This window comes from Sus scrofa, chromosome 12, assembly GCF_000003025.6.
Source record: "Sus scrofa isolate TJ Tabasco breed Duroc chromosome 12, Sscrofa11.1, whole genome shotgun sequence".
Lineage (NCBI taxonomy): Eukaryota > Metazoa > Chordata > Mammalia > Artiodactyla > Suidae > Sus > Sus scrofa.
Window position 1 is genome coordinate 34,235,945 of NC_010454.4, and position 71,867 is coordinate 34,307,811.

Below are 71,867 nucleotides of genomic sequence, written 5' to 3' on the forward strand. Positions count from 1 at the left end.
ATTTTAAGCACTTGGGCACATTTTAGCTCATTTAGTCTTCAGAAAACCCCCAAGGGACAGGCGTTATTACCATTTCTATTTGACTGATGTGGACGCTGAAACAGAGGGAGATCAAAAGCGTTCCTAACGTCCAACAATAAGTGATAGGAGTTCCTGTTGTGGCTCAGAGGTTACGAACCCGACCAGCATCCATGAGGACTCGGGTTCGATCCCTGGCCTTGCTCAGTGGGTTCGGGATCTGGCGTTGCCGGGAGCTGTGGTGTAGATCACAGATGCAACTCAGATCCCGAGTTGCTGTGGCTGTGGTGTAGGCCTGGGGCTACAGCTCCGATTTGACCCCTAGCCTGGGAATCTCCATATACCAGAAGTGTGGCCCTAAAAGACAAAAAAATAAAATAAAATAAGTGATAGAACCAACACAGACCCAGCCTGTGACCCCAGAGCCCAGGCACTTCACTATACTCCCAGAAATAATTAAAATAATTATAAATCAAACCTATAATGCTTACCATATGCTAATTAACACTTACATTGTTTTGCGGGTATTTGGGTTTTTTTTTGGCCATGCAGAAGTTTCCAGGCCAGGGATCAAACCCGAACCACAGCAGTGACCACACCAGATCCTTAACCCACTAGGCCACCAGGGAACTCCAACATTTCATTGTTAACTCATTTACTCCTAGAAATGGCCCTGTGGTGGGTCTTGCCTTTAGGTTTGGTTTATAGATTAGGAAACTGAGGCACAGGGAGAGTAAGTCACTTGCCCAAGTTTCTCTTTCTTTCTTTGTCTTTTTAGGGCTGAGCCTTTGAGATATGGAAGTTCCCAGGCTAGGGGGTTGAATTGAAGCTGCTGCTGCTGGCCTACACCACAGCCACAGCTACAATGCAGGATCCGAGCTGCATTCGCAACCTACACCACACTCACGGTAACATCAGATCCTTAACCCACTGAGCGAGGCCGGGATCGAACCCACGTCCTCATGGATATTAGTTGGGTTCATTACCGCTGAGCCACAGTGGAACTCCCCAAGTTTCTTCACAGAGCCAGGATAGGAATTCAGGTGGTCTGGTTGCAAAGTCTGCTCCATGTCACTCTAATGCACTTAAGGAATGATGCCTCTTTTACTTATTGTCATTCTTTTAGTCCCAAAGAGGCCTGCCTGTGATCAATTTCGTTTAAATGTTCAGATCTGATTTTTCTCCAGTGATGAAGATCCATGGAGGAGGCGGGATCCTGGTGGGGCAGGATGCATATGAGGAGGACTGGGGAGCCGGCCACAGGTGGAGGAGCCTTTGGGTCCCCATGTCCTGGGGAGGGCTCCTTCGTGCTTGTAGGGAGGGGCCTTTTGTTGCACCAGTAAAATGACCGGGAAAGGAAGGAGAGGTAGCTGGCCCTACCTCCGCAGGCCTGGAGCAAGGCTCTGGGCCCCAGTGGAAATGACAAAAAAAAAAAAAAAAAAAAAAAAAAGTCTTATTCTTTGGTAGAAGAGCCTCCCCTGGGGTTACACAAAGCCTAGTTCCTGGATGGTGACTGGAGGACACTGAGGGGCTGAGTGAAGGGAGATTTCACTTACCAGGTATCTCTTTAAAAGGGATACAGAGGAGTTTTCTTGTGGCTCATCATGTTATGGATCCAGCACGGTCACTGCATCGGCTTGGGTCACTGCTGTGGCTCAGGTTCAATCCCTGGCCCAGGAACTTCCATATCCCACAGGTGCAGCCAAAAATTAAATAAAAGAAATTCTAGAAGTAAGAGGGAAAACGTGGCATTCCTGTCGTGGCACAGCAGAAACGAATCTGACTAGGAACCACGAGGTTGTGGGTTCGATCCCTGGCCTCGCTCAGTGGGTTAAGGATCTGGCGTTGCTGTGAGCTGTGGTGTAGGTCACAGACTCGGCTCGGATCTGGCGTTGCTGTGGCTGTAGCGTAGGCTGGCAGCTACAGCTCCGATGAGATCCCTAGCCTGGAAACCTCCATATGCCACTGGTGTGGCCCTAAAAGGACAAAAGACAAAAAATAAAAATAAAAATAAAAAAGTAAGAGGGAAAACAGAAACCTCTCTCTGGGCAAGAGGACCCTAAGGCTATGACAGGACTGGGTTCCTAGGGTCCAGACCCTCTGCCCAAGTCCCACACTTAAGCCTCCAGGGTCTGCTCCCTGTGGGCAGGGGGAGGCCGAGCCCAGGGCTCAGTTCAGTTCTGTTTACCTAGTCAGGGAACTGTCTCAGGAGGGCGGTTGGTCAGAGGAGCAGTGCAGCTGGTATAACAGCGTAGAGGGCACAGCTACTGCTGGAGGGCTGGTTCCAGAGAAGGCTGAACTGAGATTTAAAGGAACAGGAGGGGGATGGAATTCCAGCTGCAGCACGGTGGGTTAAAGGATCCAGCGTTGCCACAGCTGCGGCTTAGATGCCCTCACTGGCCCAAGAACTTCCATATGCTGTGGATGCAGCCATAATAAATAAATAGCAAAGAAATAAATAAATAAGAATAAGCAGGAGGATACACTAACTCATTTACTTATATAGTCATCAATTATTCCTTTCCTTCAATTGCTTATAGTTTATTGTTATCCTTACTTATTTTGATGCTTAGATTGTTCCAGATTTGGCCATTTCCTGGCTCCTGTGTTCTTTAGATACATTCCCAGCTTCTTTGATACATTCCCATCCTGACTTTCTTGTGCAAAGAGATGTTTCCACCATCACAGTCAAGATTGCATCAGCCATCGATGGATGCTTAATCTAGAGAAATTATGGCTAAGAGTGGGATATTTGGGAGTTCCCCTTGTGGCACAGGGATACCAATCTGACTAGTATCCATGAGGACTCAGGTTCGATCCCTAGCCTTGCTCAGGGAGTGGGGGATCCAGCATTGCCATGAGCTGTGGTGTGGTTTCCAGATTCGGCTCAGATCCTCTGTTGCTGTGGCTGTGGTGTAGGCCAACAGCTGCAGCTCCAATTCAACCCCTAACCTGGGAACCTCCATAATGCCAAGGGTGTGGCCCTAAGAAGCAAAACAAACAAACAAACAAAAAAGGGTCTTAAAGTGTTTCCCCACAGACTTATTAGTTGCAAGGGGAAAAACAGTGATTATATATGATGGAGAAACAAGGCAATGCCTTGACTCGGTGACTTAAAGTAATGTCACCTAGGAGGGCCAGAGGGTCATCACGTGCCTCTAGATATGACATCCTGAGGACACATTGCCTTAGCAGTATTCCAGCTGAAAATGTATAATCTCAGTTTAATCATAGGGGAACAGCAGGGGTACCCACTGTAGCGAAACAGGGTCAGTGGCATGTCTGGAGTCCTGGGAGGCAGGTTCGATCCTCAGCCTGGCACACTGGGTTAAGGATCTGGTCTAGTGTAAGTCACAAGTGCAGCTCCTGTCTGATCCCTGGCCCTGGGAACGCCACATGCCACCAGGCAGCCCCCGGCCCCCCACCAAAATAGGGAAACATCAGACAAACTCAAAATGAAGAACTTTGTTTCTTTCTTTCTTTCTTTTTTAAGACAGAGTCTGTAATTTTTTTTTTTAAGCCAACTATATATTCTTGGTTTTTTGTTTTGGCTATGCCCATGGCATGTGGAAGTTCTGGGGCCAGGGATCTAACCACACCACAGTAGCAACCTAAGCCACCACAGTGACAATGCAAGACCCTTAACCTGCTGTGTAAGGGAACTTCCAAAAGCCAGTTATGTAAATGGTCCAGATTTTAAAAGACTAAAGAGGAAGTTCCTGTTGTGGCTCAGTGAGTTAAGAACCCATCTAATATCCATGAGGACTCAATACCTGGCACCACTCAGTGGGTTAAGGATCGGCCTCGCTGTGAAGGCTGGCAGTTGCAGCTCCAATTTGACCCCTAGCCTGGGAGCTTCCATATGCTGCGGGTGTGGCCCTAAAAAAATAAATTAAATAATTTAAGAAAATATAAAGACTAAAGAGACAGGGCAACCAAACACAACACCTGACCCTCGACTAGAACTTGAACTGGAGAGGGAGATGCTGTCAAGGACACAATCAGATCCGCAGACAAAACTGGAATATGGATAGTAGATTAAATAAAAGTATCATATAAGTGTAAATGGGTAAAATTAATACCTGGACTGTGGTGTAAGGGCTTATCTCAATCTTTAGGAAATACACACAGAATTAAGGAGTAAGGTCTATAATGTATAAAACCCTGAAGAGGTTCAGAGAAAAAAAATTAAAGAGACCTTATTGGATTAAGTAAAGGATAAAATGTTAGCAATAGGCAAACCTGAGTAAAGACTATATAGGTGTTTCTTGTACTCTTTTTGTTTTTGCAACTTTTTGTAAGTTTGAAATTATTTCCAAATAGAGTTTTTCAAAACCGTTCCAAGCACACTTTGTGTTTTCTCTGCCCAAGCCCTACAATCAGCTTTTTCTCATTAGAGGAGCCTAGTGATCAGGCATATTGAACCACGTTCAAAACAAAACAAAACAAAAATAGTGAGAAGGAAAAGCATTTCTACCATATGGAAGAGTGTGACAGAAGGCAAGGAAACGTGAAATATAAGTGTAGATGATAGAAAGGACGGGTGCCAGAAAAGTGGGTCTTTTTGAAAGCTAACCCAGCAGTTCCCATCGTGGCGCAGTGGTGAACGAATCCGACTAGGAACCAGGAGGTTGCGGGCTTGATCCCTGGCCTCGCTCAGTGGGTTCAGGATCCATTGTTGCCGTGAGCTGTGGTGTGGGTTGCAGACGTGGCTGGGATCCCGAGTTGCTATGGCTCTGGCGTAGGCCGGCGGCTACAGCTCCGATTAGACCCCTAGCCTGGGAACCTCCATATGCCGCGGGTGCGGCCCTAGAAAAGGCAAAAAGACAAAAAATAAAAAATAAAACCTAACCCAGAAAAAGGGCATCCCAGGATAAACAGTGGCCTCGCAGAGGCAAAAGGCAGCTCCGCAACAACTTCCCACAAAGCGGCTCACCCGCACATGTGTGGTTTGGAAGTGAGATGCAACAAACCAACAGATTCAGCCGTTCTTTAGGGGGCCAACACTGTACTGGGAGGCACATCATAAAACTTAATTTTATCTATATATACGTAGAATGCATACAACAACCGTGCAGAGTTTAGAGAGTGAAGCTGGGTTAGCGTGAACTTCAGCTGGAGTGGAGCAACGCCTGTGAATGAGCCCCCTCACCCGACCAATCAGAACGCCGGAGGATCAACCAATCCGGGCTCGGCAATGCTCTTGTCCGGGCGGGGGCTGACACGCCCAGAGTTGTTTATTTGCCCAGCGTCCGCACACCAGCCCAGCTCCAACTCTAAGTCTACCCAGGGGGAAATCGCGGAGAGGAGGCCTGCAAAGTAGATTAGGTCCAATGGTGGAGGGCATCGGATGCTAGGCCTGGCACTTAGGGCACCACAGTAGGTTGACTGATCCAGCCTTGGCAAAACCCACATTTGACACGCGCTCTGCGGGGCTCCTCTCTCAGAGCGCTGAGTCCAGGACGCCCTTGGGGAGAGCAGGTGGAGAAGGCTGTCAGTCTTCTCTCCCCCATCCTGCCTGCGTAGGTGGTGGCGCTCCCTTTCCTCTAGGGAAGGAAGGAGGTCAGGCCTGTGCCAGGCTAGCAGCAAGAACTAACTCTTTGTCAGGATGGGGAGATTGCAGAGGGAAACTGTACAGGCACCTTCTCTGGATATAGTTCATACGGGGGTTCAGCAGGAGACAAATGACTTCTCTGAAGCCCTATGTACCATCTCCAGGGAGGCACACACATCCTGGCATTTTCCAGGTCTCTTAGCCTGGTGTCAGTCCCTCGAGGTAACCTGAGCCCTCCCTGCCACATATTCCACAGCCTTCAACTAGCTGCTGTTCAGATGTGTCTCCCATGTAAACTTCTCATTCCTGAGATGAGGCTCTGATTCCCAGACTGGAGGCTAGTCCTCAAAACCTCAGCATCTGAGATGGGGAAGCCATGCAGGAAGGCAATCAGCTCCTTTGCTCTTTTGGAGAAAGTAGTTGGTGCCTCTGATCGAACTGATGTTTCATCCCCAGATAGGCTATAGGAGGATCATGGGCAGGTGGGGTACATTGAATCCCAGGCGCCCCCTCTTCTGTACCAGGCTCTGTACTAAGCACTTTATGTGAATTAGATTTTCAAAAACTTTACTAAGTTGGAACTCTCATCATCCTTATTGTACAGCTGAGGCAACAGAGGCCAGAGAGGTGATGGAGCTTGCTCAGGGTCACACAGTTCCAAGTGACACAGCCTAGATTTACACCCCACGCCTGTCAGATTCCAAGCCCCTTCCCTTAACTGCAACCCTGTATTACAGCACCTCCAGGCCCTCCCTTATGCCGGGCCTTGCCCTTCTCTGGATCTTTTGGGGCCTTGCTTACCTGTTGCTGCTGTTCCCGTGCTTGGTGCTCAGTGCCTTGAGTTTCAGGCTTCCACACTGGGCCTCACTGGTACAACAGTGTGCCATGGTCCCACTGATTTGGAACCAGCAGTTTAGGAGATGTGCAAACCCTCTGGCCTCTCCAGTCAAATTTAGGAACTAGTCTCCCTTCTGGGGGGCCCTGGACAACTTCCCCTTTATTTGAATATATCCCAACTCTTGTTATAACAAGGAGGAGTGAAGCCACTGCCTAAAAGTTACAGAGAAGGCTTTAGAGGGAGCAACATTTAAATTAGCCTTTGCAGGATATTTTGGGGGTTCTCAACAGATAAAATGTAGCCAAGGGTTGCTTTGGGAGGCCATTCTAGGGCTCAGGGACAGAATATACAGAAGTTCTATCTCCTCTTTCCACACCTCTACCCTCGCCCCATTCTTTTCCCTCAGACATCCTTGCCAGCTAGAGCTTCTGGTGTGGATGAAGGGGCAGAACTTCGCTTCTGTGAGACAGGCCCCCCCTGGAGTCAAGAGTCAAGGCCTACTCCCTTGGGGTGGAGCTCTGGGATTCCGGGAAGGGGGACCCCCCCACCTCCTCAGCGGAAGTGGCTCATGGGTCCCCACCATAGAAGGGATTCCCTACGAATCCCTTGAATCTTGCCTGTTTCTTCAGCGACTGCTTTTTTTTTTTTTCCTTTTTCTGGCTAAGAAGGGCCTGTCTTCTTTTCTGCCCATGGACTGAAGCTGAAATCATCCCAGCTGGCTGGCACCGGCAGCCTGTCTCAGCATCCTCTGACTAATCATGTCCAGGCCAGGACACAGGCATGAAGGGGCAGGGGGGTTAGGGTGGGAATGATGCCACAGGAAGCACAAGGACATCTGCTCCAAAATCTTTCCCACTCCCTCCTTCCCTGGGCTTCTTTCTAAACTGCAAGTTCCCCCCTTGCCTTCTCTCGCTTCCCTCATAAGCAAAGCTGATTTCTCTCTGGCTCTTTTCCCTCCATTAACAAAGCTAGAATTTCTTGGCTCATGAATGAGGGCCTTGGAGATCCAGGCTCCTTCAAGCCAGATCTCTGGGTGGGATTTAGGCTGACTCTGTAAGAACTGTAGCTTTCGTGGCTCCCAGTTGCCCCTAAGGTTGACAAAGACTTAGCTTCCCATCCCAGTCTCTGAGGCTGGCTCTCCCTCTCCATGAGCAGCCTCTAAAATTGGCACATCTGCTCCCAGCCTTGGACCTGGGCACTGACTGCGAGACAGATCTGCTGCCTAGTCACTGGAAGGGCACGTCCCCTCCAATCCCTTTAGTCTCCTCATCCTCTTTTGCTGCTGTGCCAGTGGAATAGCTCACTGGCCGAATAGAACGTTGTCCCCAAATGGCCATCTTCAACCTAGTAGTTCATTTTTTTGTTTGTTTGTTTTTGTCTTCTTGCCATTTCTTGGGTCACTCCCGTGGCATATGGAGGTTCCCAGGCTAGGGGTCTAATCGGAGCTGTAGCCACCGGCCTACGCCAGAGCCACAGCAACGCAGGATCCGAGCCTCGTCTGCAACCTACACCACAGCTCATGGCAACGCCGGATCCTTAACCCACTGAGCAAGGCCAGGGATCGAGCCCACAACCTCCTGGTTCCTAGTCGGATTCGTTAACCACTGCGCCACGATGGGAACTCCATGATGTTCTTTTTCTATGCACTCTTCAGAGATATTTAGGGGTTGGGAGGAAGGTGGGGTATTTACTTAAAGATCAGCAGGGATGAAGAACATTTCTGAAATTAGTAGGGACACAGAATCTGAAGCGTGCAAATCCATTCCCTTACCATGATAGGGCAGTTTTTGTAGAGGGACGTATACTTGACCCTCATGGTCAGGGCCAAGATCTCGGGTCAAGTGCCTGTCTTGGGAAGGGGAGCACTAACTAGCCAGCCCCTGATGGGTTGGTCTAAGGGGACGGCTAGATCACACAAAGATCCAGACCGGAGCCCTTGACCCTCCCTCCGTTCCTTTCTTGGGAACTAAATGGGCCTTCCGTTGCTCAAAAGTGAGCAGCTAGTGAGAAGCTGGAGTCCAGAACAGTGTGCAAACTCAGTCAGTATTCAGCCCTAAAATTAACTTTGTCAAAATAAATCTGCAGTTTTTGCATGCTAGTAGCACAGTGCTGGTATTGACAGGAAAAATCATCTGCTTGGGTAGAAACCTTCGTTTAGGAGCACAGCTTAGGAAGGAAATGGATACAAAATAAAAGGCAAATGCACCCCGTGGGTAACACACTGATCTGCCTGCCCCCATGGTTTTATAAGGCAGAGAGATTATCCAGTAATCTGCTAGGGTCACATCAGCTGTGGGGCAGATTTACAGGCCCAAATGGGGACAAATGGCATTCTTTTGGCTACAAGACTCTTTTAAGGAGGAAAGGGAGGGTGCAGGACTGAAGGCCAGATTTTACAGGCCTGGGAGGGGAAAGTGACTACCATTCTATGAGCCACACTGGACTGTCTTTCAGTCCAAGGGTATTGAGAGAAAATCTCCACTCTCCCCTCCGCATCCCAGACCCAGGTCTCTCCAGGGAGGACCAAGCGGCAGGGCCCCTTGAGAAGAGTGGAGACATCTGGACAGCTGTGACTGTTTGGATTAACGAGCAACCCAGTGAAGCAACACTTCCCATTCCCAGACCAAAGCAACATAAAGAATTCTTCCTCCAGCTGTTTTCACTGAGTCAATAAAGAGACTAAAAGCAATAGTCAGAGGAAGTTTGGAAAGCCTCCGTTCTATGTAAAACAGAGGTGGGTATCCAAAACGTTTTTAAAAAATGGTGTCAGATCCGTCTTGACTTGCCATCTGGTGATACTGTTGCTTGGGACTTGTCATGTCTCTCGTGATAGCTTCTTTGGAGGCAGCAACCATGCCTTCATCACCTATATATGCCCTTTAGTGCCCAATAGTGCCTGGCACACTGCTGGTACTCAGTAGCCATCTGATGAATCCAGCTGAACAGAAATGGGTAGGAGACCCAGCCTAAAACCTCTTCAAGGAAAGTGAGTTTACAGCATGAGAAGAAATATTTTGATTTTTTTTTCCTTTTTCTTCCTTTTTAGGGCTGCACCCCCGCGCCACATGGAGGTTCCCAGGCTAGGGGTCCAATCGGAGCTACAGCTGCTGGCCTACATCACAGCTACAGAAATGTGGGATCCGAGCTACATCTGTGACCTACACCACAGCTCATGGCAACACCAGATCCTTAACCCACTGAGCAAAGCCAGGGATTGAACCTGCAACCTCATGGTACCTGGTCAGACTCGTTTCCACTGCGCCACAACAGAAACCCCAAGAAGAAATATTTGAAACCCATCTTCTCTTGACTTTGCTCAAGCTGACTGGCAGGGGAGCGTCTCTTCCCAGAGCCAGTCCGGTATATTTCCATCCTCCCTTCTCAGTGGTCAAACCAGCCCATTAGTCCCTCCCACTCTCCAGCCCAGTACCAAGACGTATACACCTGGAGAAGCAGCAGTGCTTCAGAAATGTCTCCATCATCATAGTGAAGTGGTGAAGCTTCTGAGGTATTAATTAATCCATCATAACATTTGTGACCGGTTAACTTTAATTTGTCAAAATAAATCTGCAGTTTTTGCATGTTAGTAATACAGTGCTGGTATTGACAGGAAAAAAATCATCTGCTTACATAGAAACCTTCGTTTAGGAGCACACCTTAGGAAGGAAATGGATACACAATAAAAGGCAAATGCAGGCCAAGCAGCGAGCCCTAGAGCATAACAGGCTGGATGTCAGATTTGAGGATTATCTAATACAACCGTTTAGCTGCCAATCTGATAAAGGGGAAGCTCTCGACCAGGTAGGTTACAACCAGAAGGGAAAAACTCTCTGCTTTTTCGTGGGCGGTGGCCGTCGTGCCTTCAACACTTGGTTGAATCAGTTCATCAGCATCAAAAAAATTCCAGTTCCAAGACACAGGAGAATTTCACCACACAACCTACTTGGGCCTCCCCTTCCAGCGGCCCACCGCCACCCCCATCCTGCCAACTCTCTCCCTCCCAAAAGAACACACAACGTGTGACTTTATTATTGCAGACAAGCTTCTTAAGTGAATAAAGAATGCATACAAAATAGCATTTTAACTGAAGTCATACAATGAAGTCTCACTCCTGTTTATTATACAATGAAGTGATAAAACAATCATTTCTAGTATATATCTTTTTTTTTTTTTCTTTTTAAGATCTAATACTTTCAGGGTTCTGACGACCACACTCTAGCCTGTGGGTAGGGTCCACACCTGCCCCCACTGAGGACTGCTCCTTGGGCCACTGTGGAGGAAGCCTAGGCTGTCTCAATCTTGGAGGACTGCGACTGCCAGCCCAGCCAGAGAGGGACGGCAGGTCCCAGCAGGCAGAGCCAGAACCCGGTCCTGGGGCTGCTTGTCAGGAAATACGGGCTTCCTCCAAATGTGGCCACTACCTCCCCAATCCAGGCCTCAGCAGGACCAAGGCATGGGCCTTCCCTACACGAGTCCTTCCAGTAGTCCACACATAATGCTCTACATATTAAAAACAAACCATCTTGGTACTGTGGATAGGGACAGTTGTAACAAAGTCATAGCTACATATTTTTCTCTACATTTTGTTTATTGAGACAAACTAATTAAAAGGCACAAACATAGGGCATGTTTACATGGACATTATAACAAACATATACATTAAAAGTGTAGGAATGTGTTGCCTTCCTGCTAAACAGAAAGTTCCTAAGCTTTTATATATACAAAAGTTGTACAATTTAATGTCCTAAAGTACAAAAGATCATTTATAAAATTATTTTACACTAAGTACTATTTATTTTATTTTTTTACTACGTAGTTTAACCCCCTCGAACTGCTTTGTATAATGACACACAGATACCTGTCCCTGATGTAGGAAGTCTGCCTCAGATGCAAGGTATTTTGATGCTTGAACTGACACGGTGGGGTATAAATGGAAGTCGTCTAGTTTGATAGTCAGTCCTGCAAACATTCTGCAAGATTAACACAATATCCATTTCTCTTAACCGCAAAGTTAAAAAAGGAAAACACCCAAAACATATTGCAACTTAAAAAAAAAAAAAAATCAGACTTTTGGTTTTAGTAACTTAAAAATGCTTTAAAAACATTAATGTGTGGCATGATGGTATAGAGAGTATCTGTTTCCCTAGCTTTTGGTTTCTACTTTATGTACAGAGATAAAAACATCCTGCTAAGAAATAAAAAGCACATGTCTTAATGTGCACAATCACTGCTGGACTTCTACAGGGAGTGCAGACAGCTGTCTCCCTGAAAACCCCAGAAAGCTGATACGAGTGTTTCCTCGAGAAAAAGAAAAAAGAAAAAAAAAAAAAAAGTGATGTCCATATTTACAAAGTTGAACAAATCTGCACAATACTTGATTAAGAAACGGAAGGAGAAATAAAAAAAAAAAGAGAGAGACACTGCTTGTTCTGAAGGGGCATACTACCTAGTTAGTGGTTAGAATAAAAATTGTATACAATTTAATATAAGACATAAACTCTAGTGAGCAACTAACACATCTTTCCCTGCTGAAACATCAACAGGCTGATTGGGAGAGAGAGGGGCATATCACATCCCAGTGCCTCCAGCATCTTCCAATTTAAAGCAATAGATTTTAACTGTTCCAAAGTACTCCTTGGCTCCTCAAGAGGAGTCCCACTGGCCTCCGTTTGTTAGAAGTCTGCCTGTCCGCACACTTGACTTCTCCTCTGTCAGTTGCGGCCTTTTCTCACCAAAACACAATTTGTATATTTTGTTTTTTCTTTTTAATTTTTTAAAAAAAAGTCCACTACAATGCTATGTTCCATCAGGATTAGTATGCTGAGCAATATTTACATCTCCAAATATCAGGTCACAATCCCTATTTATGTTGAAGTTAGAATGATAAATTATCATATGCTTTGCATATCAGAGCTGGTATCACCTTTCCCATAGGGAATGCTGCCTGAAATTAACATATTCCCAAAGGTAAAATGCATATTCTCTGAAATGCATTTTATTATGACAATGCATGTATTTACTCATAAAAACAATAAACACAGACAATTCTACACTAGCTCTCAATCTGTGGATTTAGAACTTCAGGTTAAAATCAGCCATCCACCTTGTACATATGGGGAGAAGAGTTTTGCTAGTGTTTAGAATAAAATGATTTCTTGGGATTAGAAACAGTAATGCTGTTTTGTTTTTTTTTGTTTTTTTAATTTTGAAATGGGTTTTGCTTCTTTATGATTGGTTCTAATTCTGGCATTTCATCTTGCCAACTACTATCCTGTTTAAGCAATGCGGTCAGCTAAAAGGAATTCTGGTTTAACTAAAGTGGTCCAGTGATAAGTGACATACACACCCTACTTTGAACAATCCCAGCCAAATTGGAGAAAAATGCTGCTACACTATTATTAACTAACATAATAAAATCTCCCTTGGTTTACTTTTTGCTTTAATAAACTAAAAGTAAGTTGCTGGTAAATATTTACTTTAACCCATATTTTGATTTTATAATACTGTTTACCAAGGTGGTGATGTAGGCAAAGCTTGGGGCAAGAAAGGCATGCTCTCTACAGGCCTCATTGCTATATTGAGAGGGGCCGCTAATGTCATAGGCGTGGGCAGGTTCATTGGAGACGTGATGGTGACAGGGTGTGCTATATTCACTGGGGCAGTGACGGGGGTGGGGAGGTTGACTGGGGTGGTGAGTGTTAAGGGAGAGGTCATGGATAATGGACTGGTTATAGTTACAGGGTGCCCTATGTTCATTGGGCTGGTTATGTTAACTGCACTTGAAACATTGACTGGACTTCTCATGCTCATTGCAGCTGCCACTGTGACTGGGTTTGACATAGTCCCAGACGATACAGAGGACGTTATATTGAATGGAGTAGTGAGAGTCACAGGTGTCGTAGCAGCCGTGGAGGTTTGGCACAGGTTAGCAGCTTCTAAAATAAGAAGACAAAAGGATCTTTAGATTCTCAAAAACAGTGAACACAATTCAGTTTCTCAATCAACTTCTTTTAATTAAAAAAGACAGACATTTAATAAATTACAGTTTTCAACCTGGTGGTCAACAGGAAGGGAGGAGCCTTCTGAGCACAAGCCTTGGGGCCAGGAATCCTGGCCTGAGAGCAGATCCTTTACTGATACTGTGCGCCCAACAAGGACTTAGGCAACTGATTTAGCCTTGGTGCCTTAGGTTTCGAGTTTAGATTTACCTACTTACCTCATGGTGATGCTGGGAAGATCGGTTAATTTCTGCAAGGCTCTCTGAGGGGCAGAGATACCAGGTTGGGCTAAGTATTCTCACTAGCACTTCATGTAGTTCCTCTGAGTTCTAAAGACTTTCCTGGGAAGAGCCAAGCACCCGCAGAGCTGGGCCAATGGTTACACAATAACAGATAATCAGAAAAATCTTCTCATAAGGCACACCATAACTAGCAGAGAGAGGTGTGTGTCCTCCAGGCTATGTATGCTAAAGCCTTCTCAGAGATGAAGCCACATTCTGTTAAGGTTTTAAAAATCCATCATGTAGGGATTGATAAACAAGCTATTTTAATATCATCTGCTTACTTCAGACTTAGAAAAATCATTCTAGTTAAATCATCTTGTTTCTGGTTATGCTTCTTAAAGATGTTCGGAGAGTCAGTTTCCCTCAGAAGCTTTACGTTCTCCTCCTCATTCTGGTTTCCTTTTCTCTTTCTGATGGTGCCATAAGCACCTACTTAATGCCTAGTGTCATTTCACTGTACATATCACACACACCACCAACCATACTAAGGGGAGACTAACCAGACTAGGAGACCCTGAAGTGAGTCGGGGGACCATCGTCCTTGTTATCAGCAAAGCCAGGGCACCTTTTAAGGAAAACTTCCCTCAGAGGTGACCCCTCCAACCCCACCCCTCAAACAAAATTCAGCACCACCTGCTGGTGTGTCAGAAAAGAGCAGTAAGAAGACAGATGGGGGTGCTGGCTGTGGCTTGGCTGTGAAAGTGGAAATGCATTTGAAACTAAAAATGGAGGGCTGCACACACACACCACGGGTGGGTCAAATCACCTCAGGTGGACCCTTGAGTCAGGGAGCAGCCCTTCCTTGATCAGTATGCTGTAACCTTGGCATCACTCCACGCTCCAGATCAGGGATTCCCAAACATGGCCGATGATCAAAATCATTTATCTAGGGAGTTTTTGTTGTGTGTTTTTCTATTTTATTTTATTTTTTTGTCTTTTTAGGGCCGCACCCACAGCATACGTACGTTCCCTATAGGCTAAGGGTCGAATCGGAGCTATAGCTGCCAGCCACAGCCACAGCCGCAGCAACGTGGGGTCCAAGCTGCGTCTGTGACCTACACCACAGCTCATGGCAACGCCGGATCCTTAGGCCACTGAGCGAGGCCGGAGATCGAACCTGTGTCCTCATGGGTGCCAGTCAGGTCATTTCCGTCGAGCCACCACTGGAACTCCCTGTGGTGTGTTTTTTAATGGCTTCCCAGGAAATTCAATCTTGAGATGTAGATGGAACTTGGGAAATCTATCGACTTAAAAAGCTCCTGAGATGATGATCTGATTGTCATTCAGGTTTGGAAACTTATATTACCTTATTTAAGCCCAATATTTAAAAGGGACCTGCTGATTCTAAGTTCAGGTTTTTAGGTCAGGGGTCTCTTCTCCTCCAAAATGTGACATTTACTAACATGAACACCAACACAGAAGTTTCTCTTTGGTCATTTCCAAAGAGATTCATGCTACAAATAGGAATACAATAGCATTTTGTTTCATGGAGGTCAGAAGATGAGCTAAACAATTGAGTTTTATTGTACAAGCACACTGAAATACAATACCAAGCAGAAGAGTGGAGAAAAAAAGAGAGAATGAGGGAGAAAACCAACTCACTTTTGAGGTGATGGCAGCCTTGCTAAAAATACTCTCCTGTTTTCACCTGGTGAGTTTTCACTCCCCCACGTGCCATCTCCCCACCTTTTCTTTTTAATCTAACCCTGTCCCTTTCTGTACCTTAAACTTTCACCCTTACTTCTCTGAGTAAAATATCCTTCACAACATGCTTTCAACCCACTATACAATTATCATGCCATATAAACAATTTTCTTCCCCACCCCCCATCCTCCACCCCTTCTATTACAAAACATTTTTTCAAAATAATGGCAAATATTCATTTGGAAGACAAGAATAAGCAGCACCTGAGACAAAAGGGAAAACCTGTCTGAACTGCTGAATTCTTTTTTATTTTTGCTTTTTAGGGCTGCAGCCATGGCACATGGAAATTCCCAGGCTAGAGATCGAATTGGAGCTGCAGTTGCCGGCCTACACCACAGCTGCTGCCACATGGGATCCAAGCCCAATCTGTAACCTACATCACAGCTCACAGCCATGCTGGATCCTTAACCCACTGAGCGAGACCAGGGAGCGAACCCGCATCCTCATGGATACCAGTTGGTTTCTTAACCCACTGAGCCACAATGGGAACTCCTGAACTGTTGCCTTCTTTTCCTCCAATGCCACTAGACATATTAAAAAGAATGTTTTTCCTTTTATCTTCAGCCAAGTACAAGATGTTTAGAAGGGATCTGAGGTGAGGGATAGCTGTGCCACATGAAAGCAAAGGATGAAGGAAACCACACAGCAAAGGAATTAGAGTGGAGACCACATGCAGAAGATCCCTTAAAATTGAAAATAAAACAATAAGACGTGACAAGGGTGCAGGAGGAAAAAAGGAGTCAGTCCTGTGCTGATGATGCACCAACAAAATGATTTAACTCAAAGAGCTGCACAAGAGTGCAGAAGCCAAAGCTACAACTAGTAAGTTAAAAAGCTGTGTTGAAAACTGATACTCCAACCAATTCTTTATAAGATATACATGAGAGAAAAGCAAACCACTCTCAGTTTTATAACAATTACAGTAAAAGTCACCAACAACTAAAATACATCCATGTTAACCTAACGCCAGCCCCAGTGACAGCCTAAATGAGATTAAGAGGCCAAGAGAAAAGACATCAGCATTACAGTCTGAAACGTAATAATAAAATTGAGAAAGAACACGGAAGAGCAGAAAATAGCACAGTTATAAGAAAATGAATTTATGTACATGTAAGGGTACTTCCTACCTCTAAGAGTGGGACTATTTCAGAAAGGAAAAAAGGGAGCTCTCAATGCATGGAGGTTGATATAAAAATGAACATAAAAAAGGAATTTTGAGTGCACATAGCAAAGGACTAAGTTTGGCTCCAAATTTGTAATGAAAAGTAAATCAAGAGAAAGAACATGACAGAAAGTACTGAGTTTTTATTTCCTAGTTTAAAAAAACAAAACAAAAAATTTCTCTGGAAGCTTAGAAGCTTTGTTTCTAATAACTTTACCAGAAATTTCCCAGCGTATAGTATTTCCATAAAGCGTTTCCATAAAGCTGGATTCCTTAAGCCTGTGGCTGTTTTACTCTGCTGACTTGGCATACTAAAGGAAAGCCCTTCTCGAGCCATCTCTGAGCACTGGAAGCCTCATCTTACCTTTCTTTCTTGCCTTGACAGCTTCTTCCCACAGTCTCAATGTCTCTACCTGCTTCCCTGGCCAGCTTGTCACATGTTGCTGCTGCTGCTGTTGCTGCTGCTGCTGCTGCTGTTGCTGCTGCTTCTGGTTGCTGGTCTCTTCATTCATGCATGCTACTCCAAAGACAAACCAGAAACACTATATTTACCTTGAAAAAGTGTGGCCATTTTTTCAAAATCTGCAGCTTAGATACCCTACTCCTCATGCCTCCATGATCTTTATCATTTCACTGATAGGTTTTGTTTGTTTACTACAATCTTTGCTGCTTGTGTCTTTATTGGTCAAAACAGATAAATTAATTTGAAAAAATCTAGAGAGCTGCTGCTGTGGCTCAGCAGGTTAAGAACCCAATATAGTGTTCATGAAGATGCAGGTTTGATCCCTGGCCTTGCTCAGTGGGTTAAGGATCCAGCATTGCCACAACATTCGGCATAGGCCAGCAGCTACAGCTTCAATTTGACCCCTGGCCCAGGAACTTCCATATGCCACAGTATGACCATAAAAAGAAAAAAAAATCCACAGAGCTAGGGAAAACCAACAAAAAAGAGAAAAGAATGCTATGTTACATTAAAAAGTAAGTGTCTTTCAGGGAGTTCTCACCATGGCTCCCTGGTTAGCGAACCCGACTAGTATCCATGAGGACTTGGGTTCGATTCCTGGACTTGCTCACAGGCTTGCTGTGGCTGTGGTGTAGGCCAGCAGCTGTGGCTCTGATTCGACCCCTGGCCTGGGAATCTCCATATGCCATGGGTGCGGCCCTAAAAAGACAAAAGACAACAACAACAACAACAAAAGCATGTGTCTTGTGTCTTTCAGAATGGAACTTGGACAGTATCTGCATGGAATAATTAATGCTCATCAAAATATCTAACATACTTGGTTACTTGACCACAATAATATACATGAAATTTCTGTAAAGTTCATGAAGTTTGACATACTGGATAATAAACCCAAGGTACAAAGGAGCAAAAAAGAATGAGATTTAGGGAGTTCCCGTGGTGGCGCAGTGGTTAACGAATCCGACTAGGAACCATGAGGTTGCGGGTTCAACCCCTGCCCTTGCTCAGTGGGTTAACGATCTGGCGTTGCCGTGAGCTGTGGTGTAGGTCACAGACGCGGCTTGGATCCTGTGTTGCTGTGGCTCTGGCTTAGGCTGGGGGCTACAGCTCCGATTCAACCCCTAGCCTGGGAACCTCCATATGCCGTGGGAGCGGCCCAAAGAAATAGAAAAAAAAAAACAAAAAACAAAAGAAAAAACAAAAAAAAAAAGAATGAGATTTAAAACACATTAACCGTTCTTTCTCATTCCCCTTGGCCACCTATTTTGAGAATTTAATGTTTCTGCTGCATGAAATGCCTATATAACGGAACACAGAATTAAGAAAATACCTTATTCTGGTGCTTAGGGAGATCTAAAGAAAAAGCCTGGGCAAAAATGCATTTTATCCACAAGTCCCTGGAATACTCTATCTTCAACTCTGAATTAAAGATAAGGAAAGCATTTAAACTTTCAAATGGATATGATAACTCATTTCTCTACAGATTGGGGTTTGAAAGGTAAACTGATTTAACCTGCTTTTATCTTAGGCTCATTAAGGACAATCAGGAGGTAAGAAGCACTTGTGCTTGAGAATCTTCCTAACACTTAACAAAAACAATTAAATTGCCTGGCATAAGATGCAGTTTCTTAGTATGGCTTCTGCTGCCACAACTCCAACATACTAAAGCTTTTTACTCAAACTCACAGTAGAGGGGACACACTGAAAAGCAGCTGCAGGGGAACTGTGCTCTTCAGACAGGGGTGTTATTAGCAGAAAAGGACAGGATTAGAAGCAAAATTAATGCTTTAATTAAACGTCTCCACATAATTTAATTAATATGGAAGTGTATCAGTGCTGTCTGTATACATGTATGTAAAGTATATTTCCAACATACATATACGCTCTCCATTGATGCAACTACACACTTTAATAACAGGGGGAAACATGTAGGGTAAACGCTAATATAGTCCTGAGAACACAAGTGAAAATACCTTCAATATATTATAAAAACATTTAGGTTCCATCAATGTCAAATGCAAAAGAAACACAGTTTCAAGTGGCACCTACTTTTACTGATGCCTTGTTTACATGTGTTACAGTTGATACTTTGGCTCTGCCCGTGTGTCTTTAAGTGGCTGGTGATGTACGCTGCACTCAGGAGCTTCCCACAGATGTTACAGGACACCTTGCCTTCGTGGCGCACCATGTGTGTCCGCAGTCTGTCTTTGGTGGCAAAGGCAGCAGTGCACGTCTGCATGAGGGAGGAAAACTTTTTTTAAATATAGACTATCCTGTTCTACTCATTTTAAAGTACGTTATATTCTAGGTATTATTACCCTACCCATGTCAGCAAGCAGACTGAGTTAGCTGAATTTTAACTGCATGTGTTACTTAAAATCATAATAAAACACTTGGTGAATTTTAGATTCTTACATTCTGGGGAGAAAAAAAAACATATCAACAGAGTAGTGAAAAGATGTAAGCTTAGACTCAGTTAAACCTGGATTTAAATCCAGCTTCCCTGGTCCACTAAACAGTGTTATACTGAGCAAGTGAGCTAACCTATCTGAATTTATTTCACCTGTAAAATGAGGATAATACCTACCTCACACAATTACTGGTGGATTAAAAGCCTGGCCCAAGGGCTCACACATAGCAGGTACTCATTCAATGACACTGGCTTCCTTTCTCCAATTGAATTTTTCTTAGAATTCAAATCATTTACTTAATAAAATCAGTCATTAACAAATGTAACTGAAAGAAGCCCAAAAAGACTTCCAGCCACAAACCAGAATTATTGATGCCTAAAACAGTCATTTGATTTAGCAAGATTCTTAACCTTTTCTTACCAGAATTTGTGCTGAATACAATCATTGACATGAATAGATTTTCAAACCACCAGAAAATGCTCCAATTTGGCAAAAGCAGAGTAAAACCCAAAAAGAGGTAGCATTTGTGAGAAAATTCATTTCTTCTATTTTAGTTAAAACAACCTGAACCATCAGCCCAGAAGTTAATTTAAAGCACTTCATTCATTTATTCATTTCAAATACACAACAACCTCTGACCTCTGCAAGATAATAATTTTTTTCTCTTACAACAATTGTTGCCCAAGGAAAGAAAAATGTAGCTTAATAAAAACAACACATTTACTTTTTTTTTTTTTTTTTTGCTTTTTATGGCCGCACCTGTGGCATATGGAAGTTCCCAGGCTAGGGGTCGAATCAGAGCTGCAGCTGCCGGCCATAGACACAGCAATGCAGGATCTGAGTCGAGTCAGCAACCTACACCACAACTCATGGCAACGCCCGATACTTAATCCACTGAGCAAGGCCAGGGATGGAATCCACATCCTCACGGATACTAGTCGGCTTTGTTACCGTTGAGCCACAATAGGAACTCCCACATTTACATTTTTAAATCTTGCCTCATGGAAATAAAAGCTGTCATTTATATTTTATAAAACTAGAATTCAAACGGACCACATTTACTCAAGTCAGTGATTTTAAAACTATTCAAGAACGGTGAGATTTGATTGGCTCAGACCTTCTGGATAATGTGCATTAAGTGCTACACTAAGGATAAGTCATTTTAACTCTTACTTGGCATTTGAAGGGTCTTTCTGTTGAATGGACATGTTTTACGTGACAGCTTAAGTGGTCAGGCCTGTGAAAGAGAGAGTTTCAACAGAAGATGTAATGGAACAAACATAGAGAAATGCTACTTACTGTGATGTTTACATGCTTGGCAGATTTGGGTGGGGGCATTTTAAAGAAAGCTAGCAGAATTACCAACTTCCCCACCCCCCAGTGCAAGCCTCCTTACCTCTCTTACCATAAACGAAAGTCTTAGTCCTTTACCTGTTAATTTTCTCTCTTAGTCAACATCAAATTAATATTAGGTCTTGATTCTTTACAATCACAAAATACCCAAAGTTTAGTCCTAACACTTGCCAGAGACAAGTGTTACTATATTAAATTTAAAAGCCTTTAAAAATGAAAATTAGTGAAATGTTAGTAACCACAGAAAAATGGGAAAAACGTTCTTCTAAAAGTTTTAGGAGTATCCAAGGTCACCCAAACTTTCAGGATACGTTTCTTTGATTTGTGCAGTGAATCTCATGTCTAGTCATCCAACTGAATTAAAAACTGACGGCTTTGCAGTGATACAAAGTATTGACGTGCCAAATGAAGGCCTGAGTCCACCAAAGCACTTCCTAAATGAAATAAGTTAGTCACTATGTCACCGCTTGTCAACCACACCAAACTGGATTTAGACACAGAGGTGCAATACCTTCATTCTGTCACCAACCTGCACTAATAACACAGGCCTGCACATGTCTATTCTCACACAAACCTTTTAGATCACATAGAGATTGTACTGAAGTCATAATGGGGAAAAAAAAAAAAAAAAAAAAAAAGGCAAAGCAAAATGCAGTACCTTGAGAAGCCTTTCCCACAAACACTGCAAGTATAGGGTTTGGTGATGCCTCCTTCATGAGACCTCACATGGTAAGTCATCCGGTCCTTCCTCTTGAAGCGCTGGTTACAAATAGGACACTCGAAGGGCTTTTCGTCCGAGTGGGAGAGCTTGTGCCGATTGAGGTGGTACACATCTCGGAAGGCCTTCCCACACATCTCACAAGCATGGTTCTTCTTGACAGGCTTACTGGGTTTCTTGACCGACTGGGTCACGGGCATAGCTGTGGTGCTGGCACTGCTGCTGGGGTTGGTGCCCGAGGAAGATGTAGTGACTGTTGACAAGATGCCTGCAATGGTTGAGACCAACGAAGTTCGGCTGCTGTCCCCAGCGATGGTGGAGATAAGGGGAACCACCGTGGTGGGGGTTTTCTTTGGCCGGGACACCAACTTGATGCCTGTGTGGCAGGACTCGTGGCGCCTCAGGTGATAGCTGTCCCTGAAAGCTTTACTGCAGTAAGTGCACACAAAGGAAGTTTTGGGTTTTTCTTTCTTAATCCCAATGGCATCCTTTAATGTTTCTGGAGCAGCCTGAGGTTTCTGAGTTATTGGTATTGGGAGCAATGGTTTCTGATCAGGGGGTTCCACAGCAGAGCTCAGGAGGGGCAGCAAGCTGTTCTGTGCTGCCTGCTGTTGGTGATGGGAGGCTTCATGGGCCTAAAACCAAACATTTACACTTCAGAAACTCAGCCTCTCACAATGACCTTCAACATTCAACATGCTTCAGACAATAAAGACCAGAAGAAATAATCAACAAGCCTGGAAGCTACTCTCTGCAGTGAAGGTGCAGTAGCCACCTAGTTACTCTCAGAGCTCCTAACACGAAGCATTAAAATCACTGCACAGACACAAAACTTTTGCGAATAAGTTGCTGACAGTGATCTTGCTTGCAAACAGCTGACTAAACTACACACCACCCTGGTTCATAAGGGACACACCAGCTGATGAAATCAGTCTGCATTAGTCTGTCAGTGCTGAAACCAAGTTTAAATAACTTGTCAAAAAAATTACACTCCAGACTTAAGTATTTAACAGTACCTTACTGCAGTAATGCACAAACCGTGCGTGCGCACAAACACACACACACACACACACACACACACAATCATCTATTTGTCTAATTTCTACCCAGGAAAAGAAAGGCACTGTGTCACTCCTCCTTTCCATCAGAAACCTAATGACTGAAGAAGGAGGTTGTTGCTAAGTGACCAAAGGAATCTAGTTCTCTGACTACGTGTGCTAGTTGTTAAGTTTACTTTTAAGGTTTTCACTTAACTAAAAGATTTGGTTGAAATGGAACCTGCTGTTAATCAACCTGGAAGGCACCTGTGAAGGCAGCCCACAGCAAAACACCTGTCCGTTGTTTCTCAGTTTAATCTTACACTACAAGTCTGCATCCTTTAGCAACACTAGTTGTTTAATTAAACCCTAAACTCTCCAAGAGAGACTACTAAGAGAAAACACACCATAAATAATTAAAATTCATTTTCACCTTCTTCTAGCAGTTGTAGGTCTCCTTAAAGCATTAGACATTTGCTGTTATAATGTGCTTCTCTACTCCCAAACTAGGGGCTGGACACTGCCTGGAAATGTTTCAGCTGCACTGAAACCAAAATTTCATTGTGGAGCAGGTCCTTGGTATTTATGAGTAGTTACTCTCTGGTTTTGAGTCTTCCAAAATTCTCCACTACCTCCACAGTGATAAACATTTAGGAAACGATGGAAAAAATTCCTGAAATAGTTCTTCCTAATATGTTGTACTTTTTTTTTATCAACATTGTGTTTGAACTCTTCACAGTGAGCCCAAGCCCCTATCCTTGAGTTTTGTTATCCTAAAAGGATACATGCACTCAGAGGTAAGCGATCCAATATTTTAAGCACACAATGTCCTAGGAAGGGCCCATCCCATCATCTTAGACACCCTAGATACTTATTTACCCTTCTCACTCTATAATCATAAGTCCTACAGTTAACTCCATTAAGGAGAAAAAAACACAGGGACAGACAGTCACACTCACACAGAACTCCTCTCCTGACCAGTAAGAACATCTACCACACACCGCTCCACGTTACTCTGTGCTTAGCTGTTTACTCCACATTAACAGCTAAGCCTAGAACCAACTCCCCCGGATCATTAGGAGGTGGGGTATCCAGAGTTACCACTTTCAATTTGATAGTCTTAACTGACTCTATCTTTGAGTCCTAGAAGTACTCACAGAAACTGTGTACTTACTTATGAGCATCCTTCTGGACTTAGTGCTCATAATGAATTACAGTCCATTTTCCATTTAATTTATGGAGCTTCTGTAAGTGTCAGGGTCCTACCCAATTGACATCAGCAGGAACTTTACAGACTCTGGTCTCTAATCTTACCCCTTTCCAACCTGACTGTAGGATACCCAAGTTTCCATACAGTATAGAAACGGTTAATAGCTGAAGATAGCTCAACATATACTATTTCAAAGGCTAACTAACAGATCAGATAATAGGGAATGCAAATCTTCTGGACAAAGTTCAGACTTATAATGTTTAGAGGCATTTTTCAATTCTAAACAACCATTAGTTTGATGGAGTACTAAAAGCACTTACTGCCATTTTACCAATTCAGATGTCTGTGGCAACATAAAGTATTTTTACAGCATTGCTGAGGCTCACTCTCACACGAGGGTCACACCAGGTCCCTGCTTCTTGGGTGAAATGCTGTAGAATGCCTCGACCACTACAGGAATCACTCTCTGAGGATTCCTAGGATCCCCACACTTCTACATGAAGCCTTCTAAGAGGGGAACTGGATTTCCCCAACTTGTTCTCTGGGGGAGAGACAGAGTAAAATAACAACCATGGCCTGCCTTCAGTTAAGTGATTTAAAATATATATATAACTTCTGGGTAAACTTTTATTTGACTACCATCATCAAACCAAAGTTTTCATTTCATCTCCCATCTCTTTCAACTGCAAGGCTTTTTTAACCCTGCCCGAGCTTTCCTTTAACTGGGGCTGGCAAAAAACAAAGCAGATATGTTATTTCATCACCCAGGGTGGTAGGATATGGCACCGTGAAATTTCCAGTGCCAGAGGGCAAAAGATTTTGTTCTGAAAGAAATTAGCATCAGTGAGTCATATCTTGAATGTCCTGTTAGGAGAATCATCCATCAAACATTTTAACAACTATGGCTTTCACTTTCCACCAGGTTATTTGGAAAGCAAATTGTTTTCAAATATAAATTCAATAGGATGCTCCAGGAAACAAACAAGAGAGTTTAACTCTCCATTTCCCCCAGTGAAAATTACTTAAAACTGGAACTGAGTAAGTCTATTCATACCTTTCCAGAGAAAAGACTGAAATATTCTCTTTACCCATTCAACTGTCCTCGGCTCTAAATTATAAGTTTTCCAACAATTTTCACTGCACACATTGCCAAGCCCAGGATCAAATATTAGCTTTCACACTTCTCCATCAGGTGGAAAAAAAGATTTTAATAGCTGAAAAAAAAATTAAATAATATAAAATCTAATTAAAAAGTTGATCAATAAATGCTTGGCATTTGCTTTACCCAGGAAAAGAATAATTAAAGTATTCTAAAAGACTTTTTAACTAGTTTTCCAAAAATTAGATATGGGTTTCTTCTTCACATAAGGACCCGCCCCTCCCCTTAAATCTCCATGAAGAGAGAGCATGTTTAATATGGTAAATCTAAATCATGTGAAAATTGCTTCAGTGGCCCATTAATCCCATATTTTTAAATGACCACTTGAAAGATTTTCTAGAGAGGGCATTTGCCACCTTTACACCAACCTGGATGCAAGCTAATTACATATCATTTCTTTTCCAATGCATTTTAAATTGACTTATGACATTAAGGAGCTCATTAAATGTTACAACAATATTAGATCAGAATGAGAAAAGGGTCAAGTTAGTAAATTCCGCAGTTTTGAGTATGTTCAATTTTAGGAAGCCTGGATATATCTCAACAATTACTTAAAAACCAAATTACTCACATTGGAAAGAACATACGTCTTAAAACAATAAATTATCTCTACACAACAGGCAATATTTGAATTATCCAATTCCCCATATTAACTCCACTGGGATGGGTCCAGGGGCTGGGAGGATTTTTTTTTTTTTTTTTTTTAAATTGTGCATCCGTTCCTGGTTAGTTCCAAAAGGTCTCAAGCGCCCAAGCTACACATTTGGGATTTGACGAAGCTATTCAAAGAAGGAAAATAACTCGGAGAGGCGGGAAGAACGCACTTAGAGTGCCGAGCTTCCTAACCTCCTCCAGTTCGGAAGTTTCCCCGTGAGCTCATCACTACTGCACACTAAGTGCTTCGTTTGCAAATAGTAACGAAGCAGGGGGAAAAAAAATAAGTCCTAGGTCTTCCAAATAGGGGTCTCCACCTAAAGTGGGCGGGCAAGAGGATGGCCAACGTATCGGCCACAATCACCTTCAAGTTTCTTGCAAAAAGTGAAGACCAACACCCCACGAATGACTCATCCTGGGGGCTTTGTAAGCGGACTTTGTTTGCTCTCTCCACTTGCCGTCTCCCCCACTTGGTGGGAGGAAACGTTCAAGGTGGGACGAGAGAGAAACGCACCCCGGGAGAAGGTGGGGCCTCCCGGAGTCCCGGCCCCCCCCCGCACCGCCCCCCCTCCCCGCGCCCGGCCGGGGGATTCCCCGGGCTGAATGAGCCGGCGGGAGAGCTGGACAGAGGGAGAGGGTGTCAGCTGCCAAGGCTCGGCAGGGGCTTGGGAAAGAAAAGACGTAAAGCCAGTGAAAAAGTTTGGGGAAGGGACACACATTCGCGGCGCCCCCCAAATGGTGTAAACACGAGGGGGGGGCGGCGGGAAGAGGGAGTGGCGGGGAGCCCAGGGATACCCGCTATTCACGGGGATGGGGGGGTGTCAGAAAGTCAACACACACGCACAAAAAGAGGAGAAGGAGGTGAAAAGAACGGAGAGTGAGTGGAAGATGGATGAAGTGGGGGGGGACTGAGTAGGACGTGGGGACCCCCCTCACCCCACGGTGCGGGCCCGGGCCCGGCGCGCCGTGGCCGAGTGGACCGCGCTATCCAGCGGCCCGGCGCCCTCCTTTCTCTGGGCCGCGAGTGGTGACAGCGACCGGCCTCCTCCCTTCCCCTTCAGGGCGGGAGGAAAGGGTGTGTGCGTGTGTGTGCTGGGGGGGCCCGGGGTTCACCCCGAGGCCTGCTCTCTTCCCCGCACCCCGTGAGGCCGCCTCCTTTCACCTCAGCAGCCCCGCTCCGCCGGGGCGGGCGGGCGGAAAAACAAAGGGGGATTAAGGCCGGGCCGGAGAGCGGAGCCGGGAGGGAGGGGAGGAGGAGCGCCCGTCCGCCAGCCCGGGGCCCGGCCCCCCTGTCCCCCCGTGCCCCCCCGGGGGGGCCCCAGTACCTGGAACAGGAACGCGGTCCAGTTGGCCTCCATGGCTGCGGCGGCCGACCCCCCTCCTCCCCACTCCCCCCGCTCGGGGAGCCTCCTCAGCCGGAGGAGGCGACAACAAAGCGGCGGCGGCGGCGGCGGCGGCAGCGGCAGCGGCGGCTCCTCAACATGGCAGCGCCGAGCGCGGCCACTTCCGGTAACCTCCGGGACGCACCACCGCCGCGGCGAGCGCGGGCGGGGGGGAGCCCCGACCCGGCCGCCGCCGCCCCCAGCGGCCCGGACCCCTCCCGGGCGTTCCCGCGGCCGGCTCGCCGTCTCGGAGCTCAGCCAGGGCCCGCCGGCGGTGGGGTCAGGGCCCCCGCGGGGGGGCTGGGGTGGGGCGGGGGGCGGGGATGGGGCGCGGCGTCCCCCCCGCGGGGGTGTGTGGTGCTGCGGTCCGTGGCTCAGGCAGCTGGAACAGGGGGAGCTCAGGAGAGAAGATGGAGGACGCCAGGGTCTGGCGCTGGCTCGCTGGGGAAGGCTGGGCCGGCTCTCGTGACTCAAACCCGATGCCCAGCAGCATCGCTTCCCTATCAGACCCTCAGGGGAAGGCACAGACGGCGGCGGTCACCTGGCTCGTCAGGCCCTTTTTTGCGCAGCACAGCCCCTACCTCCAAACTGGGGGAAGCCCCTTCGACTTGGAGAGTCTCTCCACTCTGGTATTTCATCTCAGCGAAACCTTCCGCACTCTTGCTAGGATACGCATCTAACTCTGAGTGGCCTTCCAACTCAAGCAGGGAATCCCACTGGGGTGCAGCCACAGATCTTCCCTGGGCGGAGGGAGACACTTCCCACGCGTAGAGGTGTCATTGCTGGGTTATTCTTGGGTGAAGGGCTGAGCGTCCCCATCTTCCCTTTAACTCCAGATATGATGTGAAATTCTACCAAACACCCCCTCTCCCGCCAAAAAAAAATTTTTTTTTCTTAAAGTATAGGCAAATTATTTCAGTCTTTTAGTACAGTCCGCGCCCTCACCCCCCAAAACAAAAATCGAACTTCTGGTTGGACAGCGTCAGATGTCACTGAGGTGACCCTAGCCTGTTTGCAGTTCCAAGTCTTCCGTGTAGGCGTCACTGCTACTGGAACTTTGTATGATGATGCCCTGAACATTTTCTATCCATTCCTCACATAGAGGTAGCTACTGGGAATATTAGAAACAAGCTATTATTATACAAGTGCCTCCAGTCCAAGAAGTCTCCTGTGGCGGGAAATGAGGGGGCAGACTATCAATGATATTTTTATTAACTCTGGTTTTAAAAAATCCTTCAGATGGTCACATTATTTCAAGGCTTCAACATCTTTCGTAACTGACTCTTATCTCATCCGCTCCATTTATTCCTCTTAAGTCACATTCTAATCGAGGTCACCATCTCTGACTTCCCCCATACAGACACAATAAAAATAATACGGTGGCAGAATTCTATTGGTAAAAGAGACTGAGGAGGTATAGTAATTTGCCAGTCTGTGTTTCCTTTCCATCCACTACACACGTATACCCCTTTCCCTCAGTCACCAGAATGCAGGGGGTGGGGGCTGCAAAACATTGGTCTGGTTCCTTTTAGAGGCGATTCTCTATTGGACACTGCCAGGAGGCCTGGGGGATGAATGAGAAGCTCTGCAGTGTTTGGATCAGTGGCAGAAGCAGGTGACTTGGTCAGCCTCAGACGGGGGTGGGGTGGGGTGGGGGGGCAGAAAATGAATAAATAGTTTCCTGATTATATTCCTTAGCTAAGCTGCTACAGTGGCCCCTAAGTCTCCTACAAATGTCCATTAGTCACTTTTGGAAAGAGAAATAAAATGCCTAAGTTTATATGTATATAAGATAAGGAGAGAACTAAGATGTAAACTTAAGGAGTTAACTAGGTAAGCGAAAACCTTTTTGCTCTGACCTTAGACACTGCATATTCTTTTGTTTTCATTCAGTAAATGCAAGTCTCTGCTTCTTCCCTGTCTTTCTTAACATGTTCACTTCAAGGTCTCAGTACTACATCTCCTCAGTTTTTCTCTTCCCCTGTATAGCCTCTCCTACTTTGCTGCCTTTCAAACTGGTGAGAGTGAAGCTTCAGGATCATGAAAACTAGTACTGAATGAAGACCATTTTTCTAATGACGATATTGCTGGACTCTCTTGAACATCTTTTCCCAGGATCTAGAAAACCCTTCTCTAGTGAGCCTTCTCACAGTACCTCTGGAGAGGGTTTTCCTCACTACCATAAAGTAGATGTCCAGTGAAAAACGGTCCAGTTCTCATTGTTGAAGAGCTGGGATTCAGAAGTATCACTTTTTTTGAAGCAAATGGCTTTGTTTTTTTTTGGCTGTGCCCACAGCATGTGGAAGTTCCCAGGCCAGGAATCGAACCTGCACCGAAGGTGACAACGCCAGATCCTTAACCGGCTGCACCACAAAAGAACTCTGTGTAAACGGCTAATTTTTCTTTCTAACCATGAGATGAAACCAGAGTTCCTGATTGCTCCCCAAACCCTCCTTTAAAGAGAAAAATTAACGACCTTTTAAATTCAGATGAAATGTTAAATCTTGGGATATTTTTCTCTGGAAAAAGTTTGGAAAAGAGTACTCAAAAACCTTCAGCTCCAACTGTTTTGAGGAATGTAATGAAACTAAGATCAAAGACTCCATCCTTAGGACAGACAAAATCTTTAACCACAAACAAAACTCCTCCTCCTCAAGCAGGCTTCCACAGATTGTACTAAGGTCCATCAAAACACTAGCAATGTCGAAAGACAATAAATTCATCTTGATTATTGTAAAGAAAAAAAAAAAAACTTTCAGTGGTGTCACCTCCAGATAGGATGAATAAACCGAAATGTCTGGTAACTAAGCCAAAAAACACAAGTGCTACATCCACCCAAATAAAATTCACATTCCCTCCTCACCCTGTCCTTCTATCCATCTCTCCTACTCCGATGTGTATAACCTGTCACTTTATCTTCAGGGCCCCAGTTTCCTCATCTGGAAAATGAGGACAAGATAAATACCTAACTCACAGAGGTGTCTTATGGATTAAATGAGAAATGTATACAAAAAGCTAGACCATTTTCCTGGATTATAACAGGTGCTAAGTAAATATTTTTATTGGTGCTATTGAGTGGTTCTAGATTAACTTTTGGGCTGGGACCTCTATGTAAGAGCTCTGAGCCACCTCCTCTTACTTTCTCTCAAACTAACAGGTTTTTTCCCCATGCCCCATGCCTCTCTCCTTCAAAGAGCCCTAAGGGGAATAGCCAAAAGGCTAATGACACATGACAAAAGAAGAGACCTATTAAGATCAGCTTTTCTCAAGACAACTTTTAGCAAATGCTAAAAGGCAACAGGATATTTCCTTCCCATTTTGGAAAGGATTTTAAAATCCTGTGGGTACATTAAGGATTAAGATTAGATTCACCAGCCTAGGAATAGAAACTCTGCTATTGTCAATTACCTTTTCCAGGTAAGACTGCCCAACAAACCAAAACCAAGTCAAATTCAAAACTTTTTGTAGAGACCATCCAGTTAGAAGCTCCAGACTGGCAGTTAATGCACTACTTAACTCTTCATGCAAGAAAGGTAGAACTGACAATTAACAGGTCTACTAATAAAAACCAAGACTACAATATTTAGAAATACCAGAAATATCAGCCAGAGAGAAATGTTACCCTTCATTACCAGCCTCAATGGAATCCAGAAGGAAGCATACTCTACCAGACCAAAGGGAACAGCCCCCTGCCCCAGCCCCAGCCCCAGTCCCAAGACAAAAGCAAAAGCGACCAAGCTTGGGGAGAGAGGAAAGCAGAAGTAATCTCACTCCCCTCCTCCCTGCTTAGGGTTTAAGCCAATTGCCTGTGGCCCATGTGGTCAGAAGTTGGGTTTGTGTTTCAACTTTACTACCTAAAGTGTAATACTAGTTATTTCTGCTCTAACTAGTAAGGTGAGCAAGAGGAAACAACAAAGAATTTTCCCCCTAAATACCTATTTAAGTTCCTTGACAGCTGGAACATAGTCACAGAGAATAAAGGGAATGGGGAACAAATCTACCCATTTTCCTAGTAGACGTTTAATTCATCTGGTAGTAGAGGGTCCTTATACATTCTACTAAGAAAGGCCACATACCCAAGATGCCAAAAACAAGTCCAAAGCCATGGAAACACATCTATCACCTTAACTCTTCTTTGAAAAAAGGTGCCAGAAATCAATGCTCAACCTATCAGTTCCATCCACAAAGCATGTGAGTAGAAATACCAAGTCCTGAATAGCTGAAGAGGACATCCAACAAATAGCAAGCAAAACAGCATAGGACACAAGAAGGAAAGAAACTAAGACGGGTCAAAAATACACCAAGTAAGAAATTCAATACAACTGGAAAACATATTCTCAGGCACCAACATTTCTCCTTTGGACACCTGTTCCTCCCTGCCCTTAGATGCCCCAAGCCCAGAGTAATGGCTGAGCCTGAAAAAAAAGTTAACACTTAACAGGTCATGCAAACTTGGTAGGCCTGAACCAAACTGCAAAGCTTATTCAGTTACATCATACTAACAGTTAAAACCATAAATTAAATCCTTACATAAGCAGTTATTCTGGTACAAAGGAAAAGCTCTTTTCAGTGGCTATAGCCTCCCCCCCAAATACATTCCAGTGGAACTCTCTTGTGACCCAGAGGGTTAAGGATGCTGTGTTGCCACTGGGCTTGGGTCACAGCTATGGTGTGGGTTCAATCCCTGGCCTGGGAACTTCCACATGCCTTGGGCACGACCAAAAAAAAAAAAAAAGAAGAGAGAAAAGAGGGATTAACAGCACTAAACAGCATTGTGCTAGCAACCCATCTGTATTACCAGAAAAAAAATGATATTCATTTGAAAAAAAAAAAAAATGGTACTTGTTAATGCCTGTCCAAATGTTAATGTGAAGAGTAGGGCAGAACAAAAACATACATATATCAAGTGAATATTCTTTAACCAAACTCCCAACAAAAACATCTCTTCAATTTCTTCTTCATACCAGACTTGAGGATAGTCCAGAGTTCAAACAGGATTCTGTTTCTCAGAGGTCTCCAAAGAGTTAGCATATTAATATATGCAGATTTTATGTCTCCCTCTTTCTGAGTTGGTGGTCCTTCCTCTCCCTTTCATTGGTCTAGATTTAAAAAAAAAAGCTTCATTGGGTCAATCTGATCTTCAGCTGAAGATCCCTCCATTCCTGGTAGTGAAGGAAACAGGGAATAATGAAACGAGCTTGAGGAATCTATGTAGTATGTTCCCAGGGTGAGGGAAGTGAGCAGTGGTGACCCAAGACACCGATGTGACATCACAAGACTAGTTAGACTAAGCTTTAGGAAGGCTGCTCCATTCCAGACAGCAATGCCAAGAGTGGCAACACAAGGCCAGAACAGTTTAAGATTTGGCTAAGGCTCCAGGGGAGAGATTTGCTTTTTTAAGGATGTTTCTTGACCCCGAGAAGTCTCTGAACCAGAAGCTGCCTAAAGTTCTACAGTGATCTGGTCCAGGCATATAAGCAAGTGCAGGGAACCTGGCAAGCTGGTTGTTAAAGCTCTACATTGGGACAACAGCTGTACTCCGCATTTACACCTTGGCTGTGTAATAAAACATCAAGCTTACCTGCTATCCACAAGTACTACTTGAAGCATTTCACCCTTGGTTGCCCAGAGTAGTAGCAGAAAGCTCTTTGCTTTACTTGAAGAAAGAGGACCAAAATTCCTAGAAGCAGGATAGATTTTGACTTGAACGATTGACAGTGGTACACAAGAAAGATGGGTCAGATTCAGAGAAACTAGATTTTTCCTTTATAGTAATTTTAGTCTCTTTTAACAAAGTACATAAGACTCTTCTCATCTAATTGGCATTAGTTAATTAGTCCTCTACCCCCAAGGCCTGACCCTGTCCTCTGCTGTTTTACTGACCTTAAGTGAATGCCCCCGACTCCCCAGTTCCCAGCTGTTTCCTCTTATTTTTCCAGCTTCCTCACCACACCCCCCAACCTCTCATTTCACTTTCTTTCCCCTTTCATTCAGCAGTGAATGCTCAGAGAGCAGATGGCAAGTACTCAACTCAAGCCGGTGAAAACGCTTCCTGAGCATCAGGTTTAAGGCAATCCCAGAAATAGGAATCCTGGGGGTTGTGATACACACTAGCTCTGCCTTTTAGTGATTTATACTTTAGACAGGAGAGGCATGGTATACTCTTCACATATTAAATATCTTCAGGCAAATTTATTAAAATTAGGTTTATGAAATGAGATTTAAAAAAGCCTTAGTTCAGCTTCTCAGGGACAAGAGGATTTTTTTTTTTGTTTGCTTCGGAATTGATAACTTATTCTTAATTTGTCCAGTCACCTATGTAATACATTTAGCAAAACTCATGAAGCCTTAGGAAGACCCATGTATGTTCTACACACAAGTTTATTTAGCTAAAGTTGGGTTATTCTGATCACTTACGCAAAACATGTGGAGGGATCCAAGTGGGTACTACAATCTGCGATCAGCCCTCTCACCCAGAAAATATAAAAGGAAACCTTGAATCCTAGAAGTAGGTTTGGGATTTGCTCCACGATGATCTCCCTAAAACCACAGGAATTTGGGGATGGAAACTTACCAGGGAAAATAGGAGGAGAGAGGGGAAAATGCATCCCAAGTCCAACATCTCCAATCAGTAAAGTTTAATTTGGCCTCTTCTCGTGTTCTAAGAGTCCTGGTAAACACCTGGTCCTAGAGGTGTTTGGGACTGTCTCTGAATCAGCTCAGAGACAGTCCCAGAGTCAGGCTGTGCCAATTCCAACCTAGAGTGAAATTCTCAAGATTTTGAAAGGCCAGCCAGGAGGACCCCCGAGGGACTAACTTCCTAGTTTATAATGAACTCTAATCAGCTTGAAAACAAAACAAAGACGTCCTAATAATGTAGGCTCTCCTTAGAAAAATGGCCTATGTGTAGAATTATGCCATAACTACTATCCTACTTCAGTAGACAAATATTTATCAAGCCTTTGTTAAATGTCAGGAACTGTACTAACCACTAGGAAACTTTTAAGAATCTCCTCCAGCAGAGAAATCAAAACTTGAAAAGAAATAATTATAGAGCAATCAGACATTTATACAAAGTATTTAAAAAGAGCACTAAAGGGGCTACTTGCTCTAATAATGAATGAGACTTTATCTCACTGGTTCACTGCAGATTATCATCTAGGGCTGCTGAATATCAAAATTGATGCTTAAAAGGCTGTGTGCTCAGGGCTAAGTGTAATGCAGACTGTTAAGCTACGCACCCCACTGTCTTGTAGCTAGGCTCTGGGCCATAGCTGCAGTGACTAGATTAACAACTTTGAAACAGCCCCCAGCAACTTGGATAAGAGCATGGATCAAAGATGGCACCATGGGACACCCTAGTGGCATCAGGTGGATATTGCAAGTGGTGACCGCTTGGGTCAAAGACTTCCTCTTAACAATCTCCCACTGGAAAAAGCATGGCTTTTTAAAAAGCAATATAGTAGTAAAATAAACAGAAATTTGTCACTAGAAGATGCAGATTCAAGTTCTGGGCCTGTCACTTTAACATCTAGAGCCTACTTCCACAAACTGCAAAATAAGGCTAATACCATTTGAGGATTGAAAGGAGTACTTCATAAACAGCTACTACTTTCACTAATAAGGCCATTTCCTCCCCCCCCCAACCCCCAAAATTTTCAATTAAGGTAGAAGGGGCACAAACTCTTTCAGTCACTACTTTGGAAATAAGCCTAAATCTAATTGGAGGAACACACTACATATAAGATCTAAGCTATGTGGCCCATCTGCCTATGATCTCATGAACCCATTTATCCATAATCATTTAAGGTGCATGCATACTAACATTACTGGGCCATCTTGAAAGTAGTGTTAAAAGTTATTAACAGTCTTTGCTCTCAAAGAGTTTACATGTAGCTTGGGGAAATAAAACATACACACAACAGCTAAAGGCAACATGCAAATGTATGCATTTAAGACATTAAATGTTGAAAAGCAAAGCAGACAGTGCAACTGGCCCAACAATGTTTTGATCTTTAGCTATCATCAAGGTGCTGAATAATTTTTAATGGCAAATGGAAGATTTGGGTGTGTGCATTAAATGTGTGCTGAGTCTACTGGCTTTGAGAGAACTGCTGCTAGTTGATTCTCTATCAGCCCAAAGGCCAGGGTCAGGGGTCTGGAGTAATGTTAAGACTTTCCCAAACCAAAAAAACAACTATTATCCAGTTTCTTCACTCTATATATGAATTCCCTTTATGAATAACTACTAATAAAAAAGAACCAAGATGACTCAATCCCAATGAGGAATCTGCTAGAAACTCACTGAGTTAGGGCCACCAAATTCAGAGGTAATTTAAGGCTTCTTCTATAAAAAGCATGCTTGGGGGGAAAAAAAAGAGAGACCCAGGAGGAAGCAGCAAGAGAAGGAATTCTTTTACTTTTAGGAGACACTGAGTTCTGTATTGAAGTGTGCTCATCTTGCAAAACTTTGACTTTACAAGACTGATTTTGGGGAGGCAATGGTTTTCCAACTGTATTTGCTTTAGCCTGGCATTTAAATTAGTTGACTCTTGTAAAACACAGGCTTAACTGTGCCAGCTGGTTACATGTATTTTTTTTCTCAAGTAAATATGTATTACAGTACTACACAAACTGGTTAGTTGAAACTGTGGGTGCTGAACTGCAAATGCAGAGGCCTGACTGTAGTTATTTGGGATTTTCCACTACTGCATGGAGGATCAGCACCCCTAAGCCTGGCATTAAGGGTCAATAGTGACTTGCATCTATCACCTCTGAGGAATTATTTGATGCAACCTCAGTAATACTTTCTCTTATACCCAGTTAGCCAATAACTTGTGAGATAGTTTTCTATGACATTGCTTTTAAGGAGTACCAAGTTCTACTTCTGGTCAATGTTATTAAATTGTGCCAGAGATGGGAGACAAATCCAAATGGCATTTTGAGGCTATTTGGCAAGTAAACATATGGCTTACTGGAAAATGCAAATATGACAAAAGTTCTGCTGGGTAGAAAAAACTAACAGAAAAATTTCAACGGCAATTAGGAAAATTGTGGAGACTAAATGCATCAGAGAGCCATTACATGGGTTCAGAAGTTTGCTTTTCAGTTTCGGGAATTAAATTTAACTTGTTAATGATTGAAGCTGCAGGGTGACCACTAACAGGAGGGAAGGTGAAAACTCTGAAAACAAAACAAAGAAACAAACCCAAGCATGGTCAGTAAAACATTACTAGCTCAACTAGAGCAGGAGATGTGACTGAAAATGGTTATTAACTGTAGACTGTAACCCACTGTTGTTCTGTATTAGGGGAGTGATACTGTTTTAGGAAGATCAGACTTGACGGCCAGGATGGAGACAGGTAAGCAAAATCAGTTTAATGAATCTGGGTGCACAGACAAGGATATTGGTATGGCGAATGGAGATGGGAGACAAATGCAAACAGCAATGTGAAGAATTCTACCTATTAACTTTTTAATAACTAATTTCTAATTTAGCTCAAGTCAGATATAAGGGCACTGCGGCTTAGAACTGGTTAAGTCAGAGAATTTGACCATCAGTCATCTTGCCCCAACTTTACTACCTAGTTTTAGAAAACAAAGGAGTCATTTTTAGTTTCCTTTGTGGTAGTTTGCTTGCCCTGCCCCTAACCAACATTTTACATTCGTCTCATGCTGTGGATGTCACTCTTTATTTTGTAATTCAAGTTAAGGAAGTCTCCAAAAATTGTTAGAAACACTCCAGCAGGTAAAAGGATGAAAAATGTCTTAATGTTATTTAGCTTCTTCTATATAAACTGTCAAGTGAATAAGGACTTACTTCCAACTTGGAAATAGAAGAAACTGAGATTGTATTTACCGGTTATTTATCAAAATACTCAGAAAGGGAAATAAAACTGAATTAATATTTTGAGTGTCTACTCACAACACTGAGCTATGCATTGTGCTATTCCTGGGAAGAGAGCTGTAAGAAAAGACATAAACAACTCATCGATAAAGGCAGAATGGCTTAAGATGTGGTAGAACAATACTCTGCAGGAACCATGAGCAAGGACAAATAGTGCTTATTCAACTAAGTTTATTTAGTGACTATCATGTGCTAGATACTGTTTTGGTTCTTTAGAAAATAAAAACTCATGAGCCAAGTTAACATGAGGTCGAAGATGGATAGAGCAAGGTAGGTGACATGCTATACTAGAGGTATTTACACAGTCTGTGCCAACACAACATAATGGGCTAGTTTTCAGAGGTGATTTTTGAGATAGTACTATTCAGGGTATGTTACACTTCTCTGAATGAAGAAGAGATGGAGGGCATTGCAGGAGCAAGAAGGACAAATACAAGAAATACTGGGCAAATTCCTGGGTTATAGAGTCTACCAGGGAGAAGACAGAGGCCAGGAGCCAGGTTACCAACAGCTTCAGATTCAGCCCAGGACTTCCAAGGGCTATTTAAAGGCTGTAGGTTGTCCTTTGTTCAACTGATGTGGTAGTCCTTTCCTAAGTATTAAACCTTAATAATTAAAACCTGGAAGCTTTTTTCTCCAACTTACAAAGGCTCTCCTAACACCTAGGATCTTAGGGTACAATTCTGCCATGCCTTCTGGCACCTTAACAATCTCCAAGTTTAGCCTTTTAATGAAAATTTTTCTAGATTTCCATTTGAACAACTTTGGAATAGAATCTCTCTTCACAAGTTAAGTTTAGTATCGACTAAACTTGATCAACAAGGGGGCTTAAAAAACTTTGAGTATTCCTGATAACAATTTAAACAGGAAGTAAATTTGTGTCCTTTACATTTTTGCAATGTAAAGTTGGGGAGAGGAAATAACAACTGTTGAAGTGTGAGTTTATAATAATTTTCAGCTTTCTTAAAATAAAATGGCATTAAGTCAAGAAAAGCTTATACTGACTTTTTGATCACAAGATACTCTCTGAAACAAGGCCTGCAAAATAGAATATAACTAGCCAAACTGATGAATAAACAGGGTTTTAAACACACGAACAATCATTAAAAGTCTCAATAATGCTCAGAAATGATTGGTAACACTCCAAAAACTGTTTCACATCATAAAATCAAATGATGCAAGTTTCTGAAAGCATATTCACTGTATGACTGGCTAGATTTTGGGAAGCATGGGGGAGTGAACACATTTCCATACCCAATTCTTAAACTGCTGGCCTTACTATTCCATACCTGGAGATGTACTAAATAGGCTGAAAACCATGGAGACCCACATCTTCAGTTATTTTTCCCTAAGTCCTAGAACCTAGACATAATTTGTGATTCCCAAGTTCAGTACTCATTGAAGTACTATTCAAAACCTAGGAGTTCCCATCGTGGGTCAGTGGTTAATGAATCTGACTAGGAACCATGAGGTTGTGGGTTTGATCCCTGGCCTTGCTCAATGGGTTATAGATCTGGCGTTGCCGTGAGCTGTGGTGTAGGTTGCAGATGTGGCTCGGATCCTGCGTTGCTGCAGCTGTGGTGTAGGCTGGCAGCTACAGCTCCGATTAGACCCATAGCCTGGGAACCTCCACATGCCTCGGGTGCAGCCCTAGAAAAGACAAAAAGACAAAAAAACAAAACCAAACCTAGATGGGTCCAGAAGCTGAAAAGGGGAAGAACTTTGCCCAACAGTTGAGGATGCAGAAGCAAAATTACAGGAAAAAAAAACTTAGACCAAAAAATAAAAATCTAACTTTGGGGCTGAATAGTAAAATAGTTTCTGTCTTGCTGTATGAGGTTATAGCTCCTGATGGATTTTATACCATGGCTCCCTCTAGTGGCTAAATGATTTTTCCCCCTAGCATTTACTCAAAAAGGGCAGAGAGAAATAGACCAGTTAAAACAAAAAAAGCCCTTCCCTCATTAGCTATTTGGCATCCCTACAAAATTAATGTTTTGCTCAAATATATTTAATCAGGATGAGTACAGCATTCTAGAAAGGCTCTCAACTTCCACCATCTTCACACTGGTAATTCTATCAGCAGTTGTCAACAGTCAAGAAGACACTAACAGGTAGCTGAATATGTAACTCCTTTGAACCTTTTAAGAGATGGAGATGAAACTGGGAAATACTGGACTCTTTAAGTGTTTTCATTTGTGTTCTGAATACCTACCTAAATGGCAATTGCCTTATGCAAAAGCATGCATGATTTCTCTCTCTCATAACTCAGAGAGATCTCTTATGAAACGTTTATTATGAGGTTATTTTTGCCTAAGTTAACTTCTGTATGACAAAGACTATACAGAAGCACCAAGTGATTTTTGTAATTTAAAAAGAAAAAATCCTTCCCTCCCTCCATCTCTACAAAATCACAACCACATTCAGGTTAGCAAGAAGCACCCTCAGAGCCCTCAATCACAGGAATAAGCTGGTTTAAGTATACTGCAACCCCTCGTATCTATATTTAAAGCAAAAGTTTTTGCCAGGATTACTATTTATTCAATGACAATCACAAGAAACACAATAAACAAACATTTCCTTGTAATTTCTTTACTTCATGCCAATCCTAGCTTTTCCTATAGGATCAGATTGATCAATGTTCCTGTAAAAGCAGAAAGTACTGAGAAAAAATTGCCCCCGAATAGAGTATTACCCACTGTATGCAATAGGATGGCAGATTTCCTTCAATGGAGTACAGTTGTTTCGAGTCCACTACAGCAACAGAATATAAAGAAAGGAGTCATACCTTTTCCTTATGGCTGCTTCAGCCTAAAAAATGAGGAACTTAACAGCCCAAATAAAAGATCCACAGTAATGGGGTTTGTTTTCACTCACATGCCCCAAATTACACAGAAGCTTTTGCCCTGTATATTCTATTACAGTTCTACAATCCCTTATCCAAACTCTTTGGGGGTAGATGTACTTGAAATTCAGAGCTTTTTGCACTTCACAGACTTATCACATAACATCCTCAGGAAAGCCTCTGGCAACTGACGATGGTATAACGAAACACATCAATATTTCTGCACGAAGACAGTTTAGTCACAGTAAGTACAACACAAAGGCACTGATTTTGGTCATGCTTTATATTCAATTTGCTCACCACCACCAAAAAACTTTTGTTTTCAGATAAGAGATTGTGAACCTGGTTTCTGCCTTTGCACTCTTCATACTGTGATACAAAGTTAAATCAAACCAAAAGATGGTTTTAACAAAACTTCAGTCTAACAGTTTCTCTTTTAATACTATTTATGGTAAATACACACAACTTATTTTTTAGTTTGCAATTTCATTACAACTTCATGTACAAAGTAAGCAAAAAAGGCACACAAGAAATTCATCTTCACAGACACTTGAAAAAACATCAGCCCTAATGAGCAAAGATCTATCAAAGACAAAACTGAAAAAGTTGAAATTCTAGATTCATATTGAACTTAGTAAAAGCACTACAGTGACTAGATACATGAACACTCCAAATTTATTAAACTATAAATCCTAAAAAAAAAAATTTTTAATGAGGAAAATCTATTCATATTACAGTTTTTCAAACTATTAAACTTAACTTAGTTTCTAACAAAATTCAGATCCCAAACAATTAGGAATCAGAAAATGAGTTTCTTACCTTTTGTTTCCAGAAGGATGTGGCTGAACAGCAAGGTGAGTTACTCAATCTGACGTTATGAAAATAATTGCTTCTCAGAGATTTAAAATGTTTCCTTGGTTAGAAAATAAACTAATTACAGGCCCCCTATAATATTCTAAGGGGACATAAATGAAAGGGGAAAAATTTTTAGGTCCAAAAGGGTATGACTTGTTTAGTAGCTGCCAATATGGGTAGTGGCCTAAGGTCTATTAGCTAAGACTGAAAAACAAAGTCTGCACCTCCCCTCAGCACACTAGCGCTCTGGCTGATCTTACCTTTCATACTTACAACACAGTTGGGTCCTTTCTAATCTTAAATAGCTAGATAAACAGTATTTTCTATCTCACTTCAATCTGGGGATGGAAGTACTAAAACTGTGAGTAGAGCACATCTTTCAACTTAGCTTAAATGCATACAACTTTGATCTTAATTTTGGTCTTGTTTCCAAAATACTCAATGAACACAAATAAATCCAGGCTTAAGACTAGGCCACATTCACGTTTCCAAGTCATTTAAAATTATCAATGTATATTCTACCCAGGAAATAAAAACTTTTACTTTTGAACACTCTATTGAATACTAGAGCTTCTCAATGAATCTATACCAAGTGCTTTAAATATTTTAATGGACTCCTAATTTTGTACTTATCCCTCTTCTTCCTAACATTCCACAAGGTTCATTTAAATATGTTGGGTGACTATGCAACTCCTTGGGTCCATTTCCTCTACTACCAAAATTATTCCTAGTTTCCTAGGTTTGAAATTGTCACCTGAATAGCCATCTTTAATTCTGCTGCCAACTATAATTAATACCCAAGGAAGGTTTTACAATATAGCTATCTTTTGGGTGCAAAAATAAGAGTGGTTTGATGGGTGTGACTAGCTGTCAGGAAATCAGAAGAAAAAAAAAAGCAGAAATTCTAAATAAAAATCTCCTCCTCCAACTCTAAGTTGAAGATTTAGCACCAAGAGGCCATCAAGTAAAGATACAAAAACTAGTAGACTACAAAGATATAATCACTGCTTTGCTGTTTTGGATACAAGAATAACTTCCATGGTTGAGAAGACTTTCAAGGTAAAATTCTAAAGAACGACCAGCTTTGTATTAACAATGATTCGCTCAAACATACAGCTAACCTTCTAGTGTGCTATTCACATCTCAAAAAGAAAATGTTATTTAACAATTCTAATCTGTGCTGAATTTAGTATTTAATACTTACCAATTTTTCAGATGAGTTTGAAACTCAAAGTCTAAGTGCAACACTAGTCACCTAGTCATCACCAAATTTTGCACAAAACCCTATGCTGCCTATACGATCACTAAACATAAGCAGCCATCTATAAACTTTTAATCTTTTTTTTCTTTTCTAGGGCTGCACCCACAGCACATGGAGGTTCCCAGGCTAGGGGTCTAATCAGAGCTGTAGCCACCGGCCTATGCCACAGCCACACCAGATCCGAGCCGCATCTGTGAACTACACTACACCACAGATCACAGCAATGCTGGATCCCTAACCCACTGAGTGAGGCCAGGGATCGAACCTGCAACCTCATGGCTCCTAGTCATATTTGTTAACCACTGAGCCACAACGGGAACTCCTTAATCACTTTTTAATTAAAATACTGGAAGCTTATTTTTCAGAGACTAGATGACCCCCCCCTCAGTTACCATTACATACAGTTGGTGTATTCTCACCTTATCGTCCCCTGAAGACTTTTACAAGAATTAACAGTGGCTAATAGCATTTATTAGAAAACTTCAAAGAACCTTTAATTTACTAACACATAAACACGAGAATCAGTATCTTATAAATTTAAAGTGAGACTAGTTAAGTCACTCAGTAAAAAAAAATCTTACAAGAGGAAAAAGGACAACCATGCATAGTTTTTTAAAAAATGTTTATTTTTTTCAAAGAAAAATGGCAATAGCCAATTGGAAACCTACTTATTCTTCAACTCCAATTTTGTTTTCTTTAAATTTAGAAGTGACTTACTGATTTACTATTTTAAACAAACCCCCCCTTTCCCCTTTAAATGTTTACCATCTACTCGTGCTGAATCCTTCCAAGGAGATTGCTCCAGCGTTTATCTCCAGGTCCTCGCTTTGCTCCTTTTACCAAAAATGCAAAACACAATTCCATCGTGCATCTTAAGGGCTCCAATCGTCAAAAATAGGAAAAAAAAAAAAATCTTTGGAATAGCCAATTAAGTTGAATAAAAAAAAAAAAAAAAAAAAAATCCACACGAATGCGGTTTGGTTGGGGCAGGAATCCACTCCTATGTTCCTGGTAATCTGATCCCGCTCCATGAATCCTTGTAATTCATCCTCCCTATCCTATCCACATTATGATTTGAATCCAATGATCCAGCTCCAAGGATTGGGATCCAGTGAGCCCTCTCCAATCCAAACCTTTATAACCAGCAAAACCAAAAAAGAGGAGGCAAAATGTTAGATACTGTAATCAAAAAAGGTTTCTGGGGAATGATGAGTTATGTCTGTCATCAGTTTAACAGATGTACATCAATAACTATCAAATTCCCCAAAACAAGTTTCTGAATGGTGTTCAGATAAATTTTAGAAACTTAATCATCATAGAGACTAACTGGAAGAAGCATTTTATATTTACAGTTCAACTGATAATGCCAACACTTGTTACTGTACAGCGTATTACAGGTTTTGTGGTTGCAAAAAGTTATGTAGTTTAAAAGTTTACTGGTATTGCTACCCACCTAAGTCTAAACTAAATCTAATGCTCCCAACTGCAATTTAATTTGTAAATTAAAGTGTTTTAAACATGAGTCAATTATGAATATTAAAGGGGAACGTGAGACTTAAAAAGTATTCCCAACTAGATTATCTACACCAATAAATTGGAATTCTATTATTTTGCTTTCATTTTGTCTTAAAAAAATGAAGTAGCAACGCTATTATATCAGTCACACAGAGGACATGCAGATTTAGCAGTATTGATATTATACTCTATCTGGTTGGAATTAAAGACACCCTGTACCCACAAGTACACCAACAGCAGGTCACACATTAACAGTTGTAACTAAGCACTGTGACAAATTAATCAGTTCTTCCCACATTAGTCCCTAATAAAACAAAAAAGGGAAGGGAGCAAAACAAATTGTTACAAAATGGGCCATGTAATTTTGCCACAATTGCCAGAGTTTTAAAGAGTAAAGCAATTGTAGCCAAATATAACTGCATAAAATGTTTTCAAGTGTTTTAAGATAGATGTATATAATCACTTTAAACCCTTGCCTTTTAGTATAAGGTCAATACTGCCAATTTCATCTGTGACAATAGCACTTGGAGTCATACCATTGCCTCCATTATTGATCTGATCCTCCTCAATCCTCCTTTTGACAATCCTAAAATGATTGAAATGTGCTCCACAATCCTTAATCCAAAGCATTCTTAATCCATCTCTTCAGATATGTCTACAGAAAGACACATGAAAAGCAAGATAAACATAAGAACTTCCCCAGGTAAGATAACCACCAACACCCCCAACATCCCAGTTCACACAAACCAGAGCAGAATAGACATTTACACAGTATCACAGTCTGAAGAGCATGGAGAGTTAACTAAATTTAAACAATCCTGTCTATGACATCACTTAAAATACAATTTATCAGACATGAGGGGAATGTAGATGTTAGGAGCAAGGGGATATTACACAAGAATGCAATTCAACACTTTAGCCCACTCTGAACAAAAACAGTTTTGAATTAAAAAATGAAAAGATTGTACTGAATAAAGGAAAACTGTATACAACATGGGTTCTACAAAAAAGTGTCACCAATCATCTTATGTACGAGAGCGAGATCTGCTATGACGGGGAGAATAGCGTGGTGATCCTCTGCTTCTCCTTGGGGAATAACTGCGACTCCTGCTGTTGCTTCTGCTACGGCTTCTGCTACGACTACGGCTTCGAGATCGAGATCTTCCATAACTTGGACTTCTGGGCCCATCAACTTTAACCCGGATGTAGGCAGTTTCTCCCTATTGGATAGACAGAACTTTCGATTGAAAGATCTAAGCTTTCACCTGTCTTCAGGCATGCTGAATGAATCAACGTAACTCAAACCAGAAATCTGGCACTTTACTGGGTTTTTACTTGGACACCCTTGCCTGAATCTTACCTTCAAATTCCACTGTTAAGACCACTGTATCCAATTCTGGCCAAGGAAAAGAATATAACCTACCTCATGAGATCTAAACTTAGTGTTATCCAGTTTTCGAACTGCATAGGTCATATCTTCTTTCCGTACAAACTCCACGACACCAGTGCCATCTCGGTAAACATCAGCATAACATACATCACCTGCTTCACGCATGTGATCCTTCAAATCCTGCCAGCTTCCACTTGGAGGCAGTCCTGAAAAAGTGCGTTTTCTTTCAATACCAATTATCCTAAGTTTCACATTAAACATAAAGGTTACATTAAAACAAGACTTAAAACCAACGGTCTTTAACATCCCGTTTAACGAGCTGTTAAAAGAGTTCGGAATCAAGAGTCCAAAATTATTTGTAAAGTTAAGGCTCTTCTTATCTTCTAGGTACTGCAACCTAATTCGCTAAGTCTCAAATAGAGTAGTCCTTGTTAACTAAAGTCACCCAAGGCACTCCGGTTTAAGTGAAGACCTGGCATGAAAACACCAAGAAAAACTTCAAAACGGTGTGCGGTCCCCTTATCATCAATCCGCACGGACCCGCCAACTCACCAGAGACAACCACTCTGTTTTCAGAACGCCTGGATGGGGGGCCATAGCGCCCTCGGGGAGCCCCGCCGCCACCACCCCCGCCGCCGCCTCGGCCGGTACCACGGCCGCTTCGAGGAAACTCCACCCGCAGACGGTATCCATCGTAATCATAGCCGTCGCGACCATACACCGCGTCTTCTGCGTCTCTGCGTGACCAGAGAAAGCCAAGGGGTAAGGAAAAGAAGAAAAAAAAAAAAAAAGGGCCAGGAGGGGCGGCTCACTCCGCCGGGGAGCGAGCGGGCCCCCGCACATGCGCACCGGGGTGGAAGAGCCCACATGCGCCGCATAATAGGAACGGCCCCTCCCCCACCCAGAAGCACGCCAGGCTCCCGACCACTCCAGCAGCCCTCGGCGCCTCAGTTTCCCGCTCCGAGCCTGCGAGTCGGCTCTAGGGACGTCCGTGGGGCCCGGCCACCAGAGGAGCCACGCCGACTCGGCTCCTTACTCGACTCCTGCATGGGCGATATCGTCTGGCCCCCAACCCAAGAACCCACCGCCCCATTCCCCAAGTGAAGGCCCCGGAGCCTTCCCCAACTACTCCAACCTATTTCCTCAAGGCCGCAAGCCCCTGGCCGCCTCACCGCGGGTCCTCGAACTCAACGAAGGCGAAGGGCGGTCCTCCGCGGCGATTCTTCAGGTCGATGTCGCGGATAGCACCGTATTTGTAGAACACGTCCTCAATGTCCTTGGTTCGGATGTCTGGAGGTAAGTTACCCACGTAGATGCGGCAATCGTTGTTCCCTGCCGGGCCACGGATCACACCACCTCCCGACATGGCGGCGACGAAAAGCGCGGACTCGAGAACAGGCCTTCCCACCAAGCCTAGCGAGCGGGAGAGCGAGCCCGCAGCGACACCACGTCTCCCGCGGCCCCTCCAAAATGGCGCCTTTATCAGCTCGGCGCACGGATATGGGGGGGAGGGAGGAAGAGAAGCGGGAGGAAGCAGCTATTCGATCTCACTACGCACGCGCAAGAGCGTAACGGGTGCTGCGAGAGTGACGCTCGCGCAAGCGCGACGTCACCCTCCGCGCGAAGGGAAAAAAGTTCCCGCCTTCCCGATTTGTCGAGGGGTTTAATAAGGGAGTGACCAGCCTTGTGGCAAAATTAAATATAGAGCTCTCGTAAAAGGGGTTATTAATCTCTGTCGAATCCTAAAGAATCAGCAGTTTCCTCAGGAATGTTTCTCTCAAAAAAACGGCGTCTTGAAAGTATTTGGTGAAACCTAGCCTAAAGCTAGGTCCCACCATGCTCTGCGCTGTTAACGGCCTTTGGCGGGAAAGACTGCCGGGGGCGGAGTCAAAGGGGGAGGGACCAGGCGGTTGCTCCGGAAACACGGGCATCCTTGGAGAGTGCACCTCGTTCAGGAGTCGCGTTGCGGGTGAATCAACGCGGAGCCGAGACGTGACTTTGTCTTCCCGCCCCATCTGCGAACGGGCCGTGGACTGCTTGGACGACTGTCTAATGCAGGGGAACCTGGCTGAGACGCTTTAATAAATATTCTACGCTAAGTACCGTTCCACCTTCGGTTCAGAACTGACCTCAGTTCAACGCTCCTTGTGCTCGTGGCGGTAATTCCTGGCGGCATCAGCCAACCAGGACCCAGACCTCTGCTTCTTTTTTAAATCACCTATCGCCAGGGCCCAGCGCAGCGGAGAGGTCCAGTGAAGGTTTGCAGAATGAATTGTGTCTGTTATTTCTACAACGTCTTTCAAAGAACGAAAAAGACGCGCGCCCTCCTGTTTGTATTGCAGAATCCTGACGTTCCTTCCTTTTTTGGAACTCATTAGCAAATCTCTCAGGTAATATGAATGAGCAAAGTGGATGTGTGAGGATTTCTGTGACCACTGGAGACCGAAGTGGCGGCTTAAGGACTCATCTCGCCAGCATGTTGGTCCAGGGAGATAAGAACTTGTTACATTTTGCCACGGAGCCATCTGAAATCTGGATTTTTATATGAAATACTGGGATTTTAAAATATTAATGGTGAATTCAAATTAAAAAAAAAACCCTGTCATAAATATGCTGAAACAGGTCTGCACCCTGATTGAGAGGATGATTTTCTTCATTTTTATTTATTCGCATCAATCCCTCTCCCCAGTGATGTGATGCTGTTTACAGAGATACCAGAAAACGTTATTGCAATTGAATGGAGAAATCACGGAGAATATAAGGGGAAATTAAAATGAAGTCATGGATAAAGTTAATACACAAAATGGCTGCAGTAAAAATTTGTGAGTTCTAAAGATGGATTACAAATTTGACCCTAGTCATCATGGCAGTCACAGTAAAGAAGGAAACAGTATATTCAAGATCCAAAGTGCCTTAAAAAGATTTTTCAGAAGGTCATGTTTTCAGTTCTAAAAGGCGATTGCATGTATTTTAACAGTGTTCTCAGTAATCCCAAAATGCAAATTTAATTTGCTGCTCAACAGATTCACAGAAGATCTTTAGTAGTAGTCCTTGAAATCTGATGGTTTTCAAAACTGGGTATCGCACAGTTTTTTTGTCTTTTAGATCATCCTCCAATGATAGATATTTTTTTTCTTCCTGCGGCATGTGGAAGATTCCAGGCTAGGGTTAAAATCAGAGCTGCAGCTGCCAGCCTACACCACAGCCACAGCAATGCAGGATCTGAGCTGCATCTGTGACCTATGCCACAGCTTGCGGCAACGCTGGGTCCTTAACCCACTGAGCAAGGTTGGGGATCGAACTCGCCTCCTCATGGATACTAGTCGGATTCTTTTTTTTTTTTTTTTTTTTTTGTCTTTTTGCTGTTTCTTGGGCCGCTCCCACAGCGTATGGAGGTTCCCAGGCTAGGGGTCGAATCGGAGCTGTAGCCACTGGCCTATGCCAGAGCCACAGCAACTCGGGATCCGAGCCGCGTCTGCAACCTACACCACAGCTCACGGCAACGCCGGATCCTTAACCCACTGAGCAAGGGCAGCTACCGAACCCGCAACCTCATAGTTCCTAGTCGGATTCGTTAACCACTGTGCCACGACAGGAACTCCCAAGTCGGATTCTTAACCTGCTGAGCTACAACAGGAACTCCTCAATGATATATTTTTAAACCAAACTTTCAATTTAAAAGAAGACACTGATAATTTTTAAAATGAGAAGCTGACTAAAAGGGACACTATTTCAACAAATTTATTTAGTCCTATTTGGTTAGTAGCAGAAGAGATGAGAGGTTTTTTTTTTTTTAATTGCAGGTGTACAATGTGTTGGTTCTTACATTCAGTAGGTTTACTGAGCACAGTTTCTTTCTGTTCTAACTTTCTCCATTCACTTGTTGTTATTCAGATTTGTCTTCTGTTGATTAATATTAAGTTGATAAACCAAAGTAGTTTAAACATAAGTGCTTATAATTTCAAGGCATCTTCATTCCAGAAAAATAAGAAAACTATGAATTTGCTTCGATTTATTCTTGTCCAATTTAATGCAGCCATTTCTGATTTTGTTCAGGTATGCGGGTAGAATTTAGTATACAGTGAATAGGACATTCTTATTTCTCTATCAGCTTCTCTTATTTTATTTGAATGTCACCAAATTATAGGTTCTAGGGTCTATGACAAGGTCAGGAGCTAGCAGGAAAAGTCTGGGCGGCTGTTTATCAGATCTCCTAGGATGACATTAGCTGAAAATGATTACATTTAAGGGTGTGATCTTCTACTGTCAGTGTCCCAGACTGGCATGTTTTGGTCCACAAGAGTAAAAAGCAAGACAACAAATATCCAAACCATTTGTTCATTTGTTTGGGGCTGGGGGCGGGGTGAGGCAGTTCTTTTTCTTTTTCTTTTTTTTTTTTTTGTCTTTTTTGGGGCTGGTTCCCAGGCTAGGAGTCTCGTTGGAGCTGTTGCCCCTGGCCTATGCCAGAGTCACAGCAGCGCCAGATCCGAGCTGTGTCTGGGACCTATACCACAGCTTAAGGCAACGCTGGACCCGTAACCCACTGAGTGAGGCCAGGGATCCAACCCGCAACCTCATGGTTCTTAGTCGGATTCATTTCCACTGCCCCATGATAGGAACTCCTAGGCAATTCATTTTTGATAACCAGGATATTCAGATTGTACCTACCAAGAAAACTTTTGGCAGGTCTAGAAAGCAAATCAGGCAGTTTCTTAGTAAATGAGGAATCAAAAGAAAAGGAAGTGAATTGTTTTGAGAGAGAGTTGATTCAGGTCTTGGTGAGGAATCAAAAGAAAAGGAAGTGAGTTGTTTTGAGAGAGAGTTGATTCAGGTCTTGGTGAGACCTGATAAATGATCCCTGCCCCTCAACAGGATCACACCCTCTGGATTTTGTCTCTCTGTTCCCTGAATAATACTGGGTCAAGATTGGCAATTCCCTTTCTGTAGTCTTATCTTCTTTCTCTAAACAGTTGCTAGACAGTTGAATTGATTTCTGCTAACCTGATTGTAACCACTTCGGTTTTGGCTCCTGAGATTATATCCTCATCTTAATTGGAGCCTTGGAGTGTTTCTAAACTTCTCAGTTACACATCCACAGACAGTTTTATAGATTGCTCCCACAACCAGCTAATTTATTAAGTATGGATTTTACCCTTTTAGTTCTCAGAAGCTGCCTTATTTTCAACACTTTATGTAAATTACTTCCTCAAAAGAAACTTTTTAAACGCTTTCGATTCAATCCAGTAAGTATAAAGTGTCAGCACTGTATTTTGCCTTGAGGATAAAAAAGGAAAGAAGGAAATTCAGAGTTAGTTACTGTAAGAGTTGAAGTCGCAAGACCCAATTTTTCAGTGATTTTCCAAACACTTAAAACTCTATACCTCTTAGAATGATGTGATAAGATAGTTGCACAGCTCTGTAAGTATACTAAAAATCGTTGAATTGTACAGTTGAAGGGAGTGAATTATATGTAAATTATAACTCTACAAATTTTTTTAAGCGACTTGGGGAAAAAATATTTCCAACAATCAGCAGAATCACGCTTTCCATTCTTCTAAAGGCATTGTTGGGGGTGAGCGGTGCTGTAGAGTAATTTGCACTGAAACATGGCTTCCCTAATTTGGAAATTCTGTTTTCCATATTCATGTGTCAACCTCTCCTGTCCCTTCTGGAGATGACTGTTACTTTTACTAGGTGGACACAAAGATTAGGACTCTTGATTCCACTGTGTGTAGGAATCACCTCCAGGAACTGTTCACTTGTGTAATTCTCTATTCTCTTGTTCCACTTGTTTTAATGACTAATACTCTCTGAAGACAAAAGGAAATAACATGGTATGTTATCTTTTTGTTTCATTTATATTTGTCTCATCTTCCATAGTAAACTATGTTGAGGACAGGTTTCTATTGTAACTCCCTTTATTACCAGTAAATTTTTTGTTAAAATGAGTGTTATTAACTATTTACTGACTGCTCTTTGAGAAAGATGGGGCACAGAATGTTTCTATGGAAACTGCATCATGTTTCTGTCAGTGAATAGACACAATGGGTGTTTCACATTTCCTGGCCACATGATGGCCACTTTTCAGGCCCAAATAAATTATCTAGTAATATAGGCTTGGAAATCTTATTTTGGGACTGGCCTCCCTCATTCTTTGATAATTCTTGTTTTGTTTTTGGCTGATTCTTCCCATCTTTATTATCCTATTATGGATAACAGTAGTATATGATATTACCAGAAACAACTCTTAGAATGGTGTATTCCAAAGAGTTATATTTTCAGAGTTCCCATCATGGTGTGGTGGAAACAAATCCGACTAGGAACCATGAGGTTGCGGGTTCAATCCCTGGCCTTGCTCAGTGGGTTAAGGATCTGGCATTGCCAGGAGCTGTGGTGTAGGTAGCAGATGTGGCTCGGTTCTTGCATTGCGGTGGCTGCGGCGTAGGCCGGCAGCTATAGCTCTGATTTGACCTCTAGCCTGGGAACCTCCATGTGCTGAGGGAGTGGCTCTAAAAAAAAAAAAAACACAAAAAAACCCCAAAGAGTTATATTTTCACCATGTCTCTCTCTCCTATTAATATTATTCCTCTCTTCCTCTTCCTGCTTAATTCCTTCTCTTCAAAATTAAAACTTCGGGAGTTCCCTGGTGGTACAATGGGTTAGGATCTGGGATTGTCACTGCTGTGGCTTGGGTCACTATAGCTCCAGTCACTTCTGTGTCATGGGTTTGAGCCCTGGCCCTGGAACTTCTACATGCCATGGGTGCAACCAAAAAAAACCTCAAACTCTAGTTCATCATTATTGTACCTTTCCTAATTGGGATAGATGGCTGTTTAAAGAATTATTATTAATATTGCAGATACGCTTTATTTGCCAAAAATTCTACCTTTTTTAGCAATTTAATCTATGTAATAGTGGTATTATATGTTAATACTAGTGACAAATATGTTATAAATATATATTTTTTTGAAGTTTTCAGAGTGTGACTGTTTATTTCCCTTTATAAGTTAAATAAGGAGTTCCTTCATGGTGCATTGGGTTAAGGACCTGGCATTGTCACTGCATTGGCTCAGGTCATTGCTGTGGCACAGGTTTGATCCCTGGCTGGGGAACTTCCACATGTCTGGGTGTGGCCAAAAAATTTTTTTTAATAAATTTTAGGGAGTTCCCGTCGTGGCGCAGTGGTTAACGAATCCAACTAAGAACCATGAGGTTGCGGGTTTGATCCCTGGCCTCGCTCAACGGGTTAAGGATCCGGCGTTGCCATGAGCTGTGGTGTAGGTTGCAGACGCGGCTCGGATCCTGCGTTGCTGTGGCCGTGGCATAGGCAGGTGGCTACAGCTCCAATTGGACCCCTAGCCTGGGAACCTCCATATGCCGCGGGAGCGGCCCAAGAAATGGCAAAAAGACTAAATAAATAAGTAAATTTTAGGCAGTTCCTGTCATGGCTCCTTGGTAGCAAACCCAACTAGTATCGAGGATTTGGGTTCAAACCCTGGCCTTGCTTAGTGGGTTAAGGGTCCAGCATTGCTTTCGGCTGGGGTACAGGTCACAGATGTGGCTCGGATCCTATGTTGCTATGGCTCTGGTGTAGGCTGGCAGCTACAGCTCCTCGCCTGGGAACTTCCATATGCTGCAGGTGTGGTCCTAAAAAGACAAAAAACAAATAAATAATAAAATTTAGATTAGATATTAACTCTCAGGATTCCTTTTATAAATTTACTTGCCGAGTTTTGCAGCAGACTCCAAGGCCCAAAAGCCTAAAATACTTAACTATCTGGCTGTTTCTGTTTTTGTTTTTTGCTTTCTAGGATCTGTGACCTACACCACAGCTCATGGCAATGTCGGATCCTTAACCCACTGAGTCAGGCCAGGGATTGAACCCGAAAGCTTATGGTTACTAGTCAAATTCATTCTGCCATGGCAGAAGCTCCTATCTGGCTGTCTACAGAGAAGAGTTTGCCAACTTCTGACTGAGAGGGGAGAATGTGCTTTTGTAATTTTTGCTTAAACCTAATTCAAAAATTCAGTTTCCTCCTGTTCTCTCTCTTGTAGTAGTAACTACTTTGTTAATAGTTGGAAATGTAAGTAATACACTTTTTCAAGTGATGCGTTGCTTACACATGCTTCATCAGCCCTTACTACAGTTTAATGCTGACCTACCCTGCCAGCCTGCCCAGCTGAGAAGAGAAGGTGTACTCTGCTGCAACAGTTTTGTAGTGTAACTGACTCCAAATTGCTCATTGTGAGAGTGCACGTCTGTCGCTGTTCCTGCATTGAAGTGACGTTGCACGCAGAGTCCGTAACAGGTTTTGTTCTACGTAAGGATCTATATTAATGTCCACTCACTGTGGGATTTGTGGATAAAATTTCCAACATTTGCAAATTGTGTTCCACAGTTTGGGAAGGCCACCAGCTCTCAGGCTGGTGCTGGCCCCCAGAGGACTGCTAGATGTGGGTACCTGAAAGGTCTACACTCTAGAGCCATGCCCTTGGGATCCCTCCTTGTCTGGCTCCTACCTGCTTCCATGTGGTCGGGAGCTACTCTGCTCACCAGCTGCAGTTCCTTCCAAGTTAATTTCTACTCTGTAGAATCCACACTCCAGAGGGAAAAAAGTTCCTTCCCTGATTGAGAGGCTCCATTTCCTGTGTTGGGATCTATCTTTATATAAGATGATTGAGAATGACAATGTTTGCCTTTAAAGGAATTTCTTGTCTTTTCTGCAGGAACATAAGCTCTCCCTCCACCTCCAGCAGAACAATTCCCTCGAGTCATCATGAGCCAACACTGATATATTTTCCAAAGACTGGATTATACTCTTTTTATTTAGGGTCAAACACACTCATATGGAAGTTCCCAGGCTAGGGGTTGAATTGGTGTTGCAGCTGCTGGTCTGCGCCTCAGCCACAGCAACACAGGATCTGAGCTGTGTCTGCAACCTATACAACAGCTCATGGCAATGCCGGATCCTTAACCCACTGAGCAGGGCCAGGGATCCAACCCGCAACGTCATGGTTCCTAGTCAGATTCATTTCTGCTGTGCCACGACAGAAACTCCACAAGTTTGAATATCCTTTAAGTGATCTTTTGGCTCTCAGTTTCTGAAACAAGTGCAAGGCACAGCTTAAACAAGAACATATACATCCCTACAAAAACGTTTCTACCTTCACACAGAGAGATTCTTTCTATTTTGGCCGCCCTACAGCATATGGACTGCCTGGGCCAGGGATTAGATCTGATCTGCTGTCTCAACCTAAGCCAGAGGTGTGGCAACGCCAGATCCCTATCCAAGTGTGCCAGGCGAGGGATCAAGCCTGCATCCCAGTGCTCCCGAGACACCCGCCAATCCTGTTGCGCCCCAGCAGGAGCTCCAAGATTTCTATCTATACATTCCTAATCCCCTGTGTTAATATGCAGTGTTATAGCATGTCTTTGCCAAAAATAATGATTTATATGCCTAAGCAATATATTCAGCTTCTCAGTCTGAAATATCTGCAATCTGAAAAAAGCTTTCTTTATATTTTTTCCCAGGATGAATAAGTGGGTGTTGTTTTAAATTTGTGCAACTATAGAGCCCCATCTGGTAGGCTCCCTAGCACAAAAGAAGCAGTCTAAAGGATTATTCAGCTGTACCTCTTTACAGCTACACTAACTGCTTATCACTTTAAAATTGTGTTTTTTTAGGAATTCCTGTCATGGCGCAGTGGTTAACAGATCTGACTAGGAACCATGAGGTTGCGGGTTCAATCCCTGGCCTTGCTCAGCAGGTTAAGGATCTGGCGTTGCCGTGAGCTGTGGTGTGGGTTGCAGATGTGGCTCGGATCCCGAGTTGCTGTGGCTCTGGCGTTGGCTGGCGGCTACAGCTCCAATTAGACCCCTAGCCTGGGAAACTCAATATGCCATGGGAGCAGTGCATGAACCCCTAGAAAAGACAAAAAAGAAAAAAGAAAAAATTGTGTTTTTTTAGCTTCAACTAAATCCAGGTTTTAAAAAAATTATGGGTATTTATGTTAATGTTTTATCAAGTCATAATTCCAGAATATTTCTTATCAATTACATACACATATGCATATTTGGGATTCAAGTTACAGTTTCCATCTGATAAGTATACTCTTAAAATTATCCAATTACCCGTTAAAGACTATTTCTCTCTCCCCTGTCAAGGAGAATGTCTCTCAACTTCTGTGACTTTGCAATTTGGCCAAAAATGGCCCCCTTTTGTTATGAGCTGTGTGAAAACAGGCTAGGTCAAGGTATTTGCCCCACCTATCCTGCCCCAAGCTGACATAATTGGTGTTCCTTCAAGCTGATGTTCTTTAACTATTTCAAGTTTTTTTGTCTGTTTGTCTTTTTACCTTTTCTAGGACTGCTCCTGCGGCACATGGAGGTTCCCAGGCTAGGGGTCGAATCGGAGCTGTAGCCACCAGCCTACATCAGAGCCACAGCAACACCAGATCTGAGAGCCGAGCTGCGTCTGCAACCTGCACCACAGCTCACGGCAATGCCGGGTCCTTAACCCACTAAGCAAGGCCAAGGATTGAACCTGCAACCTCATGGTTCCTAGTCGGATTCATTAACCACTGTGCCACAACAGGAACTTCTAACTATTTCAACTTTTATTTAAACAAGCAATTGCAATGATTTTCTCTTAATAAAAAATTAAACAATAACAAAAAAGAATATATTTCCCTAGATGTGTATACACCAGTTTGTGTGCAACTATTTGAATGCCAAAGCCGTAACCCTGACAGATTCAGTCTTCCTTGCAGAGCTGCAAGCATTCTTGAGCCTTTGTCTTAAATAAAAGTTAAGGACTTGTTTGGGGTGGTATAAAGTAATAGAGGCTCTCACTAAGCATGATTTGCACTGAACTATGTCATTAAAGTGCTTTCCAAAATTTATGCCGCTGTATTTTAGGAGATCTGTGCCATCCAAATGCTGTTAGGTAAGGCTTCAGTAATAAAACAAACCCTCAAATCTCAGGGGCTTAACAAAATAGCCAAGATTGACTTACTGGCAACCAGGAGTGAGCAGCAGCACTTAATCTTACATGTTTTATTCCGGAATCCGGAAATCTGGTGCAGTGGAAAGATGGGACTTTGGGATGGATTTGGGGTTAATCCCATATTACCACTTAACTACATGGGTGATCTTGCATAACCCCCTTAACCCACTTAAGCCACTGTTTCTTCATCTATAAAATGGGCGGGGGGAATAATAATAATACTTTAGTGGCTGTTGTGAAGATTAAGTGGAATAACATGTAGAAATCAACTAGCAGTAGAATGCTCTACGCACAGAAGTTTTTAATAACACTGGTTCTTATACAGGCTCTCTGTTTTTGGTTCAGATGATGGTCTGCTTGACTCTGGAAGGAAAAAAAAGTGAGGCTCAAATGAGTGTCTTGTGACGAACTTGATGTTGCGGATCGACAGCTTAGTAGAAAAGAAGGTTGAATGTCTTGCCTAAATTTTGTGTTTAGATATGGCCTATGCTGAAAACAGTTGAGAGATCGTATCACACAGAGCAACAGAAGTGCCCCTGGCCACGTAGAACGCAGTCTCTAGCGCTATCCAAATCTGGTTACATTTCCTCTAGTAACCAGAGGAAATGTGATGTAGCTCTTTTTTTTTTTTTTTTTTGTCTTTTTGCCATTTCTTGGACTGCTCCCGTGGCATATGGAGATTCCCAGGCTAGGGGTCGAATCAGAGCTGTAGCCGCCAGCCACAGCCACAGCCGCAGCAATGCCGGATCTGAGCCACATCTGTGACCACAGCTCGCGGCAATGCCAGATCCTTAACCCACTGAGCAAGGGCAGGGATCGAACCTGCAACCTCATGGTTCCTAGTCGGATTCGTTAACCACTGTGCCACGACAGGAACTCCAGGAAATGTGATGTAACTCTTGTCTTTCAATGTTTCTGGAGAATGACCCCCTTGTGGAAAAGCTGACTGAATGATAAAAACCTCCTGACCAATGTACTGCTTGTCTTTGTGGCTTTTTTTTTTTTTTTTTTTTGCTTTTTAGGGCCACCCTTGGGGCACATGGAAGTTCCTAGGCTAGGGGTTGAATCAGAGCTACAGCCACTGGCCACACACACAGCTCATGGCAACGCCAAATCCTTAACCCACTGAGTGAGGTCAGGGATCCAACCCACATCCTTATGGATCCTAGTTGGGTTTGTTAACCGCTAAGCCATGCAGGGAACTCCCCTGAGTGTGTGTGTGTGTGTGTGTGTGTGTGTGTGTGTGTGTGTGTTTAAACCAACTAGTTGGAAAAAAAATCTCACCTTCCCCCTTGCTAATCTGTTTGGTGTGCTGAGCAGAAGCCTGTTTTTGGAAAAGTACAGACTTTGGAGTTAAGCATATCTGAATTTGAGTCCTGATGCTTCCGCTTACTGTATTCTCTGGGATGTCTAATCTTTTATTTGCTAACTTGCCCATTTGTGTATTCATGCTCATTCAGAATATCTCTGGAGCACTCTCACTATGCCAAGGGGACAAACATAAAGGGACACGACACCTGCCCAGTACGATTTGCCCTCTGTCTACCACAGCAGCCTACAAACCTTCCTGCCCCCTCATACCATCAATAAAACATTTTTGAGCTCAAACCCTTCAAAGATGTACATCTTTATTGTATAGACTTCATAAGACACTGGATTTTAAAATGTGTCACCATCTGGGAGTGTATACCCAATCTGAGAAACTACTGGCCTAGTGGTAAGCTTCTCTGAACTTCACTTTCCTCATTAGAATTATGAGGAAATCTTTTTCATGGTATTGTTGCTCTTTTATACACTTAACACGTTTCCCTGAACACTCTCCAGGGTTAGATTCCGTCTGAGGGACTAGAGATAGAGCGCTAATGTCAATTTTTTACTGTCTAAGGGAACGCTTAGGTTGCAGGGAATACTATTTATACTTACATTTTAATTGATAATACAGTTGGCATTCTGTATCTGCCAGTTCCATCTCTCCACATTCAACCAACTACAGATTGAAAATATTTGAAAAAAAAAATTCCTGGAAAGTTTTTCAAAGCAAAACGAAATTTGCTGTGTGCTAGCAACTATATAGCATTTGCGTTGTATAAGGTACTATAAGCAATGAAATAAAATTATTTTAAGGCAGGCCAAGAAAAATTAAACATAAAAATCTCTCCTTTTAAGCTGCTACCCTCTCCCCTTGAGCCTGCATTGTGCGTCTGCATCATACATTAACTAGATCTCCTTAGAAGACACAGGAATGCCTGCTTACCAAAAAAGCAATTTCCTCCCGGCACCAGCAGGGTAACTCCCTAGGAGGTAATATTCCTTTCTCAATTCTGTAAGGGATCATGATAACCTGCTACTTAGCTTGTGGGACTATGTGCACTGTCAGTATGTTACTTTGATGTATAAGCCTGTGTCTCAGACGCTTATATAGCTGTGCCTTGACCTCTGACAGGTGGGACAGTTCTCAGATCTTTCATAAAGACTGTCTCTCAGGTTATAATCCTCAGATGGTTTGAAAAAAGTTCTTCCACTTCTTTCTTAGTTTGACTATTGACTAATTTTTTGCTGACATAAGCCATCCAGAGATGATTTAAAGTATGTGGGAGGATGTGCCTAGATTACATGCAAACACTGCACCACTTTATGGCAGGAACTTGAGCATCCACGGAATTTAGTATCCACAGGGAATCCTGGAAACAATCTCCTTTTAGATACTGAAGGATGGCTCTATATTAAAATTCTTAAGTTTTGTTTGTTTGTTTTTATTTCTTATTATTTTTAGGGCTGCACCTGTAGCCTATGGAACTTCCTGGGCTAAGGGTTGGATTGGAGTGCAGCTTCCAGCCTATGCCACAACCACAGCAATGCCAGATCCGAGCCACATCTGTGACCAGTGCCAGATCCTTAACCCACTGAGTGAGGCCAGGGATCGAACCTACAACCTCATGGAATTCTAGTTGGGTTCTTAACCTGCTAAGGCACAATGGAAACTCCGGAATTCTTAAGCTTTAGGATCTAATTTTTCTTAAACCTAAAAACCTTTTTTAATTAAAAAATTTTTTTTTTTTATTTTTAGGGCCGCACCCGTGGCATTTGAAAGTTCCCAGGCTAGGAGTTAAATTGGAGCTACAGCTGCCAGCCTACACCACAGCCACAGCAATGCTGGATCCAAACCGAATCTGCGGCCTACCCCACAGCTCATGGCAATGCCGGATGATTAAGCCACTGAGCGAAGCCGGGGCTCGAACCCGAATCCTCGTGGGTTTTAGTTGGATTCGTTTCCACCGTGCCACAAAGGGAACTCCTTAAAATTGAAAATCTTGATGGCGGAGTTCCAGTTGTGGCTCAGGGTAATGAATTCGACTAGGACCCATGAGGATTCGGATTTGATCCCTGGACCTTCTCATAGGGTTAAGGATCTAGCGTTGCCATGAGCTGTGGTGTAGGTCCCAGACTTGGCTCGGATCCTGTGTAGCTGTGGCTGTGTCTGGCAGCTGAGCTCCAATTCAACCCCTAGACTGGGAACCTTCATATGCCACAGGTACCACCCTAAACAGCAAAAAAATAAAAATTAAAAATGCTAATGAGCATTACAAAAAGGCAGAATGCTAAGGAGAATATTATCAAAGAGATTATTTCCCAGAACTGAAGGACATGGATCTTCAAATTGAGGGGTTTTTGTTTTGTTTTGTTTTGTTTTTTGGTGTTTCTTGGGCCGCTCCCGTGGCATATGGAGGTTCCCAGGCTAGGGGTCTAATCAGAGCCGTAGCTGCCAGCCTACGCCAGAGCCATAGCAAGGCCAGATCTGAGCCGCATCTGCAACCTACACCACAGCTCACAGCAATGCCAGATCGTTAACCCACTGAGCAAGGGCAGGGATCGAACCCACAACCTCATGGGTTCCTAGTCGGATTCGTTAACCACTGGGCCACGACAGGAACTCCAGGATCTTCAAATTGATAGATACCACCAAATACCCAGTACCATGAAGAAAAAAAGGCCCTCACCAAATTACATATCATAAAATTTTAGAATATCATCAATAAAATATCCTAAAAGCTTTTAAAGAAAAAAGAACAGGTCACATACAAACTTCCTCCCCATCTCTCCTAGGCATCAGAATATAATTAGATTTCTCAGTAAAACCCTGCAAGCTAAATAACAACAATAATGGTAATTAATAGAGCAATTCCTTGACATTCCTGAATGAAAATTTATTTATTTATTATCATATATCTTTTTCTACTGTACAGCATGGTGACCCAGTTACACTTACATGTATACATTATTTTTTCTCACGTTACATGTTCCATCATAAGTGACTAGAAAAGAGTTCCCAGTGCCACACAGCAGGATCCCATTGCTAATCCATCCCAAAGGCAACATTCTGCATCTACCTACCCCAAGCTCCCACTCCCTCCCCTTCCCCCTTGGCAACCACAAGTCTGTTCTCCAAGTCTATGATTTTCTTTAAAGTTTCCTTTGTGCCTTATATTCCAGATATAAGTGATATTTGGGTTGATTCCATGTCTTGGCTATTGTGAATAGTGCTGCGATGAACATGCAGGTCCATGTGTCTTTCTTAAAGGAGAGTTTTGTCTGGATATATGCCCAAGAGTGGGGTTGCTGGGTCATATGTTAGTTCTATGTAGAGTTTTCTAAGTTACCTCCATTCTGTTCTCCATAGTGGCTGTACCAGCTTCCATTCCCACCAACAGTGCAGGAGGATTCCCTTTTCTCTACACCCTCTCCAGCATTTGTTATTTGTAGACTTATTAATGATGACCATTCTGACAGGTGTGAGGTGGTATCTTATGGTAGTTTTGATTTGCATTTCTCTAATAATCAGGGATGTTGAGCATTTTTTCATGTGTTTATTGGTCATCTGCATATCTTTTTTGGAGAAATGTCTCCAGGTCTTTTGCCCATTTTTCTATTGGGTTGTTGGTTTTTTTGCTATTGAGTTGTATAAGTTGTTTGTATATTTTAGAGATTAGGTCCCTGTCAGTTGCATCATTTGAAACTATTTTCTTCCATTCTGTAAATTGTCTTTTTGTTTTCTTTTTGGTCCAAATGTCCACTGGTAGATGATTGGATTAGGAAGATGTGGTATGTATACACAGTGGAATACTACTCAGCCATAAAAAAGAACAAAATAATGCCATTTGCAGCAACATGGATGGAACTAGAGATCCTCATCCTGAGTGAAGTAAGTCAGAAAGGAAAATTTATTTTTAATGTTCAATTCTATACTGAGCCAAACTGTCAATCATGAGCCAAAATTTTTTTTTTTTTTTGTCTTTTTTGCTATTTCTTTGGGCCGCTCTCGCGGCATATGGAGGTTCCCAGGCTAGGGGTTGAATCGGAGCTGTAGCCGCCGGCCTACACCAGAGCCACAGCAACATGGGACCCGAGCCGCGTCTGCAACCTACACCACAGCTCACGGCAACGCCGGATAGTTAACCCACTGAGCAAGGGCAGGGACCGAACCCGCAACCTCATGGTTCCTAGTCGGATTCGTTAACCACTGCGCCACGACGGGAACTCCCTTGAGCCAAAATTTTAAGTGATGTGTCTTCCATTCACTGTCTCTCAGGAAACTGCTGGGGTATATGTTCTACGAGAAGAAAGAATTAAACCAAGAAAAAAAGGAAGACATTGGATTCAGGAAATAAGAGATTTATAGCGAGAGAGACAAAGGAAATTTGCAGCATAATGCCAAAGGATAGACCCAAGGATAATTCCATAGCTTTTTTAGAGGGCAGCTAGCCTAGATTGGCAAAGAAAATTGCAGATGTGGCACCTGTAGCAAGGGAAAAGGTAACAAACAGATCATTGAAAAAACTGACTATGTAAAACTTGTATTGAAACATTTCAATATTGGGGAGTATTGCAAGATTTAACTTCAAATTCAAAAAAATTTAAATGCATGAAAAATGAGATTGATACATCCGTACAGTGGAATTAAAACAAAAGATATAAGCTATTGAAAGACATTGATGAATCTTTTTTTTTTTTTTTTTTTTTTTTTAGGGCCGCACTTGAAACATATGGAAGTTCCCAGGCTAGGGGTTGAATCAGAGCTATAGCCATTGGCTTACGCCACAGCCGCAACCACAGCAATGCCAGATCTGAGCTGCGTCTGCAACCTACACCACAGGTCACGGCAATGCCGGATCCTTTAACCCACTGAGGGAGGCTAAGGATCGAACCCGAGTTCTCAGGAATACTAATCAGGTTCGTTACTGCTGAGCCACAGTGGGAACTCCTGGATGAATCTTAAATGCGTATTGCTAAGTGAAAGAAGCCAGCCTGAAAAAAGTACGCACTGTATATATTCCAATTACATATGACATTTTGGGAAAGACAAAACTATAGAGATGGTTACCAGATTAGTAGTGGTTGCCAACAGCTCAGGAGGAGGAGTAGAATAGGTGACACATGTGGGATTTCTTTTTAGGGGGGGTGAAACTATTCTGTATGATACTATAAGTGTAAGACCTAAACCCTATAAAACTTTATAGCACAAAGAGTATGAAGTTTAATGCATGTGTTTAATTTTTCAAAAAAATTTATTGAGGAGTTCCCATTATGGCACAGTGGTTAACAAATCCGACTGGGAACCATAAGGTTGTGGGTTCAATCCCTGGCCTCGCTCAGTGGGTTAACAGTCCGGCATTGCCATGAGCTGTGGTGTAGGTTGCAGATGTGGCTTGGATCTCGAGTTGCCATGGCTCTGGTGTAGGCCAGTGGCTACAGCTCCGATTGGATTCCTACCCTGGGAACCTCCACATGACGCAGGTGCAGCCCTAAAAAGAACAAAAAGACAGAAAGACAAAAAAAAAAAAAAAAAAAGAAAAAAGAAAAAACTTGTATCTAGAATATATAAAGAACCCTTACAACTCAGTAATAAAATGACAAAGAACCTAATTAAAAACCAGACAAAGGGGCTGAATATCCATTCCTCCAAAGATCATCTACAAATTGCCAATAAGCACCTGAAAAAATGCCCAACATTATTAGCATTGGGGAGATGCAAATTAAAACCAAGAGGTACCAAGAGTTCCTGCTGTGGTGCAGTGGGTTAAGAATCTGACTGCAGTGGCTCAGGTGGCTGAGGAGGCGAAGGTTTGATCCTCAGCCTGGCGCAGTAGGTTAAAGGATCCTGCGATGCCACATCTGTGGAACTTGGTGCTGCCATTAAAAAACAAACAGGAGTTCCCATCGTGGCGCAGCAAAAACAAATCCAATTAGGAACCACAAGGTTGCAGGTTCGATCCCTTGCCTCGCTCAGTGGATTAAGAATCCAGTGTTGCCGTGAGCTGTGGTGTAGGTCGAAGATGTGGCTTGGATACTGAATGCTGTGGCTGTGGTGTAAGCCAGCAGCCGAACCTCTGATTCGACCCCTAGCCTGGGAACCTCCATATGCCACGGGTGCAGCCCTAGAAAAGACCAAAAAAAAAAAAAAAAAAGCCAGGTAATAACAAGTATTGGCAAGGATGTGAGGAAATTAGCACCCTCATATACTGCTAATCGGAATGTAAAATGGTGCAGCCACTTTGGAAAAGTCTGACAGTTCAACACATTGTTACCATGTGATCCAACATTTCCACTCCCAGGTATATATCTATACTCTGGGACATAGGAAAACATATGTCCACATAAAATTTGTACAGGAATGTTTCCAGCAGCTTTATTCATAATGTCCAAACAGTAGAGCGACCCAAGGTCCATTGACTGGTAAATAGATAAGCAAGATGTGTATCTATACAATACAGGCAGTTCCCATCGTGGCTCAGTGGTTAAGGAATCCGACTAGGAACTGTGAGGTTGTGGGTTCCATCCCTGGCCTTGCTCAGTGGGTTAAGGATCCCGCGTTGCCGTGAGCTGTGGTGTAGGTCGCAGACACGGCTCGGATCCCGTGTTGATGTGGCTCTGGCGTAGGCCAGCAGCTGTAGCTCCGATTAGGCTCCTAGCCTGGGAACCTCCATATGCTGTGGAAGCAGCCCAAGAAAATGGCTAAAAGCCAAAAAAAAAAAAAGAAAAAGAAAAGAAATTATGTATATCTATACAATACAAAGAAATGAAGTACGGAAACGTGGGTGAACCTTGAAAACATAAGCTAAGTGAAAACAGCCAGTCACAAAAGGCCACATAATACATAATTCTGTTTATATGAAGTGTTCAGAAGGGACAAAAGAGACAGAGTAAAACAGTGGTTGTCTAGGGTGAGGGTCAGGAGAGAATGGTGATGGGGGAGGTGGGACTACCAATGGGTATGGAGTTTCTTTTAGGGGTGATGAAAATGTCCTGGAATTAGATACTGGTGATGGTTGCACAACTCTGAGAATATACTTAAAAACTATTAAATTGTACCTTTTAGTTGTACATTTGAGCATTGACTTGTACATGGTAATGGGTGAATTGTATGGTATGTGAACTATAGCTCATTAAAGCTGATATTTTATTTATTATTATTATTATTATTATTTTTCCTTTTTAGGGCTGCCCCGGAGGCACATGGAGGTTCCCAGGCTAGGGGTCAAATCAGAGCTGTAGCCACTGGCCTACACCACAGCCACAGCCATGCCAGATCTGAGCCGCGTCTGTGACCTACACCACAGCTCAAGGCAACACCGGATCCTTAACCCACAGAATGAGGCCAGGGATCAAATCTGCGTCCTCATGGATGCTAGTCAGATTTGTTAACTGCTGAGCCATGACGGGAACTCCAAAGCTGTTATTTTAAACAAATGCCATCTAGCACTGTGCCTGACCCATGGCAGAGACTGAAACAAAATTTCTTTTTCCCTTTCCTCTTCCCCAAACTTCCCTACTCAGTACACCCCTGAATGACTTGCTAGACTTTTTTCACCTCTGACAGGACTTTTACCGACCACTTTCTTAGCGATCAAGATTTTCTCTCTCCACACGAACAACACACCCCTCTCTCTCTTTTTTTTTTTCTTTTTAGGGCTGCACCTGCAGCATATAGAAGTTCTGGATCTGAGCCACATCTTCGACCTATGCTGCAGCTTGGGGCAATCTCAGATTCTTAACCCACTGAGCGAGGCCAGGGATTGAACCTGCAACCTCATGGATAGTAGTCAGGTTCTTAACCCCCTGAGCCACAACGGGAACTCCCAAATACCACACCCTTTAGATCTTCCCCTTTCCTTTTCAGTGCCTGCTGTCACCCTCAAAATAATTTCCTAGGGTAGGACAGCCTTCCATTACCCTCATTTGATTGCTGAGGGGCCACTGCCTGGCTTTGCACAGGCTGTTTCGGGGGTCATTCTCTGCAGTCACGTCACAGCTCTAGCTGGAGGCGTCCATGACTCGCACCAGCCTCAACTACTCCTTTCTTCTCTCCCTGGTCCAAGCCAGACCATTTCTCCCCTCAGCTCCCGTAATCAATGACAAAATGCTGTCTGGATGGCGAGTCTACTCTTTAGGAAAGACTTAAAACAAAAGCAACAAACCAAAAAAACCAACAAAACCCAGTCAACAGCAATTTTTTCACAACTTCCTTAAACTTGTTTGTTTGTCTTTTTTGTTTTTTCTAGGGCCGCACTAGCGGCATATGGAGGATCCCAGGCTAGCGGTTTCATCAGAGCTGTAGCTGCTGGCTTACTGCCCCAGAGTCACAGCAATGGGGAATCCAAGCCACGCCTGCGACCTACACCACAGCTCACAGCAACGCCAGATCCGTAACCCACTGAGCAAGGCCAGGGATCGAACCCACAACCTCATGATTCCTAGTTGGATTTGTTAATCACTGCGCCGCAATGGGAACAGCACAACTTCCTAAAACTTGATTGAGAAATATTTTCCTGAGTCTCCAGTTCACCAAGATCTTCCTGAAGGAGTCCTACTGTTGGCTTAATGTTACATTTTAGGCTTTCTCTGCTTATCTGGAAAGAGGGAAGAGTTTAAGGGTGAATGGAGTCCAGCTTCTCTCTGAGATTCTCTGAGTTCTCATTTCAGCTTTACCTCCTTGTAAGCATTTTCTTTCTTTCTTTTTCTCTCTTTTTATGGCCCCACCTGGAGCATATGAAAGTTCCCAGGCCAGGGGTTGAATTGGAGCTGCAGCTGTGGCCTACACCACAGCCACGGCACCACCAGGTCCTTAACACACGGAGTAAGGCCAATGATTGAACCCACATCTTCTCAGAGACAACATTGGGTCCTTAACCAGCTGAGCCACAGTGGAAACTCCCATAAGCATTTTTGAATGGTCTCTCGTAATAACTGATCTTACTGCTGCCTGTACTTTTACTTCCAACGTTTATAGCGTGGGTGCTGGAGGCGGTGAAAGGAAGGAAAGGTAGGGTTCCTGTTGTGGCTCAGTGGGTTAAGAATCCAATTAGAATCCATGAGGATGCACGGTCAATCCCTTGCCTTGCTCAGCAGGTTAAAGATCCGGGGTTGCTGCGAGTTGCAGCATAGGTCGAAGATGTGGCTCAGATCCGGTTGCTGTGGCCATGGTGTAGGCTGGCAGCTGCAGCTCCGATTCGACCCCTAGCCTGGGAACTTCCATATGATGCAGATGCAAACCTAGAAAGACTCAAACACACACACACACACACACACACACAAAAGCAAGGAAAGCAGAGCAAGGATTAGAACCTGGGCCTCTGCAGTTGTTTTTTTGTTTTGTTTGTTTTGTGCCAAGCTCATGGCATGCAGAAATTCTCCAGCCAGCGATTAAACCTGTGCCACAGCAGTAAACCAAGGCACAGAAGTGATAATGCCAGATCCTTAGCCTGCTAGGCCACCAGGGAACTCCAGTGTGCTCTTTCTCTGTGTCCTCTCATGACCCAACCCTAGTCTCTGGAGCACAGAGCCAGGGGACCTTGAACCCTTGGCGTGATGATTAATCTTACTGTAATATGAACCACAAGGGCCAAGCCCAGTGCTTCACTTGCATTATTTTATTTATTTCTCCATCTGTTACTTCCTATTTTATAGACAATAAACTGCAGAAGAGAGAAGTTGAGACTCTAGCTCAAAGTCAATCAGCTAGTAAAACGATTGTCTAGCAGAGGTACCCAGAGGTGTCCAAGCCTTAAGGCAAATATTGCCCTTTTGAGAACTAATGTCCATTCCGATGATTCTACGTCCAGCTGAATGGGGTTCTCAAATGGGAGAGAAAGGACCATAGGTGCTGTGACCCTTGATACCCAGAGTGGGCCCAAAACAGTCACCTCGCAGCAGATAAACCGGTAATCCCAGCATCCCTTGGTGAGGTTCTTGGAATGTGGAAGTTTCCAGCCTTTCCTGAGTGATGCAATTTCAGTCTGGTTTGTGTTCTGAAAATACTGCTGCAACGAACCTTTTGCCCTTACTCCACTTTCTGTGGCCCCAGATAAACTCTGAGCCTTTTGTGTCCAGTTCAAACTTGGATAGCAGAAACTTTAAATATTTGAAAGGACCTCATGTCAAGTTGTTGCCATAAAAATCACAAACCCTGGGACCCAAATGATACTAGGAAGAAAAAAAAAAAAAAAGGACAAAGATTCTTTTGGTGGCTGAGATGCTCATAAAACAAAGCAAGCTTTTCGCTGCCTAGGAGAGGAAAACACGTGAAGGGTGTCAGAAGAGATGCAGTGATTGTCATTGGATTTAGGTCACTCAGGTCTGGAAATTACCTGAGAGGCAGAAGTTTGCTTAAAAGCAGGAGCATTTGTGTCAGGTGGAAACAAATGAACAAACAAAAAAGTCAAAATCATTCAGGTTAATAATTTAAGACAGAAAAAAAGGAGGCCTAGAGAGTAAGATGCTTTCCTGAAGGTCACCTGTCTGAGAGAGGCAGTGACAGAGCCAGGCTTCGGTTCCAGGCCACTGCAAGCAGCTCTGCCCACCTGGTGAAGTCCTGAGGAAGCAGGTGAACCCGTGAGGCAAGAAGTGCAAAGCATCTTTAGGGGGAACCAGAGCAGCATAGCCACAGAAGGAGACAGTTTGGTTTGGGAGTTTGAAAAGTTGGGTGATTTGAAGCTCCTCCAGGACTTGGGCTATGGCCTGAGGGCAACAGGGAATCCAGAAGCATGCCTGAGGCAGGGGCGGGGGGCGGGTGCAGTAAAAATAGGACTGAGGGCTACTGATCTGTTGCGCTGTGCAGGCTGCATTTGAAGACAGGTATTTTAAGGCAGGGAGGCCAGTGAGTACGCTATGCTGGAGAAGGTATGTGCTAGAAATTCTTTCTTTTTTGGGGGCCCCCCCACACTTGTGGCATGTAGAGGGTCCTAGGCTAGGGGTCAAATTGATCTACAGCTGCCAGCCTACGCCACAGCCACAGCAACACCAGATCCGAGTCACATCTGCAACCTACACCACAGCTCACGGCAACGCCGGATCCCTAACCCACTGAGCAAGGCCAAGGGTTGAACCTCCAACCTCATGGTTCCTGTTTGGATTTGTTTCTGCTGCGCCACAATGGGAACTCCCTGGAAATCCTGGGGTTTTATATTTTACTTCTTAATGTTGCATGTATGAGTGTGTGTGTGTGTCAGAGAGAGCGAGGGAGACAGACAGACACACACACACACAGGTCTCAGCGTGAGGCTCAGACTTGTTGGGATTTGTCTGGGGCACAGGTTGGGCTGCAATCCAGAAGCACGGCCTCTCAACTCCTTTGGTAATTTCCAGACGGTCCATTTCCATCCTCCTGTGCCCACCTGCCTGCCCACAGTTGAAATGCATCGGCTTCACCCCAGGCTCTCGTGTACAAAGAGGTCTGTTGATGATACATTTTGAACAAAGAGGCAAGTGGCACCAAGGGCTCCACACCCCCTCCCACCCAGCCCAGAGCTGAATTCCTCCCACCCAAACAAACGGAGCAGATTCTTAACCCAACGTACCACAGAAGGAACGCCCTGTCCTTCTTTCTTAAGATTGTTTTGGTTCTTGGGGGTCTTTGGTGATTCCATGCCAATTTGTATTGATTTATTTATTTAGTCTTTTTAGGGCTGCACCCACTGGCATATGGAGGTTCCCAGGCTAGGGGTTGAATCGGAGCTACAGCTGCCGGCCTACAACACAGCCACAGCAATGCCAGATCCGAGCTGCGGCATCTGCAAACGACACCACAGGTCACGGCAACGCTGGATCCTTAACCCACTGAGCGAGGCCAGGGATCGAACCCGCAACCTTGTGGTTCCTATTCGGAATTCATTAACCACTGAGCCACAATGGGGACTCCAAGTAATCCTTTACTCTTGCCGTGCTTCTCACCGTGTTGGTTTCTCAGGCTAGTCGGGTTTGTAACCCACTGAGCTACAGTGGGCACCCCCTTGTGTGGTACTTGTAACTGCAGAGGGGAATTGCTGTCCCTCCCTGCTTTCTAGCATCTGAGGCATGTGTGAGCGGTGGTGGTGGTGACCTCTTCAAGAGCAGCCTGAGGGAGTTCCCGTTGTGGCGTAGTGGTTAACGAATCCAACTAGGAACCATGAGGTTGCGGGTTCGGTCCCTGGCCTTGCTCAGTGGGTTAACGATCCGGCGTTGCTGTGAGCTGTGGTATAGGTTGCAGACGTGGCTCGGATCCCGCGTTGCTGTGGCTCTGGCGTAAGCTGACAGCTACAGTTCTGATTAGACCCCTAGCCTGGGAACCTCCATATGCCAAGGGAGCGGCCCAAGAAATGGCAAAAAGCCAAAAAAAAAAAAAAAAAAAAAAAAAAAGAGCAGCCTGAGACATTTCCAGGGACTCCCTACAGGAAGAGTCAAGAGCCAAAGAAATTTGGAAACGTGGGCAATACATGATCTTGAGCAATTTATTTCCCTGAGCCTTGGATTCTATATCTGTAGAATGAGCTTAGTCATCCTTACAGCTGAGATCCCATGAAGTGCTTTCTAATTGAGAAATGGGTTGTGAGCATCAGGAATCGGGACTTTGAAACTACTTAGTCCCCCATCTTGGGCTGTGTGGACTTGACGTCACGTTGTTTCTCTTCTATCTTAGTGTGAGTACAATTTGTTGGACAGAATGGTGGTGGGGTTGGCCTGGGTCTCATTGGAACATACGTGGTGTGGATTTGCTCTGCAGAGCAGCCTGTTTATTTCACACGTGCCCTCTATTGGGCCTTTTTTTTCTTTTTTTTTTTCTGCTTTTTAGGGCTGCACCCACAGCATAGGGAGGTTCCCAGGCTAGGGATCTCATCGGAGCTACAGCTGCCGGCCTACACCACAGCCACAGCAACGTGGGATCCAGCTGCACCTGTGACCTACACCCACTGAGCGAGGGGCAGGGATCAAACCCATAAACTCCAGCTGCACCTGTGACCTTAACCCACTGAGCGAGGGGCAGGGATCAAACCCATAAACTCATGGTTCCTAGTCAGATTCATTTCCATTGTGCCATGACGGGAACTCCTCTCGGTCCAAGTTTTGAGAAAATGGGTGAAACACCACTGCTGCTCCATCTTCATCACATCCCAGAAAACCCCAGCCAGAGCCCTTTAACAATTTATGTGATTACTTAGTTTCCTTTTCCAAGATATTTTTTCCAAGATATTGAACTCAATTAAATAATTAAAAGAAAGAAAGAAAGAGGGCCAAGACCTCTCTGCTCCGTCCTGAGCTTTTCTTTCCATTGCTGGGCTTATCCCTCTATTTGCAAACAGGGGTGTAGTTAGTTACACCACACTTTTTTTTTTTTTTTTTTTGGGTCTTTTTGCCATTTCTTGGGCTGCTCCCTTGGCATATGGAGGTTCCCAGGCTAGGGGTCCAATCGGAGCTGTAGCCACCGGCCTACACCAGAGACATAGCAACGTGGGATTCGAGCCGCGTCTGCAACCTACACCACAGCTCACGGCCACGCCGGATCCTTAACCCACTGAGCAAGGCCAGGGACTGAACACACAACCTCATGGTTCCTTGTCAGATTCGTTAAACACTGCGCCATGACGGGAACTCCCAGTTATACCACACCTTAAATTTTGTAGTATATTATGCTGTGTTTCACATGGCACCCTTATAGCTCTGTCCATATGTCTTTATTTCAAGAATCTGAGTATAGGGCATGGCCAACATTGTCAGTGAAATTAACTCTGTTAGTGTTAATAAAATAGCATTATATCCCCCCCCAAAAAAAGAAAGGGAGAGTAGAGTTGCATCAGGAAAAAAAAAAAAAAAAAAGAAGATATCGAACCCGATTCTGTCTGCTTCTGAGGCAAAATATTAACTCAGGTAGTCAGTGTAGCAGCGCGGGCTTCGATGCATTCTTTGACATGGCCATGGATTAACATTCCTGGTTTAAGGGCTCCAGGGAGTAACATCCCCACAGGCCTTGTTTACTGTAGCGAGTGTACCTACACCCAGATGGACATTAATCCCTAACCCTCTGTGGCTCAGTTTATGGGAAGAAAAGGGCAAAGAAACCATGAGACTTACAGGACATTCCCACCCCAAGACCCTACTGGACAAGGAATAAGGCCAATGGGAGAAAACCACATCTCTCTGGACCCCACATTGGTACCCACCCCTCATCTTTAAGGAATGAAACCCCTATAGGACAATAGAGAAAGGGGGGCTCTTCTCCCCCCTCCCAGTAACCCTGGGCGCTATCTGCTTTCCTTCAATAAAGCGTTGCTTGCTTGCTGCCTGCGTGTTTGCGGAGTTCATTCTTCCACTGCCGTGAACAAGAACCCGGATTCTGGTACCATCTTTCCGGCATCCCTTCTACTTTTGCAGGGACAACACCTTCTCATTTCTGAAAAGAGTTTTCTTGCTTGCCCCTTATTCTTTCAATAATGTTGTTTTTATCTTCATTTGCCTCTGGGTGTTTAGTGTGCCCTGTGAATCGTATTCACTCGCTCAGATGGGGAGTGGAGGAAGCGTAGGCCAGGAAACCCCAGCACCCCCCAGTTAATGCATAAGAGGCTTCAGCTTTGTGATTATCACAATTGTTGCCTAGTGGAACAGTGAGCCTTTAGTTGGGTTCAACCTTCCCCTATTAGTATTACCCTATAATTTAACCACAATTAGCCTCCCAGAAACAAAGACATAGGAAACAAGTAGGCAAAGGAGGAAGATGGCAGAAAACAACAGTAGTCAGGGGTTTTCATCAAAGACCCTGTGTTTAGAAGATACAGGGTCAGAGAAGAGCGATGTTGGAGCTTGGAAAGAAATAACTGGCTTAATGAATAAAAGGACTTG

General features: G+C 43.6%; 2 protein-coding genes and 1 long non-coding RNA gene across 15 annotated transcripts; 1 reads left to right on the forward strand and 2 right to left on the reverse strand.

Annotated features, from left to right (window-relative positions):
* Positions 9,942-27,862, reverse strand: VEZF1 (vascular endothelial zinc finger 1). 12 transcript variants are annotated; one of them, XM_021067262.1, is made up of 8 exons: positions 26,889-27,081; positions 24,839-24,964; positions 24,071-24,291; positions 21,444-22,138; positions 20,606-20,669; positions 19,071-19,272; positions 16,923-17,075; positions 9,942-13,345 (listed from the first exon to the last, which is right to left on the reverse strand). In XM_021067262.1, the coding sequence occupies exons 3-8, from the start codon at positions 24,074-24,076 to the stop codon at positions 12,918-12,920; spliced, it is 1,548 nt and encodes a 515-aa protein (XP_020922921.1). In that variant the 5' UTR covers positions 24,077-24,291; positions 24,839-24,964; positions 26,889-27,081; the 3' UTR covers positions 9,942-12,917. The 12 variants fall into 12 exon arrangements, with proteins under 12 accessions (XP_020922921.1, XP_020922924.1, XP_020922925.1 ...); XM_021067265.1 differs by having other exon boundaries at positions 19,071-19,254; positions 26,889-27,080; XM_021067266.1 differs by having other exon boundaries at positions 19,071-19,254; positions 24,805-24,964; positions 26,889-27,080.
* SRSF1 (serine and arginine rich splicing factor 1) lies at positions 42,419-46,220 on the reverse strand. 2 transcript variants are annotated; one of them, XR_306516.3, is made up of 5 exons: positions 45,891-46,220; positions 45,271-45,455; positions 44,752-44,924; positions 43,865-44,548; positions 42,419-42,946 (listed from the first exon to the last, which is right to left on the reverse strand). XR_306516.3 is itself a non-coding variant. In NM_001038007.1 (4 exon segments), coding segments are annotated over 4 exon segments (747 nt in total). In that variant the 5' UTR covers positions 46,085-46,174; the 3' UTR covers positions 42,421-44,353.
* LOC110256034 lies at positions 45,464-51,696 on the forward strand. The gene is made up of 2 exons (XR_002337195.1): positions 45,464-49,490; positions 49,550-51,696. It is a non-coding gene; the product is annotated as an uncharacterized LOC110256034 (long non-coding RNA).

Coding starts and splice junctions, on each gene's coding strand:
- VEZF1 (XM_021067259.1), bottom strand. CDS start 27,583: ATGAAATACCAGAGTGGAGAGACTCTCCAAGTCGAAGGGGCTTCCCCC. Junction 19,273..20,605: donor AAAGACCCTTCAAATGCCAA/GTAAGAGTTAAA, acceptor ATTTAAAAAAAG/TTTTCCTCCCTCATGCAGAC. Junction 17,076..19,070: donor TAAACAAGGCATCAGTAAAA/GTAGGTGCCACT, acceptor TCTTTGGAGTAG/CATGCATGAATGAAGAGACC.